Source organism: Arachis stenosperma, chromosome 8 (assembly GCF_014773155.1).
Source record: "Arachis stenosperma cultivar V10309 chromosome 8, arast.V10309.gnm1.PFL2, whole genome shotgun sequence".
Classification (NCBI taxonomy): domain Eukaryota; kingdom Viridiplantae; phylum Streptophyta; class Magnoliopsida; order Fabales; family Fabaceae; genus Arachis; species Arachis stenosperma.
The window spans coordinates 22,021,971-22,094,059 of NC_080384.1; the positions used below are offsets into that span (position 1 = coordinate 22,021,971).

Consider the following 72,089-nt stretch of genomic DNA (forward strand, 5'->3'; position numbering starts at 1 on the left):
AATTATTGGTCAGCTAAAACATTGTGATGTAATATATATATATATATATATATATATATATATATATATATATATATTTTTTTATAATTATCCTAAATACAATAATCTATTTTAAATTAAATTAAATCCATTCTAAACGTATTTTGTTTCAAACATATCTTTGTCGTTCTTATTTTATTTCTAATAGAACAAATATCAATATTTTAATAATTTTTTATTTTGTCTGTGTATGTCAAATATTTTTAAAACGATTTATTAGTATCTTTATTTTTATCACTTTGGATAATAATTTTTTAAGGAGTTAAACAAAAAAATAATTTTAAATAATTTTTAAAAATGCTTCAATCATACGTAGAATAACATAGAAAGAAAGTTAATGTTGTGATAAGGATGACAAAGTGGATGTCTATTTATAAAGGCAGTGTAGTATTCTCAAGGAAGAATGTTTTTAATAAGCATTTGAAAATCTATCCTATGTATATTTATAAATAGAAGTTCAAGCCTCTGAATGTTACACACAGAAGCAATATAAAAATATTCTCTCTCTTTCTCTTACTATAAACAAATACAATTTTTCCTCTTTTTACTTTTAATACTTCTTTCTATATATATATATATATATATATATATATATATATATTGTTCGGTGGTCGGATGCCGGACAAGTCGGGTGATCAATGATGGGTGTAGCGACGCGTCGACCTGGGAGGTGTTGGGCTAGAATATGCCGGGTTGCCGAGCTCTCGTTACAGGAGGAGATGGAAAAAGGGGGGGTGCCACCTGCAAAGACACTCAGACGCTCAAGTCAGTTGGTGTGCAGGTGGGAGATGTGACTAGTGTAAAGGTGACATACCTGGGGGAAGGGCAGGTCCTTCCCTATTTATATCGTGTCAGAGGTGGGCCCCGCAAGGACAGGCCCATCTTCCTCGAAACTTCCTCACAGTTGCAGCGAGGAGCTGGCAGGGACGCGTGTCCGGGTCACGCGGTAAGATGCATGTGCCCGACCGCTCGGGTCGGGTACTCATCGGGTTGGCCCAACCCGGGGCAGGTTGGGCCAGGCCGTTACAGTGCCCCCACGCGCCGCTAATCGACCGTTCAGGTCGTTGGGGGCGAGTTATTTCTCCTTTTGTCGTCGTGAATTCGCTCGTCCGTGTGGGGGACGCGCTACTCGTATCCGTTCGCGATTCGGGGCGTTCTTTTGTCGCCTCGTTTCTCGCGAGGGGCATTAAATGCTCATTAAGGGTTGAAAAACTTACGCGTGCAAAGACCGTTCTGCCCCCAGCCTTTCGCGCTTCCACTAAAGCGGTTTTAAATAGTTTACGTTTTGTTTTCCTTCTACTTGCTTTTCTGATCACGCTGCCCATTCCTTCTTCCTGCATTTTTACTATCAGAAGTTATTTTCATCGTTCCGGTGCGCTTCGCCCTTATCCGAACTTCCTCGATCACTCAGGTAACTATCTTTTTTGCTTCAATGGTAGCTTGCATGTCTGTTTATGCTTGTTGTGAGCATCTTTTCTGTGCTTGTTTTTCTTCGTTGTTCATGGGTGCATTTTCTTTGCGTTTGATTTTTACCAACTGTGGTGTGTCATGGGGGTTTTGCGCCATTGTTCTGGCCTTGGTTTTGTTTAGTCCCCCTTGTGGTTATGGCACGTGGGGTTTCTTTAGGTTTTCCCTGGCTTCCGACCTCACGGACTAACCGCACGGTGCCCCCACTGTAGGTATGCCTCGTGTTGTTAGCCGAGCGTCTAGCTCCGCCGCGGGTTACGACCCGTATGCGTGGGTGGTTTCCGACCTCAAGAACTCTCCCAATCAGATGGGTGAGGAGGAGCTCACGGAATTTCGCCAGGCCGAGTACCTCTGTGGGGGTACCGACGAGGAGGCGAATTATGACGTATATGTCCCTGCCCCTCACGAGCGGCTTTATGAGATTAACTTTAATGCCCCCCGGGTTCCCGATTGGATCTGGTTCTACAAGGCCATGTTCACTCAGGTAGGGGTTCGCATTCCCCTTTCCTCTTTCCAGATGGACCTCCTGAACCGAATTTCGGTGGCTCCATCTCAATTACATCCGAACAGCTGGGCTTTCGTTCGCTGCTTCGAGATGGTGTGCGAGTACTTGGAGCTGCCGACCTCTGTCGACGTCTTCCTCTTTTTCTTTAGTCTAACAAACCCTTCGAAGGAGGAGAAACACAAGAAAGGTTTCATGTCCTTTCGGTCCGCCCAAGGCCGGAGGATCTTTGGTTTGTTCGAGGACTCCTACCACGGATTCAAGGACAAGTATTTTAAGGTCCGCCCGGTCAAGGGTCGTCACCCCTTTTGGTTGTCTCTGGAAAAGCAGCGCCTCATCCCGACGTATTGGAGCTTCGGGGCGGGGTCTAATCCTTTTATCAAAGTCGCTTATAACAAGATGTCGGCCGTGGACCGGCGGGTGGCCGACATCTTGTGGGCGGTTCTTGGGAGGAACAATGTGAATCCGCACCTCCTTATGGGTAATCGGGAGGCCGCTCGAGATTATATCCGTGAGTTTCTTTTGTCGTGTCGACGTTTGCTTAAATGTTCCATTGTTGCTTCTACTAATTCGTTTCTTAACTTGTCTGCAGTGGGACTTTCTGCCGAGGTGACCGGCATGGACAACCTGTTCGAAACTTTCCTTAAGGACGACGCGGGTGAGGAGACTGGAGGACAGGAGGCGACGGCTCCTCCAGAAGCTCCTCCGGAAGTGCATCCTCCCGAGGTTGACACTTCTGCGAAGGTCGCCACTCCGACTTCCACAACCCCGATTCCTCCCGAGGTTCCCGTTACCGGGCACTCGTCATCACGTCGCGAGGAAGAGGAGGAGTTGTCCATCATCCCTACTCCCAAGAGGCAGAGGTCACAGTCCAGTCCCGAGGGGGTTTTGACTGTCATGGAGAGGAACTTTGACGCTGGGACGTTCATAGATACCCAGCTGCTTCCGGGTACGGAGGATCACTTCCACGGCGCTGACCTCTCGAGGCAGGCTCGGTGGATGTACCGTACTCTCCTTCGCGGCGCGGCCATAGCCCGAAAGGCTGAATCTGAGCTTTCTGGTATGGCCTCGCTTCGTCGGAAGCTTGAATCTGCTGTTGATGCCAACAACAAGTACAAAACCCAAGTTAAAACGCTTCAAGATCGGTTAGTTGAAGCGGGGAGTAAGCTCGACGCCGCCCAGAAAAAGGCTACTTCGGCAGAGGAGAAATTGAAGACTGCCGACGCTTCCGTGTCCCGCTTGATGGAGCAGGAAATGACTTTGAAAAACCAATTGAGTGCCGCGCAAGGTCGGGTGTCCGCTCTGGAGAAAGAGCGGGACGAAGCGATGGCGACCGCTAAGGCTGCTCGGGAGGAGGCCGAGTTGTTCAAGCGGAAGCACAAGGAGGTCCAGGAGCAGGGGAAGAACGCGATTTTCACGACTGAAGATGCCCTCAAAGCTCAAGTGAAAATTATTTCTCCGGACTTCGATGTGTCGGCAATTGGTGTTTTCAAGACCATCAAGGACGGGAAGGTCGTTGATATGCCGAAGAAATAATGTTTGTACTATTGAACTCTCCTTTTGTTGAACCTTGTATTTGCGACTTTTAGCGCCCGTTAATGGGTTTATGGGATCGTTTACCCGTTTGTTTAATTTCTAGTTTTACTTGCTGTCGTTTCGTTTCCGTTTACTCGCATTCGCCGTTTGTGGCTTTCTTTTTTGTTAAGGTCGTTTATCGCGTTTTTGACCTGAGGGCTCCCGGGGTGATCAGTCCCGGGGCCGTGTACCCTTGTTTTCGTAGTGGTCGCTTGAAAAGTTAGTAATAACATAGGCAAAAATTGCATGTGAAAATCGAGCAAGTTTAATCATTAAAATCAAGGACGTTGGAGCACTATTACAGAAATGGCTTAGGAATAAAACCTTCTTAAGTTATCTGCATTCCATGTCCTCGGGACTTCTTTGCCGCTGAGTTTTTCTAGCTTGTATGCTCCTCTTCCGATTACCTCTTTGATTCGGTATGGTCCTTCCCAATTTGCCGCCAGCTTGCCTTCCCCAGGGGTGGGCGGGCCGATGTCGTTACGCCTTAAAACGAGGTCGTTCTCTTCGAACTTTCTTTTGAGCGCTTTGGCATTGTAACGTAAGGCCATTCTTTGTTTTAGTGCCGCTTCGGCCAGGTGGGCCGTTTCCCTGGTTTCCTCTATCAGGTCCTTTTCGACAGTTTCCTCTACTCCCTTCAGGAGTAGTCGTGGGCTCGGTTCCCCGATCTCTACTGGTATCACTGCATCTGTCCCGTACGTTAGTCGGAAGGGGGTTTCTTTAGTGGAGGACTGCTCTGTTGTTCGGTAGGACCATAGGACCGAGGCGAGCTCGTCGGCCCAAGCGCCCTTTTTGCTATCCAACCGTTTCTTGAGCCCTAACAGGATGATCTTGTTTGTGGACTCGACCTGGCCATTTGTCTGTGGATGTTCCACCGAGGAGAATCTCTGCTTTATGCCCAGGCCGGCGAGGAATTCTGTGAATTTCTTGTCGGTGAACTGTGTCCCGTTGTCCGAAATGATGACTTCCGGAATACCAAACCATGTTATGACTTGTCTCCACACGAATTTTCTGCAATTGGACGAGGATATACTGGCCAGCGGTTCGGCTTCTATCCATTTCGTGTAGTAGTCGATAGCGACTATAAGGTATTTGACTTGCCCCGGGCCTACGGGAAAGGGTCCTAAGAGGTCGACTCCCCACTGGGAGAACGGTCGGGAGGACGTTAGCAAGCTGAGTTCGGAGGCCGACGCGCGATGGAAGTTGGCATTTTCTTGACACTTGACGCACTTCCTGACAAATTCCATGGAGTCGGCCATCATTGATGGCCAATAATATCCGGCTCGGATTAACTTCCTCGCTAGTGCTTTGCCTCCTATGTGGTGGCCGCAACACCCCTCATGGACTTCCCTGAGAACGTAATCCGTCTGGTCGGGGTGCAAACACTTCAGCAGGGGATGGTTGAACCCTTTTCTGAACAGCTGACCCTGAATGATGGCATATCTGGCAGCTTCCCTTCTTAGCTTCTTGGCGTCGTTTTCGTTGTCGGGAAGCTTGCCGTTTTCTAAGAAATCGGTGATGGGGTCCAGCCAGGAGGGGTTTAGCTTTGAGAGGTGTAGTGTGACCGCCGGCTCTTTCATCTTCCCTTGGATGAGAGATCGGTTGCCCTCTCCCGGTTTGGTGCTGGCCAATTTCGACAAGAGATCTGCCCGTGTGTTCCTTTCTCTCGGAACGTGCTGGATCGTGACCTCTTCAAACTTTCGGCTCAAGTCCCTGACTTTTTCCAGGTATCTCTGCAGCAGGGGGTCCCTAGCTTGGTAGCTCCCGTTTACTTGGGAAGTGACGATCTGCGAGTCGCTTCATATCTCCAACCTCGTTGCCCCAACTTCTGTCGCTAAGGCCAATCCTCCTATAAGGGCTTCATATTCTGCTTGGTTATTTGAGACGGGGAACTCGAACTTAATTGACTGTTCATACACGACCCCGGCTGGGCTCTCCAGGATGATCCCGGCGCCCCCGAACGCTTGGTTGGAGGCTCCGTCAACATGGAGCTTCCACCGTATGTTCGTGTCTTCGGCCGGATCCCCCGCTACTTCTACCAAAAAATCCGCCATCGCCTGCGCCTTGATGGCTTGCCGGGGTTCGTATCGTATGTCGTATTGGGAAAGTTCAATGGACCAGGTCATCATTCTCCCCGCCAGGTCGAGTTTTTGGAGCACTTGTCGGATCCCTTGGTCCGTCCTTACGACAATCTGGTGACTTTGGAAGTACTGCTTTAACCTCCGCGAAGAGGTCAGGAGAGCCAGAGCTAGCTTTTCTAGTTTGTTATACCTCAATTCTGCCCCTTGTAGGGCCCTGCTGACGAAGTAGACTGGTTGCTGCCTCCTCCCTTCTTCTAACACCAAAACCGCGGTCAAAGCTTCTCCTGTTATAGCGAGATAAAGGTATAACGGTTCCCCATCTTTTGGCTTCCCGAGGACCGGGGGTGCCGCCAGAATTTCCTTGAAGTGCTGAAAGGCTTCCTCGCATGCGGGCGTCCATTCGAACGCTATTCCTTTCTTCATGAGGTTGAAGAACGGCAGGGCCTTTGTTGCCGATGCTCCGAGAAACCGTGACAGCGAGGCCAGCCGTCCTGCTAACCTTTGGACGTCCTTTATATCGCCCGGGCTCTTCATCTGGAGTATCGCTTGGCACTTCTCCGGGTTGGCTTCCACCCCTCTCTTGGTTATCATGAATCCAAGGAATTTCCCCGCTTCCATGGCGAAAGCACACTTGAGGGGGTTCAGCCTCATGCCATGTCGTCGGAGGGACGCAAAGACACTTGCCAGATCGTTTAAAAGATCATCAGGTCGTGTCGTCTTCGCGAGGATGTCGTCCACGTAGACTTCGACTGTCTTCCCTATGAGGTCGTGGAAGATCCTATTCATTAGCCTTTGGTACGTTGCCCCTGCATTTTTCAGGCCGAATGGCATTACCTTATAGCAGAAAGTTCCTCCCGGCGTTATGAACGCCGTCTTGTCTTCGTCAGGACGGTGCATCGGTATCTGGTTGTAACCGGAGTAGGCATCCATAAAGCTTAGATACCGGTATCCCGCCGCGGCATCGACGAGTGCGTCTATGTTAGGGAGGGGGAAGCAGTCCTTCGGACAAGCTTTATTGAGGTCGGAGTAGTCTACGCACATTCTCCACTTGCCGTTGTGCTTTTTTACCAGAACTACATTCGAGAGCCATGTCGAGTAGTCTACTTCTCGTATAAATCCTGCCTCGAGGAGGCTGGCCGTCTGCTTGGCCACCTCCTCTGCCCTCTCCGCTGACATTTTTCTCCTGCGCTGGGCTACTGGTCGTGCTTCCGCCTTAACGGCTAAATGATGCGACATAACTTTCGGGTCTATGCCCGGCATGTTGGCCGGTGTCCAGGCAAACAAGTCTCTGTTGGCTCTTATCATTTCGACCAAGGGCTCCTTTAGCTCGCGCGGGAGGTTCTTGTTGACGAACGTGAATCTTTCTTCTTTGTCACCGAACATGAACTTCTCCAGATCTCCTTCTGGTTCTGGTCTGGGTTTATCGTCTACCCTGGCATCCAGGTCGGCCAGGAACACGCCGGACGCCTCCTTGGACTTTTTTCTTAAGGAGAGGCTAGCATTGTCGCAAGCGACCGCCGTCTCAAGGTCTCCTCTTACGGACCCTATAGATCCGTCATCGGTAACAAACTTCATGACCAGTAGCTTTGTGTTAATTATGGCCTCGAAGTCGTTGATCGTCTTTCGTCCCAAGATGATGTTATAGGCGGTCGAGTCTCGGAGGATTACGAACTCGGCCATTGCCGACCTCCGACCCTGGGGTTGCCCCAATGAGATTGGCAGGGATATTACTCCGTCTGGATTAATGAAATGATCCCCTAGCCCAATGACCCCGTGTTGGTGAGTCGTCAGATCGGCGTCTTTCAGCCCCAGCGCGTCGAATACATTCCGGAACATGATGTTCGAGTCCGCCCCTGTATCAACAAGGATGCGCTTGACGAGGCCGGTTCCCACTCGGGCCGTGATGACCATGGGGGGGTTTTCCGGGGCGTCGTCGAACCATTGGTCTTCTGGGCCGAAGGAGACGAGCGGAGGCTTTTTAGAGTTCCGCACTGATGAGGAGGAAATCGACAGTATCTTCGCATCCTTCTTGTGTGCGGACCTGGATCTAGGTGCAGCGTTTTTGGCCGTCACTACGTTTATCACAGTGAGGCCGTGATCTCCGCCTTCTGGCTCCGGTCGCCGCTTTGCCGAACGGGTTTTGCCTTCTTCCTCTTCGTCGCGATAACGCCTTCTCGGCTCCCTGATAAGGTGGGAGAATGCTGCTAGTTTGCCTTCCCTTATCGCTTGTTCTAGCGCATCCTTTAGGTCAAAACAGTCCTGCGTTAGGTGACCGTAACCTTTGTGGTAGTCGCAATAGAGGTTCTTGTTCCCCCCAGTGCGGTCCTTGAGTGGTCGGGCCTTTGGCAGGATTCCTTTTTCTGCTATTTGTTGGTATGCCTCTACTATGGGAAGCGTGAGTGGGGTGTAGTTGGTGAATTTCCCGACCCGGGGAAACGTTCTCGGCGTTTTGCTTGGCGCCTCTTCCCTGGTCCGCTCCTTCGGCCTATCCCTGCTTCCGTGCTGCCGGGGTTGATTGTAGCCGGACTGCCGTTTGTTGGCAGCCACAACTCGGCTAACTTCCTCATCATTTATGTACTCCTTGGCTACCGTCTGGATCTCGTGCATCGTCCAGACCGGTTTCGTGGTAAGGTGTTTCCGGAAGTTCTCGTTGAGGAGGCCGTTCGTCAAGCAAAGACTGGCCACCGAATCGGTCAAACCGTCAATTTCGAGGCATTCGTCGTTGAACCGATCCAGGTACCTTCTGGTTGGCTCTCCTTGTCTCTGAGTTACCCCCAGAAGGTTGATCGGGTGTTTGGCCTTTGCTATTCGTGTTGTAAACTGGGCCAGGAACGCGCGGCTGATGTCCGAGAAGCCGTAGATGGACCCCTGTGGAAGGCCGTTAAACCACCTGATCGCGGGTCCCGCTAAGGTTACTGGGAAAGCGCGACATCTTACCTCGTCCCCTACCCCCTCCAGATTCATCCTGGCCTCGAAGTCCGTGAGGTGTTCTAGGGGGTCTTGGGTTCCGTCGTACCTCATGTCCGTTGGTTTGTCGAAGTGTTTCGGCAACCGGACTTCGAGGATAGATCGGTGGAATGGGGTGGTGCCCATTATCACGGGTTGTCGTGTTCTCCCGTCCCCGTCTTCGCGATCACGCGCGGTTCGGCGAGTTGATCTTCCCCTGGAATAGATGATCGTGTCATTTCACCTTCTCGGGATGGGTGATTCCTCGCGCGTGCTCTCCGCTTCCGTTCGGGATGCGGGGGTACGCCGCGGGCGGCTTTGGTGAGAGTCTTCCTCTTCTCTTTCGGGGGATGGGGTGTAGCTGGGGTCTGTGGTTCGTCCGTCTTGCTCCCGATCGGCCAACTGCCGTTCTAGGTTCTGGACTTTATGGCGTAGCTCCTGCATTATTATGGCGCTGTCGCCGCCCGTTCCCCCAAAAGGTCGTGTCCTCGTGTGCTGTTCTGTGTGTTGCCGGGGGGACCTCCGCCGCCCCCTTAGCGAGGCGACGGAGGCTGCCCCCTCCGCTCCGGCTCCTCGAGCTTGGTCTCCGTGACCCAGCGCGACTTCCATTCGAGCGTCGGTATCCCCACAGACGGCGCCAATGTTCGGTGGTCGGATGCCGGACAAGTCGGGTGATCAATGATGGGTGTAGCGACGCGTCGACCTGGGAGGTGTTGGGCTAGGATATGCCGGGTTGCCGAGCTCTCGTTACAGGAGGAGATGGAAAAAGGGGGGGGTGCCACCTGCAAAGACACTCAGACGCTCAAGTCAGTTGGTGTGCAGGTGGGAGATGTGACTAGTGTAAAGGTGACATACCTAGGGGAAGGGCAGGTCCTTCCCTATTTATATCGTGTCAGAGGTGGGCCCCGCAAGGACAGGCCCATCTTCCTCGAAACTTCCTCACAGTTGCAGCGAGGAGCTGGCAGGGACGCGTGTCCGGGTCACGCGGTAAGATGCATGTGCCCGACCGCTCGGGTCGGGTACTCATCGGGTTGGCCCAACCCGGGGCAGGTTGGGCCAGGCCGTTACATATATATATATATATATATTTATGCAATTCTCTCAATCTTTACTTTTATACTCTTTTCTATCTTTATATATATATACAAATCATTATTAAGCTAATTATATTAATGTTAGAGTCTTCTATCAATACTTCTTTATTTTTATATCTTTCTTATTTATTTATTTAGTTGTTTTACAACACATTATCAACACGAGACTCTGATCAAATTTTTAGGAAGACTCAGGTAACAATTTTTCATTATGTCGAAACTCTCTCATCTTAAATTCAATGCTCTTGATATATCTGGAAATAATTATTTATCATGGATATTAGATGCTGAAATCCATCTTGATTCAATGGATCTTGGAGATACCATTAAGGCTGAAAATAATGCATCCCAGAAGAATAAAGCCAAAGCCATGATTTTTCTTCGTTGTCATCTTGACGAAGGCTTGAAAAATGAATATCTCACATTAAAAGATCCTGCAGATCTTTGGAAAGACCTTGAAGAAAGGTATAATCATCAGAAAACGGTGATACTTCCTTAAGCTCGATATGAATGGACGCATTTGCGTTTACAAGATTTTAAATCTATAAATGAATATAATTCTGCAATGTTTCGAATCACCTCACGAATGAAATTGTGTGGGGAAAAATAACTAATCATGATATGTTAGAAAAAACTTTCTCAACCTTCCATGCCTCGAATGTGCTCCTGCAGCAGCAGTATTGAGAGAAAATGGTTTAAAAATATTCTGAGTTAATTTCTTGACTTCTTGTTGCTGAACGCAACAATAAGTTGTTATTGAAAAATCATGAAGCGCGCCCAGCTGGCGCCGCCCCATTTCCTGAAGTAAATGCGGCAAATTACCCCAGAAGAGGTAAATGGCAAGCTTTTAATAATAAGAAAAATTATGGAAGAAAAAAGAATTATATTCAAAAGAGAGGATCTCACCAGAAGTGGGATAAAGAAAGAAATATCGGGCAGAATAAATCAACAGAGGATAAGTGTTTCCGTTATGGTGGAAAGGGCCATTGGTCACGTACCTGTCGTACCCCAAGGCACCTAGTCGATCTTTACCAGGCATCTTTGAAAAAGGACAACAAGGGAAAAGAGTCGAATTTCGTTTCAAATGATGCTGAAAATTCCACCACTCATTATGATGTATCTGATTTCTTTGAGGATCCTGAAGGAAATATTGGTCATTTGATCAATGATGGAATGGTTTAATATGTGGGATTGTGAAGTATCTATGTAAATATATAATGTAAAGAACTTATTGTTAAGTTTTATTTTCTATGTATTTAAGTTTCAAATGTGATGTACATAAATAATGAAATATTAATGCTTATGAATTTTAAAATTATTAAATGTGTCAAATTTTAAAATAAAATTTTAGTATATGACATTATTTTATGTACAGTGTTTCTTCTGATCAAGTATTCAATTTAACTGTGCATACTACTCATTTTATTATTATTTGTCTTTGAAGAGAATGGCAAGGATATGTAATGAAGATGTATGCCTTGCGGATAGTGCAAGTTCGCACACTATTCTCAAAAGTGATATATATTTTACCCATCTTGTGCCAAAAGAGGAATATGTTACTACTATTATTGGCTCAGGTAATGTGATAGAAGGCTCCGGAAGAGCTATAATTTTGTTTCCCGGAGGAACAAAATTCATAATAAATAATGCACTGTTGTCTACCAAGTCTCGAAAAAACTTGTTGAGCTTTAAAGATATTCACCGAAATAGATATCATATTGAGGCTATGAATGAGGAAAATCATGAGTATTTTTGTATCACAACTCATGATTCAAATAAGAAAGTTATATTAGAAAAATTACCCTCATTTTCATCTGGGTTGTATTATACCAAGATTAGTGCAATTGAATCACATGCCATTGTAAACCAGAAGTTTACTAGCCAAAATGAATTCATAACTTGGCACGACCAATTGGGTCATCCGGGAACAACCATGATGAAGAGAATTATTGAAAACTCTCATGGACATTCACTAAAGAACCAGAAGATTCTTAAAACTAGTGAATTTTATTGTGCTGCATGTTCTCAGGGAAAGTTAATTTTAAGGCCATCACTAGTAAAGATTGGATTTGAGTCCCCTAAATTCTTAGAAAGGATTCAAGGTGATATATGTGGACCTATTCATCCACCATGTGGATCTTTTAGATATTTTATGGTCCTAATAGATGCATCTTCGAGATGGTCACATGTGTGCTTATTGTCCTCTCGCAACCTGGCGTTTGCAAGATTACTGGCTCAAATTATTCGATTAAAAGCACAATTTTCAGAAAATCCAATCAAAGCAATTCGTCTTGAAAATGCTGGTGAATTTACTTCCCAAGCTTTTGATGCTTATTGTATGGCTAATGGAATAAGTGTTGAACATCCAGTAGCTTATGTTCACACACAAAATGGGTTAGCAGAATCGCTTATTAAACGCCTCCAATTAATTGCTAGACCCTTGCTTATGAGAACAAATCTCCCAACTTCGGTTTGGGGCATGCTATTTTACATGCTGCAACACTTATTCGTTTGAGGCCAACAAGTTACCATCAGTTCTCTCCCATGCAATTAGCTTTTGGCCAGCAGCCAAATGTTCCCCATTTAAGAATATTTGGGTGTGCGATATATGTTCCCATTGCACCACCTAATTGCACCAAAATGGGACCCCAAAAAAATTAGGGATATATGTTGGATATGATTCTCCCTATATAGTAAGGTATCTTGAGATACAAACTGGAGATGCATTTAAAGCCTGGTTTGCGGATTGTCATTTTGATGAATCAAAATTTCCAACATTAGGGGGAGAGAATAAGCTTCCTGAAAAGGAACTTAACTGGAATGCATCATCGTTGATGCATTTAGATCCTCGATCAGGGCAATGTGAACTGGAAGGTCAAAAGACTATACATTTGCAAAGAATAGCAAATGAATTGCCTGATGCATTTTTCGATACAAAGAGGATAACTAAATCTTATATACAAGCGAAAAATGCCCCAATTCGAATTGATGTCCCAGTAGGACAAGTAGCCACTAAAGCAAATTCACGCCAGAAGCGTGGCAGGCCTATCGGTTCCAAAGACGAAAATCCTCGAAAGAGAAAAGAGGTAAATAATATTCCTGTTGAAAAAGACATAGTAGAGACACCTGTAGTTGTCCAAAATCATGATATAACGCCAGAAGACGTTCAGGTACCTGAAAATAGTGAAAATGACGAGATCTCGATAAATTATGTCTTTACAGGAGAGAAATGGGACCAAAACAAGACAATTGTCAATGAAATATTTGCATATAATGTGGCATTAAATATCATGCATGAAAATAAGGATCTTGAGCCAAGATCAGTCGAAGAATGTCGACAAAGAAATGATTGGCCAAAATGGAAAGAAGCCATGAAGGTTGAATTAGACTCACTTGTAAAACGTGAAGTCTTTGGACCTGTAGTCCGTACACCAGAAGATGTAAAACCTGTTGGATATAGGTGGGTATTTGTGAGAAAACGAAATGAGAAAAATGAAGTTGTGCGCTATAAAGCCCGACTTGTGGCACAAGGTTTTTCACAAAGGCCCGGTATAGATTATGAAGAAACGTATTCCCCTATAGTGGATGCGATAACATTGCGTTATTTGGTCAGTTTATCTGCATATCATAAACTGCATATGCATTTAATGGATGTAGTAACAGCCTATTTGTACGGCTCATTAGATCGGGATATCTATATGAAAGTCCCTGAAGGATTAAAGATATCTAAACCATCCAATGAATATTCGCAAGGGTTATACTCAGTTAAATTGCAAAGATCTTTATATGGTCTAAAGCAATCTGGACGAATGTGGTATAATCGTCTTACTGAGCATCTGGCCAAAAACGGTTTCAAGAATGATGATATATGCCCCGTGTGTTTTCATAAAGAAAACTTCTTCTGGATTCATTATAATTGCTGTGTATGTTGATGATTTAAATATCATTGGGACTCCGGAAGAGATTCCAACAATTATAAAAACTCTAAAAGAAGAGTTTGAGATGAAAGATCTTGGAAAGACTAAATTTTGTCTCGGCCTGCAGATCGAGCATACAAAAGATGGGATCTTTATTCATCAAACAACATACACAGAAAAGATCTTGAAGAGATTTTATATGGATAAGTCTCATCCATTAAGTACCCCAATGATCGTAAGATCTTTAGATGTGAAAAAAGATCAATTCCGTCCTAAAGAAGAAAACGAAGATATCCTTGGTCCTGAAGTACCATATCTTAGTGCCATTGGAGCACTAATGTATCTTGCTAATAATACGCGACCTGACATATCATTCACGGTGAATTTACTAGCAATATATAGTTCCTCTCCAACCAGAAGACATTGGAGTAGAATCAAGCAAATCTTTTGATATCTTCATGGAACGGTTGATATGGGATTGTTTTATCCCTATGGATCCAAGTCACAATTAGTTGGCTATGCAGATGCTGGATACTTGTCTGATTCACATAAAGGGAGATCTCAAATAGGATACCTGTTCACATATGGTGGTACAGCTATATCATGGAGGTCCACAAAACAGACGATAGCAGCAACCTTCTTTAATCATGATGAAATACTGGCGATTCATGAAGCTAGTCGCGAGTGTTTTTGGCTGAGGAGTCTGATTCAATATATTCTGTCATCATGTGGACTGATTGATCATAAGATAGCTCCAACTATCCTATTTGAAGATAATACAGCATGCATTGCTCAACTTAAGAGTGGATACATCAAAGGTGATAGAACAAAGTATATCTCTCCCAAATTCTTCTTCACTCATGATCTTCAAAATCAAGGGACAATTTATATCCAACAGATCCGCTCAAGTGATAATCTGGCAGATTTGTTTACAAAGTCATTCCCAAAATCCTCCTTTGAAAGATTGGTAAATGAGATTGGGATGCGCCGATTTCGAGACATTAAATGATGTCGGCAAAAGGGAGAGACTATACTCTTTTTTCCTTGGTCAGGTTTTTTTCCATTGGATTTTTTTTACAAGGTTTTTAATGAGGCAGTCTCTGTCACAAAGGATATTGTACTCTTTTTCCTTCACTAAAGTTTTTTTTCCCTCTGGGTTTTTCTTTAGTAAGGTTTTAATGAGGCATATCCCTAAATGGTCATCCAAGGGGGAGTGTTGTGATAAGGATGACAAGTTGGATGCCCATTTATGAAGGGCAGTGTAGTATTCTCAAGGAATAATGCTTTTAATAAGTATTTGAAAATCTATCCTATGTACATCTATAAATAGAGGTTCAAGCCTCTGAATGTTACACACAGAAGCAATATAAAAATATTCTCTCTCTTTATCTTACTATAAACAAATGCAATTTTTCCTCTTTTTACTTTTAATACTTCTTTCTATCTTTATATATATATTTATGCAATTCTCTCTCTCTTTACTTTTTATACTCTTTTCTATCTTTATATATATATATATATATACACACATTACAACATATAATATTATTATATATATACAAATCATTATTGAGCTAATTATATTAATGTTAGAGTCTTCTATCAATACTTCTTTATTTTTATATCTTTCTTATTTATTTATTTAGTTGTTTTACAACAGTTAAAAAAATATTAATATTCATTTTTTTTTAACTTGGAATGATTGAAATAAAATTGTCTTTTATCCTTATTTTAAAGGTTAAAGACAACAAACATAGACAACTATACTGCACTCAGTGAAAATTTCTATTCAATCAAGATTCTTGTTAAAAGTGTGAGAAAATCTAGAAACTATCGGATTGACTAGACATATATGCTGTTATAAATAGCAGAAATAATTTGTCTAACTAATTGACTTTCTGATTATTTTCTTCTATGAAGTTACAAATAACAGCAATGTATTAATTATTTTTTTTACTTTTAATATTGAATTAATAATAGTATTTTTCTTAAATTGTAAATTATTATGGTATTTTTTTAAAATGTGGAATGATTAATTTAAGGAGTAGAAATCAAACCATCTAATTTTTAAAATGTACAAAAATTGGATAGTCTGATTTTTTGGAACAAAAATCGAACACTATAATTTGTGTACTCAGACTCTCCAATTTTTGTGTACTCCAAAATTTTTTAAACACAAATAGAAGAGTCTAATTTGTGTACTCTAATTTTTTTTTATTTTTTAAACATAAACCGAAAGATTCAATTTATATACCTCCTGCAGTTTTAAATAAAAAAATTATAATATTAAAATATATTACTTATCTCATTTTTGTATCTAAATTTTTTAGTCTATATTAATCAGAAGTCATTTACTGAATTATGCAATTAAATATGATATTTTCTAGAAATTATACCATAAAACCTAAATTTTCACCAAGAGCTAAAAGCCTAAAACATAAACAGATTATGTGCTAATACAAATTACAAATATTTGATGCACACAACTTTTTTTTTTCAATTTTTTCCCACTCAATCTATACAAGGGTATCCGAAAATTTATATATATATATATTCTATGTAAACAATCTTAGCATGTGTTTCTAACGAGAGCCTTTAAAGTAAATTATTTGTACTGTTTAATTTATATACGATACTTATTGTGAAAAAATATTGAGTAAAAATATATAATTAAATTAATTAATTTATACATTTAAATTATTTAACCAACTATAATTTATTAGTAATTTATGATTCTATAATTAAATAATATTGGTGTAAAAATTAAAAAATTTATGTATTATTATTAAAAAATATCGATATTATTTATTATGATAAGTTTTGCATAATTCATACCACAAAAAAAAGTTTTGCATAATTCATAATTGTGCTAGGGCTAATTATCTCAAAACCTCTCTTCAAGATTTGCAAAAGGGGTCATTAACCATGATTGATTATATTGCACAAAAGAAAAAACTAGCTACTCTTACTAAATGTGGCTACATAGTAGACCTGAATGTGGCTTCATGAACTTCTGCGTGAACTTCATCTCTCTACTGCTACAGCTCCTATGTTACTCTGTGACAATATTAGTGCCATTTTTCTCAGCTCTAATCCGGTCATCCACGACAAGTCCAAGGTTATAAAAATAGATTATCACTTTCTGAAGGACCAAGTTGATGCAGGTGATCTTGTTATTCGTTATGCGCACTCAGCTGATCAACGAGCCGACATTTTTACCAAAGCCGTAGGAATATCACGGTTTTGCGAGCTCCGATCCAAGCTGCATGTTCTTCCACGACCATGAGCTTGCAAGGGGTATTAACGACAGTCTCCTATTCTACAGTAACTAACTATATTATCACATTGTTATCTACTTGTAAATAGCTTTATCTTGGTGTATATCAGTTTACTTAGTTCCTTAATTATAGCTCTTGTATAACTTTGACCGCATGTATATCTCCTACTTTGTTGTATTCTGGTGTAATACCAAGGCTGTATAAATTCTGATCACATCAATGAGAAATGCAACCTTTCCACACTTAATATGGTATCAGAGTCCTATTGGCTAACCCCCAACAGATCCAAACAACATGTCGTTGAATAATCTTCTCTCTGCATCAAACAATCCTACCTCAATGAATTTTTCCACCCTTCCTATTAAACTCAACCATGAAAATTACAACCTCTGGTGCAAAACAATGCTTCCTGCTCTCGAAGTTTTTGATCTTGACTCATTAATTCACCAAGACACAATCCCTCCCACCCACATAACCCCTGCACCAACGACTAAAAAACCTTCCCCACACCTGTTCCAAACCCTTCATTCGCACATCTCAAAGAATGTTCTTGCAATCTTGCTTATGTCATTGCCTGTGAAACTTCTCGCAGCACTTGGATTACTCTAGAGGAGTTGTTTGATGCTCAATTAAGTGGTAGGGCTGATTATCTCAAAACCTCTCTTCAAGATTTGAAAAAGTGGTCATTAACCATGATTGATTATATTGCACAAAAGAGAAAGCTAGCCGATTCCCTTGCTGAATGTAGCTACATAGTTTAAGAACAGGACCTGAATGTAGCTTCTTAAACTTCTGTGTGAACTTCATCTCTCTACTATTATAGCTTCTATGTTACTCTGTGACAATATTAGTGCCATTTTTCTCAGCTCTAATCCAGTCATCCACGACAAGTCCAAGCATATAAAACTAGATTATCACTTTTGAAGGACCAAGTTGATGCAGGTGACCTTATTATTCGTTATGTGCGCTTAGCTGATCAACGAGCCGACATTTTCACTAAAACCGTAAGAATATCACGGTTTTGCGAGCTCCGATCCAAGCTGCATGTTCTTCCATGACCATGAGTTTGCAAGGGGGTATTAACGGCAGTCTCCTATTCTACAGCAACTAACTATATTATCACATTGTTATCTCCTTATAAATAGCTTTATCTTGGTGTATATCAGTTTACCTAGTTCCTTAACTATAGCTCTTGTATAGCTTTGACCGCATGTATATCTCCAACTTTGTTGTATTCTGGTGTAATACACTGTATAAATTCTGATCACATCAATGAGAAATGCAACCTTTCCAAACTTAATATGGTATCAGAGCCCTATTGGCTAACCCTCAACAGATCCAAAACAACATGTCGTTTAATAATCTTCTTCTCTCTGCATCAAACAATTCTACCTCAATGAATTTTTTCACCCTTCCTATTAAACTCAACCATGAAAATTACTAGCTTTGGCGCAAAACAATGCTTTCTGCTCTCGAAACTTGTCATCTTGACTCATTAATTCACCAAGATACAATCCCTCCTACGTACATAAATCCTGCACCAACGACTGAAAAACCTTTTCCCACACATGTTCCAAACCCTGTGCATGCTACATGGAAGAAACTGGACAAACTTGTTCTCCTTTGGCTTCATTCGCACATCTCAGAGAATGTTCTTGCTTATGTCATTGCTTGTGAAACCTCTTGCAGCACTTGGATTACTCTAGAGGAGTTGTTTGATGCTCAATCAAGTGCTAGGGCTGATTATCTCAAAACTTCTCTTCAAGATTTACAAAAGGGATCATTAACCATGATTGATTATATTGCACAAAAGAGAAAGTTAGCCGATTCCCTTGCTAAATGTGGCTACATAAATCAAGAACAGGACCTGAATGTGGCTTCGTGAGCTTCTGCGTGAACCTCATCTCTCTACTACTATAACTCCTATGTTATTCTGTGACAATATTAGTGCATTTTTTCTCAACTCTAATCCGGTCATCCATGACAAGTCCAAGCATATAAAAATAGATGATCACTTTATGAAGGACTAAGTTGATGCAGGCGATCTTGTTATTCGTTATGTGCGCTCAGCTGATCAACGAGCCAACATTTTCGCTAAAGGCGTAGGAACATCACGATTTTGCGAGCTCCGATCCAAGTTGCATGTTCTTCCACAACTATGAGCTTGCAGGAGGGTATTAACGGCAGTCTCCTATTCTACAACAATTAACTATATTATCATATTGTTATCTCCTTATAAATAGCATTATCTTGGTGTATATCAGTTTACTTAGTTCCTTAACTATAGCTCTTGTATAGCTTTGACCGCATGTATATCTCCTACTTTGTTGTATTCTGGTGTAATACCAAGCCTGTATAAATTCTGATCACATCAATGAGAAATGCAATCTTTCAAAACTTAATATGGTATCAGAGCCCTATTGGCTAACCCCTAACATATCCAAACAACATGTTGTTGAATAATCTTCTTCTCTCTACATCAAATAATTCTACCTCAATGAATTTTTTCACTCTTTCTATTAAACTCAACCATGAAAATTACTACCTCTGGCGCAAAAAAAATACTTCTTGCTCTCGAAACTTTTGATCTTGACTCATTAATTCACCAAGACACAATTTCTCCCACCCACATAATCCCTGCACCAACGACTGAAAAACTTTCTCCCACACCTGTTCCAAACCCTGCTCATGCTACATGGAAGAAACAGGACAAACTTGGTCTCCTTTGGCTTCATTCGCACATCTCAAAAAATGTTATTGTTTATGTCATTGCCTGTGAAACCTCTTGCAGCACTTGGATTGCTCTAGAGGAGTTGTTTGATACTCAATCAAGTGCTAGGGCTGATTATCTCAAAACCTCTCTTCAAGATTTGCAAAAAGGATCATTAATCATGATTGATTATATTGCACAAAAGAGAAAGCTAGCCGATTCCCTTGCCTTCTGCGTGAACTTTATCTCTCTACTGCTATAGCTCTTATGTTACTCTGTGACAATATTAGTGTCATTTTTCTCAGCTCTAATCCGGTCATCCACGACAAGTCCAAGCATATAAAAATAGATTATCACTTTATGAAGGACCAAGTTGATGCAGGTGATCTTGTTATTCGTTATGTGCGCTCAGTTGATTAATGAGCCGACATTTTCACTAAAGCCGTAGGAACATCATGGTTTTGCGAGTTCCGATTCAAGCTGCATGTTTTTTCACGACCATGAGCTTACAGGGGGTATTAACGGCAGTCTCCTATTTTATAGCAACCAACTATATTATCACATTGTTATCTCCTTATAAATAGCTTTATCTTAGTGTATATCGATTTACTTAGTTCCTTAACTATAACTCTTATATAATTTTGACCGCATATATATCTTCTACTTTGTTGTATTTTAATGTAATACCACGCCTGTATAAATTCTGATCAGATAATGTAACTTTTCCAAACTTAATAAGGATGAGTTTCTAATAAACTATGGTGGACCTTGGATTGAAATGACAAAGTCACTAGTCTTTCTCTCTTTCTTGATTGACCCTTTAATCTATCTATCTATTTAATATCTAATAAGAGAGTAGTAAGTAGTTCTTTGCTTGACAAGTAGAAGTTTTTGCAATCGACAAGTGGAGGTTTATATAATAGACATGTGGCACAACAGTAAACACTAAACAGCAATAAAATCGTAAAAAACTCAAAATTCTATGAACAAACCAAACTACAAATTATTGAGCGGGAATTCTGATCCATTCAAATTTAAATTCAAAATACATTACTTTAAAGCTTCACTCTCTCTCTCTTATCTTCATATTTTATTTTTATCATGTTATGTTCGCATTTCTCATCCAATATGAGACACTGCAATTCTCAGTGGAGAGGAGTAGGTGGCGCCGGAAGGAGAGAGGATTTTCTCCAACGGCGTCGTAGAGAAGAGAGGGTTAAGGGGGAAGACAGAGAGCACGACAGAAAGAAAGAGAGAGAAAGACAAAATGAACATGGCCGGCTGAGCTGCTCCATAACACCCATAGGTCGAACATAGCTTTATCTTACCGTTTCTTTACAAAATATGGAGCGCCAAGAATAAACTGCTGGTCAATGGTGAGGAATCGATGCCAGAGATGGTGATACAACGCGCGACGGTGGGGCACGCGAAGTGTTAAAAAGCGACGACCCACCCCCACTTCTCTGAATCAGACAACTTTGCCCACTTCTCTGAATCAATTTTTTTTTTCTTTCTAAAAGGTAAAATCACATTTTTTTTTCTAATATCTACTTTGATTTGGAAAAACATGCACAACATCAATATTCATTTTCATCAAATCTTGAATTAAAAGTTGATTTGAAAAGAAAGTTAATTTTTTCTTCTCCTTTGTCTTACTCTGTAATACTGGAGTAGCAGCATTTTGGGGATGAAAATTTCGCCTAAATTCTATATAAACCCATGCAAATTGAAAGAGTTTTATTTCATAAATAATGTTTTAACTAAATGTATGTGTTTCTTTTAGTTGTAGTAATCCACACCTTTTTTCTTCCACTGATGACTAATGCTTTGAGGTGCGTCCATGCTTTGTTGCCTCTGTATTGTTTTAACATCTTTGATTTGGTTCTTTCAGGTGCAAGCTTTGTTTGATGATGCTGGAAAGCGTAATGATTTAGCCACACCCTTTATACCGTACAGGTTTGTTAATTATTAGTAAAAATGAAGGCATGATATGTTGCTAGATTTTGAAATGATTCAAACTCATTATGTCATGCATATTGGCTAGCTTGATATTTTCCTGATCTACAGTTTACATTGCATCCATTTACATGTGCACATTGAATTTAGGTTGTACAAGGTTTGATAAAATTTAAAATTTATATTCACCTGCTTCTATGAAATTGGTAAATTTTAAAATTTATATGTATTTAGCTTATAATAACCTAAGTGGTGAGTTTACTGTCCCTTATCATTTTATATGTAGCTTTGTTCTATAGAAGTTTAGCATTGTGAATTATCATTTCTTATTTCTTATTGGCATATTTTTGGTAATTAGATGGTTTATGGGAGGAACAACTAAATGATTTATTGTGAATCAAATTGATCTCTTATCTTAAAGCATGCTATTGGTACACTTTTGATATTACAAAAGGAGCTTTCTCCAATTCAAGAATCAAGTCACATGTGCAGTTTTCCACTTAGAATTTTGATTTTTGCTTTGTGGTATAGCATTGGGTTAGTTTTATCCATTTCTTTCTTTTTAATCACTTTTGATGTCATTACTTAATCAAATCGAAAAGCCCTTGATTTCTCCCTAATGAACTATGACGCTTATGATTGATGTGAAAAAAATTTCATAATTGCATACTTTGCTATATCTATTTGAGATATTACAAGAATGAAAAATATCTTAACACTTTTGGTGGTACATGGGCAGAACATCTACAGAGGAGTAAAAACTTTTGCATCATCATTTTAAAATTTTTATTCCAGTATTATTCCAATGTACCAGATGGGAATGAACCATTGGTTTTGGACATGGGAAGCATGGGGAAAGGTTAGGTATAGATTAATGGAGAGAGCATACGAATATACTGGAATGCTGCAAATGAAGGATGGTTAGTTCACAAAGAAGGACATGTTTGTTGTGGTCTCCAATGGAGTCCTTGATTGCTCGAAACCTCCTCCAGGTAACACTATCCTTTATAATTTCCTTTCATTGTGTTTTGCATTTATGTTGTTATTAGAGGAAGGAAAAGATTGCTGCCTAGGATGGTTGAGATTGATGCTATAAATTGAAATTTTGACATTAAATTTCTACACTTTATGCCTCATTTGACATGATTGATAATATTTTTATCAAGTCCAAAGATATATTTCATCTAATCATCTTAGAGTTTAACTTAACGTTCTTTAGACCTTCTCAATTATACCGGTACTTTAATCACAGGTTGAAAGCAATCTTTGTTCTCATTCAGGATTTCCATGGTTCCTTTGAAAGAAGTGGTTAGTTTAGTAATTTTATCTATTAGCATCAACTAGAAGAATTGATTTTCAATAATTAGCATATGCAAAATAAATCTTTTATTTTGGTTTCTAATTGAAATGAATGGCTGTGTTCTTAGTCCAATATACGATAAGATATCTACTACATTTATGTGCATTCAATATAATATTTTTGCATGTGGTTTTTACAAAATTTTCTATTACTGGACATGCTTTTTTGGGCCTAAGATAAGGAAGATTTTTTACAGCTGCAAGAGCAATAGATGTTCTGAATTTCACTCCACTGAACAACAAGCCCATTAAGAAAAAGAAAGAAATGCTTGACAAGTTCTGTGAGTCCCCTTTTTACTTGAAGCTTCTTTTACTGTTCCAGTATAATAATATTGTTCTTGCTGATTCTACCTTGCTGTGGACTATTTTTTTTCTTACCTCACATGCTTTCTGTTCTAGGGATTAATTAATGTGGATTACAAATCAGAGGTGGAAGATGTATTTCTTTCTATATTTCGGAAGGGATGGAGAGGTACAAAGTAACTTTTCTTGCTTTCAAATGATTGCATGCACATTCTTCATTGTCCGAGGTTCAAATCTATATGATTATCAATTGAATAGAGATAGGGCTTCTTTGATTACTTGCTTTTTGGTGTTATTTTGTTAGTGCTATGGTTTTACATGCATTAAGGGCTACTTTAGCTGTTTGCTTACTCATTTACTCTCTCTATAATGTTAGTTTCCTAACCAAAGTTTTACTTATTCTTAGTTTGATGGAAAATTTTCTTTTTATGAAGTTTGAAGAGGTAAGTGTTGGTGGAGCAATATTTCTAGAATGTTGTGCAAGTATAGTGGTTCATTATTTTTTATTTGTGATTACGAGGTTGTTTTTGTGATATAGATGGAGCATGCAAAAGATGATTTTGATGTGAATGATTATGGTAAGGAGGATGAGAAGGAATAAGGAAAAGAGGAAGAAGATGAAAAGGAGGGAATAGCTGAGGAAGGCCAAAGTGGATGGAATAATGATGAGATGGGACAATTTGAGAAAGTGTATAAGGATCTTCATCACCACGAGCTGTAAGAATTATTAACCTTTTATTCTTAACCTTCAAATTAGTTTTGGAATTTTTGGTGAGGAGTTACTGGACTTTTTAATATAAGTTTTTCAGGTATCATTTTATCCGTAGCTAATTCTCTAATTGGTTACAAAAATAAAACTTTTGTCTCTAATTGATATTCACAACTTCTAAGATTAACATGATCTTGGGTCTTCTCAAATTTTGTTATCTGACCATATAGTTCCTTGCAACAATAGATACTCATTATGAAAAAAGAAAAAAGAAACATAAACAAGCTATGCCATTACAACAATAGATATCCGTTACTTATAAAAGTAGGAAAGTAAAAATAAGGACATCACAAACCACTTACAAAATAGAGAAATATACTTCAATTATATACAATTACATCTCAAAATAAAAGGAAAATAGCTTCGCTTCATCTTTTAAATGAATTAGCTTTAGTTATCTTGATCTTATATATCACTAACTCTTGATATTGTCTGAGTAAAAAAAATGATAATCAAAGCATGGTTAAAGTTAAGATCTATCTAATTGATTTCACCACCAAGGATTCACCCCCAACTTAAAGCTAAGATCAAAAGTGTACTTGTCCTGCAGTTTATTGACAAGACTATTTTATGTGGTATTAACTGGCAACGGTTTACACCACTAACACAATCTTAAAGGTGATTTTTCTATCTTTATTCTTTAATTATATCTCTGATTCTTTTTTAAATCTGTCTTTATTAGGATTTAACTGGGAAAGAAGGAAGAAAAAACGGATAGAACAGTACTATAAAAAATAACTAAAAATCTATATTAATACTGATTAATTAGTCACACTTTGAAGTTAGAAGAGATGCATTTTCCAAATAATTGATAGATTGGATAGTTGTATTAAATAAGAAGTTTCTTAGTCACCAAAAAAAAAGAAGTTTCTTCTATCCATAGGTTGGTCCATGTGAGAGTGTCAATCACACTGTCGAATTTGAAAAGCTAGGCAAAGACAAATGTCATTGCAAAGCAAAATGAGTTTGATATGTTCAATCGAATAGATAAATATTAAAAGCATTTTTGGGTCTCAATTTCAGTTAGATATACTTTTCGTGCTTTGAGTACAATATGAAGTAGACAAGTTAAAGCATGTTTATATTTTCTTTTCCTAACTGATGAACTGTTATTAAAGAAAATGTACAAGATTACATAACCCATTTTTCATATTTGAAGATGTACATGGCATCACGTTGATCATTGGACTTAAATCAATTATTCCATTAAGTAGTTAATCCCTTTAAGTACTAATTGTATTTCTTGATTATCCTTAGATGAAAATATAATTGGAGATGAACTATACTCAAATCATCCTTTTTCTTTGTGCCGCCCTTGCCTTATACGTGTTCTAATGACTTATTTGTCATTATATCTTTCTCTGTTTCAAAACAAAAATGCCTTACTTTGTCAATTCCATAAAGCTGTTTGAGAATATTGGTTGCAGGAAAATGACAACGGAGAAAAAGAGAAAGGAGCTGCTCTTGCTTGGTTAATCCTGAAGATATCAGTAAAGCATTGCAAATTGTCTTCCAAAATATACCAAGCTTCCAAGCAACTGTAGAAGAGGTGGATCTCAACAATGATGCTCAGGTAATTTATCTGTATACTTCATCCTAAGTGTCATAATGTCATCCATTTTTTCCTTTTATAAATCTTAAATAAGAAGAGATAAAGAAACAATTGATCTGTTTTTCTTAATTTCACTAAAAGCACTTAGGAAAAAAATAAATTATCTATGTTAACGAATGTTTTTGCATTCTTTAAATAGAGTGAGTCGACCTTATGGAAGTTGAAAAAGAGACTTAAGAAAATCAGAGGAAGAATTTAGGAGGCACATATGGCAATGAAAAACTTAATATTGAAAGCAAACATAAACAAAAGAGTTATGTTATGCTATTGTTTAAAGCTTCCAAGAACAAGAAGCCCACTTGAACGGTTATTTGGAGAAAGGAAATTGCTTTCTATGTTATCTAAAACGAGGTATAATGTATCCAAAAGAAGAAAAAAGGGTAAAAGATAAAATAAAAAGCTTTATCCATTAAGAGATAATATCTAAAATTAATATAGTATATGCTCTTTTGGTTGAATTTTACATAATGAGAAAGCTTCATTTATTAAGAAATAGTGCATAGAACTAATCACAATATTTTTACGATAAATTTTGCTGCATTTTTTTTAAGAAAAATCAATTGGGTGTGCATTATGTGAATGCAAATTAAAATTTTAAAGATCAACAATTTACTTATATATTTTTAGAATAATTTGGTGAAAATTATATATGCTTTTTTGCAGTTAAATATAGGCTCTTATTTTATTTTACTTTTTATTCTATAGCTTAATCACTACCGTATTGCTAAAGCTACAAATGCTAATGCTAAATATGCATAGTTTATCATTTTTGTTTTGCATAACACTTTTAAATATGAGTAGCACTCTTGCATGTGTTTTGACATTAAACTGATTTGTTCTACCTCATAATTGATTTAACAAATATTCCAAAGTTTTGCTTTATTAGAGTAGATATTGTGAACTTTGTTGAATGTATTTTTAATTGGGGCAATTGGAGACTGATTCATAAACAATATTTTGCTAGATAAGTACTTGAAAGATGATTTATATAGATAGATTAAGTCACATGTGCAGTTGTTCCACTTCAAATATTGATTTTTGCTTTGTGGTATAGCATTTGGTTAGTCTTAGCCATTTCTTGCTTTTAATCACTTTTGATGTCATTACTTAATCAAATCCGAAAACCCTTGATTTCTCCTTAATGAACTATGACACTTATGATTGATGTGAAGAAAATTTCATAAGTGCATAATTTGCTATATCTATTGGTGATGTTATGGGAATGAAAAAAATCTAACACTTTTGGTGGTACATGGGCAGAACATCTAGAGAGGAGTAAAAACTTCTGCATCATCATTTTAAGATTTTGGCTCTATAATATATTTGCTATTAAAGTCATAATTTCTTACATGATTGTAGCCATAATTTTTCTTACATAATTTCTTAAATTCAAAGAAAATAAATAGAGATAGTGATCAATAACGAATTGCTTTATATTATAGCAGTTTCTTTATAGATACTAGAAGTGGGTGATGAAATAGTGGTGCACCCTGGAGGTTGCCATGGCAAGAGCTGTTTTATATAATATATATCTAGCTATAGTTGTTTATATTCTCTAGCTATAGTTGCCATGGGTGTATAAATTAACAAACTGGACCCACTAGAACTTGATTTCATAAAAAACACTTATATTCTCTAGCTAATTGAAATGGCACAAGGTAACAATAGTTTCTTTTAATGTGGATTAGGAATTTGAATTTTAACAACTACATATAAGCTTTACCAATACAATGATAAATAATTAAACAGTTCAAGGTTTATTCCAATGCACCGGATGGGAATGATCCATTGGCTTTGGACATGGGAAGCATAGGGAAGGGTCAGGTATGGATTAATATAAGCATTACTTTTCTGCTTGAGAATGTACAAAACAATGAAGAAATAGCTTTTATGTTGCTCTTAACACCCTTCTTTATTAGTGCGCTGTTAGCTTTCATAAGTATCTGGATTTTGTTGTTGCATTACGTTGTTTGTCTATATCAATGAAGAGTAACCGAGGAATAATTATGTTAATTATTTCTTTTTTTTCCACTATTTTTTTTCTTTGATTTGTCACACTGGCTATTGTAAATTTTATTTTTGTTGAAACTGAGAATAGTTGTATTAGTTTTCATTCTTAGGTGGATGAAGATGTTGTTGCATTGTGTTGTTTGTTTGACAATGAATTTTGAGTAATTAATGAATTATGGTTTTCTTTGGAACTGCAATACTTTCCAAAGACTGAGAAGTATGTTCTTTTGTTTACTGTAGGTGAGTTAGCGGTAGCAGATTCATGCCAGATTGACTGCTGCCACAGCAAAGGTCAAGGACTTGGAAGGTTTTATTTACTGTTGATATTTGTCTTTTGAACTGTTATCATTGCTTTAAGTATGTGCTGAGATAGTAATATTTTAGCATAAGTGTTCAAATTCAATTTGGAACACTTGTGTGGCATTAAAAAAATATTTGTATATGTCTTTTTAATATTAGTTGTATTTGTTGTTTGAAAAGATGTGAGATTTGGAGCAAATGGTGATGGAATCGGAAAAATGAAATAAAAATGGATCAGAGATTGAGACATGGATTTTCATGTTCAATTGCCAATGATCCTTGAATTAAGGATTAAGGATGCACTTGAATTTAAAGATATATCAAAGTTTAAAATTAAAATATTTCTTTGTTATTTTTTACGGGCCTGCTACACATACAAGCCTACAAGCATACAAGTTGGCCCAGCCCAAAGAGAAATCACGTGCACCAAAAGAGATAACATGGCGCGTCAAAGTCACGCGCCCAACACTCGAACGGTTACGTATGGCAGACTCTTCCACTTCTTCCACTTCTTCCATTTCTCAAGGCACTTCGAAAACAAGGAAACCCTCCCATTTTCGAGCGAAAATCAAAGTTCAAAATATACAAATCGTTCTTCGAAACCTCCATCAAAACACCATCAAACTCTCCGTGAAGAATCTGAACAGAAAACAAAGCAACAATACTCAACGTAAGTTCATTAAGATTCCTGTATATTTTACTTTTCTTCTACGTCGTTCTTCTAGGGTTTACTATTATTCTTGCTTCTTTGTTACAATGTTCTAAGTTCTACGTCGTTCTTCTAAGTTCTACGTCGTTCTACATTGTTGTTCTAAGTTCTCCTGTTATTGTTGTTGATTTTTGGGGGTTTATTCCGTATATTCGGGGGTGTATACTGCTTAACCTTGTAATGTGGCTTGATATTGAAGCATGGTTGAGTGATCTGACTAATATCTATATGCATGTATCTGAATAATATCTATGGGTGTATCTCACTATTATCAATGGGTGTATCTTGCTGATATCTTTGGGTGTATCTTACTGTTATCAATGGGTGTATCTTATTGTTATTAATGGGTGTATCTGACTCATATATATATGGGTGTATCTTACTGTTATCTTTGGGTGTATTGTTTTTCAGAGAAAATGGCAGCAAGAACCAAACAAAGACCTTAAGTGTGCCACACATCTCCTGAGTGATAAGTTCAGAAACATGACTGAGGAGAAGAAGGCAATTGTGAGGGATCTTGGATTCGGTGGGTTGATGCACATCCCACCACTAAGGGTGGATCACCAACTCTTAAGGGAGCTGGCAAACAACTTCAAACTTGGGGAGAACAAACTGAAGACAGGATATGGTTCTTTCCAAATAACACCAAGAAAAATAGGTCATGCACTTGGCATCAATGCAACAGGTAACTAGCTTAAAATTATAAGTGTATATTAAGTTGTTGCTTGGGTCTATATAAGTTGATGCTTGGGTGTTTTTGAACCGACTTGGATACTTTGTTGTCTTTCTTTTTGTAGGAGATCTATTTCCTGAGAAAGTTGACTATAAGAAACTTTCTGATGATGACAAAATAATTTATAGAAGATTCCAGGGTAAGACCCTCAAAAGTCTTACTGATGAAATGATGGAAATCGGCGTTGGCAACGAAGAGGAACGCCTGATGTTCAAGAGGATATTCATCCTCTACATACAGATGGCGTTTCTTTTGCCAACGACGATAAACAAAATATCGCCCGTGCACCTGGCCCCAATTTTTATGATGGATGGCATATCAGAGAGAAACTGGGGGGGGGCATGTTTTGACCTTCATGGTCAAGGGCATCACAGACTACCAGGAGAAGAAGAAGAAATCAATTAATGGCTGCCTCTTCATCCTCATGATAATCTACTTTCATCTTTCAAAAAACAAAGGCAAAAATAGGACTCAAAGACCACTAAAGCCCTGGATTGCCAACTGGACTAAGGAGCAGTTGGTGGAAAGAATGTCTGCAGAAAGACAGGAAATTTTGGTAAGTAAACATAATAAGTTGGGTGTATTTTATTTACCTGAATGCTGCTAACTAAAATATCTCATGTTTCAGGGGATTCTGAAGATCGCAGAGACAAGAGAAAAAATGAAAAAAAAAAGAAAAAAAAGAAAAAAAACAAGAAATAAAAAAACAAAAAAAAGGAAGGCGAGTCCAACTTCGTCTTCGGAGACAGAAACTACTGACAGTGACACTTCTACCTCTGAGTCTGAGGCTCAAGAAGACTCAGAGGATTCAGGAAGAAAACACCCCAGCAAAAAGGGGAAAAAGTAAGAACCATACTTGGGTGTAATTTCTTTTTCGAGTTGGGTGTATTTTGTTTGATCACGTTGGGTGTATGTAGTTTATTTAGCAGCGTGTGTTTCGTTTGCTGCGTTGGGTGTATATTTAATATTCAGTTGGGTGTATCTTGTGAATTCATTTGGGTGTATTTTTAGTATGTTCTAAATGATGAATCTTTGCCTTCCAGAATGGACTCAAGAAAAAGAAAGCAGAGGCAAGAGGAGTCAGATTCTAATTCAGAATCTGAATCTGAACCAAGTGATGAGTAATGTCCTGAAATTATTACTCCTTTCTTTTAGCTTCATTATAAAGATTTCGTGTATTAATTGAAGTGTCTATTATTAACTTATAGGAGTGAAGAATCATCACCTGCGGAGAGGGAGAAGAAAAAGAAAAAACCAAAAACAACACCAAAAGAGTAAGCACTTCTTTCATTAATATTCTGTGATAAAATTAATTTTTTATTTCTGATTGGTATTCTTTTTTTTCCACCCAGAACACAACAAGAAAAGAAAAAAGTAGTTGTGGAGGATTCACCTCCTGAAGAAGATCAATACTTTGACGGGTACAGTACCTCGTAAGCTATATTACGGTCTATCATCGTAATTATTTTTGTTAACATCTTATTTTATGAATGTAGTGAGAGATATGAAATATCAAGTGACGAAATCGATGAATGGCTAAGGGGAAACGTTGATAAATCTGCTGCGGAGGGGTATGTCTTGCGGGGCTGTGTATTTGAGATTTTTGTCTGTTTTGTTTACTAATAATTGTATCTTGTTTCGCAGGGAGAACCTAGCTGACCTGCGATCGACAGAAGGTCGCTATGTGTCCTCTGAAACGTAAGAACCTTTATTATTTAATAAAATCTTGTTATCATGATTTGGATGTATTTTCTGGAAACATTTGGGTTTATTTTGTGGATCAAGTTGGGTGTGTGTTGTATACTAGGGATATTTCGTTTGTTTTGTTGGGTGTATATTGTCCATTCGGTTGGTTGTATCTTGTGCATTCATTTGGGTGTATTTTATACCTGTATCTTATTTTGTCTGAATAACATGAAATCTGTTTAGACTACCGGCTGTGAACTTGGGAAGTGATGATCCTTCCTCTCAAGGACGCACAGAACAGAGTAGCGTAAACCAGCCATCGCAGAGCATGTAATTTCTCTTTCAAATAACCGTTACTTTTGTTCTTCTATTACCTTCTACTTCTAATTCTGTATATATTTTTTTTAGAAAAAAAAGCCCTTTATTATTTTATTCAAGAAAAAAAAGGCAGCAAAAAAAAGCAAAAACTGCAACTATGTAAGTTCTCAAAAAACAGAGCCTGTCTTCTTTTTGAATTGTTCGGGAGTATTTTTTACCTTTTTTGGGTTATTTTAGGTTGAGTCCGACTGACTCGAATATGATGGTTGTGAGGGAACAAACACCGTCGGAAGCGCTTGCAATGTGAGTTTTCCAAGAATATTTCAACCTTATAACCTTATTATTTTCAAAGGCGTTGTTAACCTTTCATTTTTCTTCTTGTTTAGAGTTCCGATCCAGGTTTTTGTGCCGGCATCCAAAACAACCCCTGAGACAGATTTCGAACCAACCCCTATGCTACGGATTGAAGAGACTACAGAAAAGTAAGAAATAGTATTGGGTGTATATTTGTTTAGGGTTTGGGTGTATATTTGCATACAGTTTGGGTGTATATTGTTCCTGATCAATTTTTTCTTTACGCCATGATTAATTTTGTGTTACTGTGCAGCACTCCTGAATCCCCCAAGAAACTTCAAGAAACCACACCCACGCTTCCCCCAGCTCCAACTAAAATGTAAGTTCATCAGACTAAAATCAATCTTTGCTTATCATCCGTATATTATTATTCTTACTTATTCTTATACATCATGACACAGTCATCCAGCCGCAGAAGACGCTGCTGCCCTGTTGATGATGGCACGGACAGCAACCTATGTTCCTAAAACAGATTCAGGGATGCCATCATTCAGCCTTGGACTGACTGATTCAAGCCAGGAGGGGGTGTCAACGTAGGAGACAGAAAGGGAAAAATCTCCAGAAACTGCAAGTATGCTAGAACAATTAGACACTTTGGTCCAAAAATTAGCAAGCAATGCGGCGAAGGGAACAAACGAAAGTCCACAAATTCAGAGGGAGACTGGGGGAGAAAGTTCTGCAAAGTTTGAAACTCCAGGGAAAATAAATCAAATTACAGATGATATGAAACAAAAGTGCTACATCTGGGGGACGAGACTGAAGGAAGACGCAAATGGCAATACTGACGAGTATGAGGAGATTTGCAATCTGATTGGCAAAGGAGAATACATTTTGATCAGATCGCACCTTGCATCCCTCCAGGCAAAAAGTGATATAGAATCTCAGGTAATATTACACTAACATTAATGTTTTTACACCAAAGTAAACTGCAATGTTTATTAATGTAAAATTAACTTCGGCATATATTTCTAGATTGTATCTGCCATCTGCCTCATCCTAAACCAGAAAAATGAAAAAAAGTTTCAGGAACAAATATACTGTCTCCCCCCTGATATTGTGGTAAGTGTTACTTCTACGAACTTTGGGTGTATTTTCTGCATTGATTTGGGTGTATTTTTTGGGTTCGATTGGGTGTAAGTTGTGTATTTTCAGTATTTCATTTCTTGTTTTGCAATTCTTGCAGAGCATGGCACTTTCGGATCACCCAAAGGGGGAATTCATATCCCCGAAAACGAAAAAGGAATTCAGGGTGGAAGCCTACCCGAGTTTCATTCACTTCATAGATAGAAAAAAATTAAGTTCGCATCCATATGTAAGTTTTCGTTTGCTAAATTTGTTAGTACGCTTATTTATTTAATTATATGCCAAATAAAATAACACACTGTTGAAATGTGGCAATCCTTCAGATTTTTGCTCCTGTTTGCCACTCGGGACATTGGTGGTTATGGCTAATAAATACAACAAAGCGGAAATGTCAAATACTTAACCCGCTACACAAAAAAGCTCCAAGCGATGAGAGAAAGGACATTAATAAATTCACTGTAAGTTGCATCTGTCTTCTTTACTTTAATAGATAGGTCTATTTCGAAGGTTGTGTTGGGTGTATATTTCATATTCAGTTGGGTGTATCCTGTGCATTCATTCGGGTGTATTACTGATTTGTTTTGGTATTTAAGGGATATGTATTTTCAAGATTGATAACAATGCCGGCGGGAAACCTCTGGAGAAAGGCGAGAAGGAAAAGGAAATTAAAGCATCATATGCTAAAATATCAGGGCATAAAACAAGGTATAAATTTGTGAGTCTGAACATTAAACTTTTCTAAATGAGATTTGTAATTTATTTTCTTCGTTTTCAGCTATGACTGCGCTATCTACGTTATGAAGTGGCTTGAGTTAATTGAACCGGAAAACATCAAAAAGGGGAAGTATGAATGGGATAATTGGCCACAGGTAACTGTCTTTAGAACTATATAACTCTGTATTACTTTACTGAATTAATATTGCTGTTTAAACAGAATATACTTTTTAATTGTAGGAGGAGGTGGACCACTATAGAGTGGAGTATGCTTTCCGGATACTATTCAGTGAGATGAATAAACAGAGAGATCGGGCAATTAGAGAGAGTAGTGCTATAAGGCTGTCGAAGCCATCCTCTGTATTATTGAGTCCGTTTTGTCAGATTAATTCTGCTGATATAGAAACTGGTTAATCCAACTGCTGCGTAGTTTGTAATTTAAACAAATGATGTAAATATTTGCCAATTATCAACAACTTCTATTCCATGTATATTTTTTCCCATAGTTAAACTATCTGTGCTGGTAAACTGTCTGTGATGTACTTAAAAACTGTATTACAGGTGGTGAACGCAAATTATAAACTGTTACACCCAACGCAAGTCTAATAATACACCCAAGATTGCGTAAACTATACACCCAACTGTCTGCACTGTACTCAAAATGTATGAATTATATGTACTAAAATATGAAGAAAAACATCAAATGAAATATACACCCATAACCTGCGAATTTTTACAGCTTTTATTCTATATGTATCTATATATGTGTCTATATGTAAATTGTGAATTAACAAAAATACACCCAAAAGAAACAGGGCTTTTACACCCATATTCTATAAAACTATACACCCAAAGAGTTATCCCCTGCCGCTGGTACCCTGAGCTGATAATTCATAACGTGTCCTTGATATTGGTTGGAATTTGAATGCGCCGCTGATGCAGCATCAAACACATTTATCTGAATATAACACTCACACATTAGCTAAACTATTAACGACAAAAATAAACTCAATTGCCACAAATTTAAAGAACATTTCCTTGTACCTCGCTTAAAACTTTCGTCTTCTTCTTCTTTGTGGCATTTGCAATCTGTTTCTCTAGCTTTGAACCTAGCCTGTTTTTTGGACGTCCTCTTGTTCGAATCCTTGGCGGACTTTGAAGCTTGTTAACGGATTCCAAGTTGGCGTCTTCGTGGGATAAAGAAGATCTCCCATTCCTTTTGGCTTTTAATGCTTCCATCTCGGTCATGACGTTATCGTACGTACGGTGTAGAATTGCAGTCAGCTCCTCCGATTCGGAGGCAAATTCGCAAATATTTTGCGAACGAAAAACCAATTGGTCGAACCTCTTGCTTCTTGGCTCAATTAGTGGCTCGTCGTGGCTGCTCTTGATGTGTGTGTGTCGCCTCTTTACCTTCTTGCTCCATCGTTCCAGTATATATCTAGGGGACACTTGGCTTACTTGTTCGAAGCTTAACACGCTTAGTGCGTGACGGCACAGTATCCCTCTCGACTCGAATAATAAGCATTGGCATTTTACCTCGACTGCGACTGAGTCGTACGTAACAGCGAACTTGTTGAATATTGAGCTGGAAACATGTTCTCCGACTTCGTATATTGAATAGCCTAGAGCGGAATTCTTTAATCTGGTGATGCAATTCGCCTTTCCTCTGAATTGCGCTTGGACTTCCCTAAACTTTGCATGAGTGTACGCATCTTGAAACTGAGCTTCAATGGAGGATTTGGTTGCACACGGTATGACCGTATGAAAATCTGCAGCGTCTGATTCTCTCTCTGCTTGCTCCCTACTTCCGAGGCAATTATCGTATTATTTGACGAACTGAATAAGCGAGCTGTTCCGGGTGATGTACTTGTTAAAAAATGAATGCATGCTCTCGCTCCTTTGAGTGCTTCTCATCCCTGCCCAGAAGTGGTGATCCAGATAGATAGGAACCCATATGTGACGGTCTTCGTACAGATCTGCATAATACACCCAAACACAGACTGTAAAATACACCCGAGAGAACATACAATTTACACCTCTGCTACACATTTTAAAAACACATTACCTGAAAGCCACTTGTTGTCCGCAAGACCAAAATTTAGCAGAAAATCGTTCCAATTCCTATCGAATGAGTCTTTGCTATGAGAGTTCCAAACAACATGGCTCATTTCTTGTTCGATATCCGCATGTCCCTTGTACCCGTTTAATTTGCTTGGAATCTTCTTCATGATGTGCCAAATACACCAGCGGTGCACTGTTGTTGGCATACAGGCCTCTAAAGCCCTTTTCATTGATGCGCACTGATCGGTGAGAAACCCTTTCAGAGCGTTTCCTCCCATGCAACGAAGCCAGCATTGAAATAACCATTTGAATGATTCAATTTCTTCGTTCTTCATCAAAGAGCATCCGAGAAGTGTTGACTGACCGTGGTGATTCACCCCGACAAAAGAACCACAGACCAAATTATACCTGAAACAAATTACCATGGTCCAGAATGCAAAATCATTAAATACACCTCAACAAAAGCTTCGAATACACCCAATGAAACCGCCAATATACACCTCTGCTGCGGATTCGTAAAAATAAATTAATTTAGCATCATAAACAGGGACAGTTTGTTACCTGTTTGTATTGTAGGTGGTATCGAATGAAATGACGTCTCCGAAATACTCAAAGGCGGCTCTGCTTCTTGCATCGGCCCAAAAAGCCAGCTTAATCGATTGATCCTCCTCGAGTTTGAGCTCAAAAAAGAAATTCGGATTCTTCTCTTTCATTCTTAAGAAATATTTCCCGAATTCCTTTGCATCTTCTTGTTCGGAAACATTCCGCACTTCCCTCGTAATGTAATTCCTCACGTCCTTTTCGATAAAGTTTAACTCGCGGTGACCCCCGGCAGCCGCAACAAATGATTGGTAGGTTTTGCTTGGTCTGATACCAGCCTCCTCGTTATTCTCTATCGAACGACGAATGGACATGCTTAGTTCCCTGTGCTGTTTGAGCATCTCTGCTTTGCTTGGACAGCAGGGGTGTGAATGATCCAGCACAACCTTTGAAATGATCCAAGCACCGACATCCTTCAATGTGTGTATATAAATTCTTGCAGGACAGTTTAGACCGGCTGTCGGATTGGTCTTCTCGGTCGGAGATATTTTAGATTTCCATTTTCCCTCTCTGCTACATGTAATCAGTTGATTCTTAATCTCGTTTCCCTTCCTATTTGTGCACCGAACTCTTGTAGAGAAACCTGCAGCCTTGGCGTAGTCCCTGTAAAATTTTCCAGCATCTTCAAGGGTGGTAAAGGTCATTCCGACCTTCGGAACAAGCTCGTCATCAACAACCGAGAGAGGCTGCACAATACACCGTGTCAGACTGTAAATACACCCATATATATGATTCAAATACACCCAATTATGTCTAATATGATACACCCGAGCCTCAACAAAACTACAGAATGACCTTTAAAGCCATAAACTGTAAATACTCAGGCTGCAGAATACACCATGTCAAAAACTAAAAACACACCCAATCGTGTCTGATATAATACACCTGAACAACAACAACTCAATTAAAATAACAAAAAACCAGTAAAGTGTAGATACACCCACACTTCTAGCTAAAATACACCCAAAGAAGAATTGATCTACATCCGAGCGTCTGCTATAAATTCCAGGTAATTAGTCACAACTAATACATTGAATGGACAGATTCATGTTAACGTGTTACTTTCACAGTCAATGTTCAGCAATTTTTCAACTACACAATGCTATACCAATTACTGAAAGAAAAATCATACTAATCTTATGTAAATCAAATCTCAGGAAATTCGTTAAATTCAAACTCATAATCCACTTCGCCTGGATTCAGCTGACAATCAGAGGTTGAATGATCCATTATCTTCAAAACGAGTTCAAACTTTGATTTCAGAAAACAACAAATCAAAATAGAAAACGAAGGTCGAGTTGCAGAGAGAGAAAAAGGTAACGTAAACGAAGAACATACCAGTGAGAAAAGGACAGCAAAAGAACGATGGAGAAGAAGGAAGGAAGACGCGCGAGAAGAAGAACAACCAAATCTCAAAATATCGAAAACGAAGAAGGAAACAAATATTTTAAATTTGGTAGTTAGATATACGCGGGATGTTATATAGCGCGTGTAATCAACGTACGTGGAGCAGCGCGTATTTGTTTAATGTACTTATAGAGCATACAAGCCCTAATGGCTTGTATGCAGAGCTTTTCCGTATTTTTTATCATGAACAAATATCTAATCTATAGTTGTTTGTAAGACCAGTTTCTTATTGCTTTTTTTTTTCCGACATTTTTTACCTTAAAATTTAAATATTTCTGTCTTTGTCTTTGTTGCAAACTGCTACATATTGATATAAATGGATTTTTGTGAGTTGTGTTGAGATAATGTGTGAGCATGATACTGTGATCCTTCTCTATTGTTGATTTTTGGCCAATGCTTGATTTAGATTTGTTTCTACTTTCTAGATTGTGCTTTGTCTTTTTTTCTTATTTATTTGTTTTATTTTCACTCTCCAAATAATCCCAGATAAAAAGGCAAACTAATTTGTGTAAGTTTCTGCAATTAAAAAGTTTCACTGCTACAAATTTATTTGTTTTATTTTTACTCTCACTTTTTTATGTCAATAAATCATTTAAACCTTTTTTAAATAGTAATAATTTATTAGCTAATATTCCTCTTTCTCTTCATTATATATATATATATATATATATATATATATATGCGCTTTGTGTTAGTCTCGATTGGTTCATTCCTTTTCTAATGTTTTCCTCATCTTCGTGCATTGTTTTAAAGGCTATGCATTCGGTGCTTATTATTTGGAAAAGTTTTTTTACTTAGTTTGAATTTGATAGATTTTAGGTAATTCTGTCCGGGAACATTATTCGAAAACTTCTTACCTACCGAATATCCTATATAAATACATTAATGTTGTTAAAGGACAATACATGGAAGAAATTGAATAATAGCGAGAATTAGAAACTATGCAGGACATGAAGTATATAAGAGGGTATGTATTGCAGCACCATCACATATAAAGGGGAAGAAAGTGGTGCAAAATGCTGAAATAGGATTGTTTTGCTTTGATGATTGTAATCATCTGATCTCTCTTTCAATTAATATTTTGGTTGGAAATAAAGAGTTTAAAAGGATGGAAATCCCTTAAAAAAAAAAGAATGAAATTAGTAAGTTTGACCATTTCATTTCGTATGTAAAATATTTGAAAAAGTTTCATACGATCTTAAATAAATCTTATCCCTTAATTGTGTACATTTGAAATCTCTGTAAACGGCTGAACTAAGCAAATGAGTTCTAATTAATTCATTATACCATGATGGGTATCGAGATATTGTATGATGAAACATACGTTGTTTAAAAAATTAGGCAAACAATTTTATATTAGGCATATAGTAATGTAACCATAATAGGAAAAACTTGTGTGCAAACTGCGAGAGATTCGACAACATAGTTATTGACCATTACTTATGTGATTACAATAAAAATCATTTGTATTAGTTATTTTATATTTTTTGATGCATAACAATAATATAGTGTTATACAGTTTATTTAAATACACATACATAATAGTTTTTTTACATATAAGTGGAGTCCCCTAATATAACATAATAATGGAGTTAAAAAAAGATTATCTGTACTGTCAAAAATAGAAGATGAATTAGTATTTTATCTTATATAATAAGTTTTTATGCATAAAATATTTTTTAAAACAAAAATAATAACTGTTAGTATTAATCAATGTATACTATTTTATTATATACGGTGAATTTTTAAATCAATATTTACTAACTAATTTTGACATTAAATTAACATTTGACCCGCACGTATGGCGAGTTTTACACTAGTTTTTCTAATAACAAACATGCTGGGTTGTACCAAAAGTTAATATCAATCTATGTAGTCAAAATAAGATCGTAACAAGAGTTTAATAATTGTTCATAAATTTAATAGCGCAATTTTTTTGCTAACGAAGTTTGTTAGTAGAATTTAATTATCATTTAATTATTAATTTAATTTTTTTAGTCTAATTTTTTTAATTTAGTATTCTGATAATATATTTTTAAATATTAATGACTGATAATAAAAAATAATAAATTTTAATAATTTCTAACATTTTTCGTATACCAAGCTTAAGTTTCCACTGCCCTGCCATTTGTAAGTTATTGAGTAAATAGTCTAATTTTATAAGCTTAATGCTTACTGGTTAATTGACTTATATTAGCAGGGACATTAATAATAGAATTTAATTTTGACTCATTTTTTTGTATAAAATAATTTTATATATTTATCTAATTATATAACATTACATCAACAAAAATAACATCTTTCGGAAGCGATGGTGAATTTTTTATTTTTAATATTAGAGTAGTAGTGGTATTTTTTTTAAATGTGGATTGCTGGGATGTTATACTCAAATGTGGAATCATTTAACAAAAAAAGCAGAAATCGAACCGTCCGATTTATTAGAGGTATAAAAATCGGACCGTACGATTTCTAGAGGTACACAAATCGGACTGTCCAATTTGTAGAGGTACAGAAATCAGACCGTCCGATTTGTAGAGGTACACAAATCAGACCGTCCGATTTGTGGTAAAAAAATTAAAAATTTTGAAGTACAGAAATCGAACTCTCTGATTTATTTACTTCCACAATTTTAAAAAATACCAAAAATTATAATATTAATATATCACCACTTCTATTTTCATAACAAAAAAAATTAGCCGCGATGATCGACCACGCTTTATAATTTCAGTACATCAAAATAATAATAATAATATCTTATTTCCCACGGGAAGCGGGGTTTTTAGCTTCATTTTTATGGTTATGTTCTTACTTCTTACAGCCCGAAAGATACGCAAGAAATGAAATCAGGAATTTAGGAAGAAAGAAAGAAATTCGTTTGACGGTTTGAGTAGCGAATACTGAATAACGAGTGAGTAAGAAGAATCTCAGAACCAAAGAAAAGAGAAGATCGAGATTTAGATTCAGAGCGAGTGAGTGCAAAAAAAAAAAAAAAATGGGGAGTTCCAAGTTCCAACGCATGTAACGGAAATAGGGAAGCTGAAGACTCCGCCATGGATTCTGCGACGCCAACACACACTGACAGCTCCAAATCCCAGCCTCCGTTCGCCGTCGCCGAGAAGGTCCTCGCTAAACACAAAGGTCGATTTTACGAAGCCAAGGTGAAGCAACTCACTCACACTCTTACCCTTACTTTGTTCTCTTCCACACTTTCAAATAAACTCAGATGTTTGTCTTCTTTCAAAAGGTTAGGCAGGTCGAATTCAAAGAGGGCCAGTGGCGCTGTTTTGTTCATTATTTGGTAAGCATAATTTTCTTCTGAGCTCCTTTTCTTTTCTCAATTTTGTTTTTTCTTGGATGTCTTGGTAATTTTGTTTTTTCAATTTCAGGGTTGGAAGAAAAGGTGGGAATTTTCTCTCGTCTTACTCGAGATATCAGCACCAACTGCGAGCTCGGTTTTCTCAACGTTTCTGTGTGTTTGTTTTTATTATTAAATGCAGCTGGGATGAATGGCTTGCAACTGATTGTTTGATGAAAGACACAGAGGAGAATATGCAGATAAAGCTCGCCATTGATGAGAAATTTGGTCATGACAAAAGTACAAAGATTCACCGTGCATCCTTCAACAAACCAAAGACTCCTAACAATGGTTAGATATTTCTTTTCCTTGCTCTACTTACCACTGAAATTCTCTGCTATACTATTTTTCTCCTTTCTTGAATGCTTTTGCAGCATGACTTAATTTAAGTGTTGATGACTTTAGACTTTAGAGTAGTATACTAGTGTGAGATGCATATGACTCAATGTACATTGTGTTTCTTGGGGTGACAGAGGGATGGGGAGGAAAAGATTTTTATACTGCTATATTTTTTACTTTGTAGGGTGATGCGTTATAATTCTTAATTTCTTATAGCAGTATACCTATATGCAAGTAATATGCTTGTTGAAGTAATATGCTTGTTGAGATTGTAAGGATCGATTTCTCACGACGTTAGTTCACAAACTGGAAACCTCACATAGATGAATTGATATTACTTTATATGTAACAAAATGTGGTGTGAATTTCAATATGAGACTCAGTTATGTTGAGTATGTTCAGGGTTTATATGCTGCATACATTGACTGCTAACTCTATACATCACTAACTACTCATGGCTAAATTATACTTTACATAGCTCGTACTAAATGCCGGGCTACCGGCAGCTATTAAGCTCCTGATACTTTAGCAATTACCCCTTTGGATTCTTAAGTTTGAGCCTCGTGTGTTAATAACTTTGGGATATCCATTTTCTGTCATAATAGAACCAACTGGTACGTATTTCCTTTCTTTTTCTCACCTAAGAGTAACATGTGGGTGTTTATATATGCATTATTTGGAATTTTAACCTTTTTCAGCATTCACTGTCCACAATTTGGGGCTCTCACTCACAACATTAGGAACATGCACAATCCCTTGCATGTGATCTAAAAGTTGCTGTCATTTTCTCATTAAGATATGCTAAATGGATTTCTTGTTTTTATTTAAGTTACCTTAGCTTATATCATGGATACAAGGACGTTATGAGTTTTTACCGCATTTGTATATGTTTCAAATGGACTTTTACTTAGTCTTGGCCCTACTTTTTCTCTGACCTGTTTGGGAAAAATTGCAATGCAGAAAGCAGAGGCAGGAAACGAAAGAGTGAAACTCCAATTAAGGTGCACCATCATTTTGAATTTTAATGTGTATGGCACTGATTGTACACTTTGATGTCTGATTTGCACTCTCATTTTAAGTAATATAGGGCACTAATTGAGCACCAGCAAATCTTTGAATTTCATTTAAAATGTGCATTAGCATAAATTGTCATTCAAATTAGTTGGAATGGAAATATGTAACTTTTATCTCATATTTCCCCTGAGGGGTGAGATGAGGAGATGGTGCTTCTAAAGTCTTTTGGCTATATGGTATAATTTAATTGATTCGAGGTTTTGTTCACTGATAGGAAAAACCAGAGGTCCCTTCTGACAAGCTTGTCAGCATTCAGATTCCACCAACTCTAAGGAAGCAATTAGTTGATGATTGTGAATTTATCACCCATCTGGGCAAGGTAGTGCTATTATTTTATATATATTAGTTTTATTTACAGAGTTGAACCCTTGTCTTAAGTCCTTTACAAGCAAGTTGATATAATTGTTACTCAACACAATTTTTCTTCAAACAGTAGAAACCTTTTTGTCATTTTGAAATTATTGGACCAGTATTTTTATTCTTATCGTTTTTTTTTTCTGCAGCTTGTTAAACTTCCTCGCACCCCTAATGTGAATGACATAATGAAGAATTATTTTGATTACAGATTGAAGAAATGTGGCTTGTAAGTTCATGCTGAAGCACCCACCCTTAAGCATTATCTTTAAACATTTTCTGTTGGAAATCAGAGTGTATGGTGAATTATTTTTATTATTATTTCAGAATAATTTTTGTGGGAAATGGGTAGGTTGAGCAGTTTAGATGGTAGCTTTTGGTTTTTAACATGGTATTCAACACTACTACTACTACTACTACAAATAAAAGCCCCTATTCTAGACACATTATAAATCATTACGCTTAGAAGTAGTCATTAAAAAGTGAGAATGGTCATTTTTTTTTATTATTATGATATAGTTTTTTGTTGTTTAACCCTCAAAAATCATGACTAAGTAGCAAGTTCCATCAAGATTTGTTTATTTGCCCAAAAATCTGCCTGCTTTATTTTCTTCTGTCTTTTTGGCAAATTGAATTATTTTCTTGATTTGTTCTGCACTTGACTTCTGGGGTGTTGTCTTTGTATTTTACTTACACTGCTCTTATTGTTACTGTTTATTACTCTTATGTTTGACGTAGGATATCAGATTCAGTTGAAGAAATTTTGAAAGGATTGTGTTGTTACTTTGATAAAGCACTGCCGGTGAAGCTTTTGTACAAGAATGAGCGTCAACAGTACCAAGAAGCATGTCCTGATAATACCACTCCTTCCACTGTATATGGTGCTGAGCATTTGTTACGTCTATTTGGTATGCTCATCATCTGTGCTAGAGAAGCTTATCAATTATTTTGAATTATACATTTGTTGTCTTTGCAATGTGAGTTAAACAGAAAGGTATTATATTATGACCAATTATTTGGCCATCTGGCATGACTCCTGGAATCTTGACTCACTTTCTACACCAGTTTGTAATGGAAACTTTCAAACATAGCCTTGCATTGCATAAGGGTTTATCATATTATCTCAGTTCTTATAAGTTTGCATTTTCCAAAACTTTATTATTAGAAGTACTAACTAATGATATGGGTTTCTAATGGCTGGTACGAATTTTCTAAATTTGAAGTTAAGTTGCCTGAGCTGTTGTCCCATGCTAGCATTGAAGAGGAGTCAATGACAGAACTCCAAGCCCAATTAGTTGACATTCTAAGGTATCATTGGTTTCTTCCTTGTTTGAAGTGAAATACTATATTTTCCTGGGGTTAACTAAGTATCCCTTTATGCTTCAGGTTCTTGCAAAGAAATCAGAGTACATATTTCCTTTCTACTTATCATGTCCCTGATGATATTGAGAACAGCACCAACAAACAAGGTGACTAGGGTTAGGGAGGGGAGGGGACTACGTAGGATTTATTGTGCATAATTCAGCAGAAATGCTGCCCTAATACGTGGCTGATCAAAATTATAGTGTTGTTATATTATATTCACTGCTGCTCTGTCTTGTAAAACCCAAAGTTTCAGGGTAAAAGAAAGAGTAACACATACTGAAGGAATATGCATATGCTGCTGAGTGCTGACCCTCATTTGTAGATTCAGTGATTCTGAAATTTGTATTAGTGTAGGTAGAATTATCTTTAGTATTCTCTTGTATTCCATTCTTTTACGGTCAATTTTTCACAACGCTTTAGATTTTAAATCCACATATTGTACTATGAAATATCTTCCATTTGAATTGATTTGGGTTATTAAAAATTAGTCCCAGCCAAATGGGAACTGCGAAGGGACAAGGGAGAGTGGAAAACTGATTTTTTTTTTTGTTTTTGGGGTCATGGAGAGTGGAAAACTGGTTCAATGTTGTGTGGGCCATTGGCTGCGCCCGAGAACTCAAGACTTCAACAATTTAGACCAACGTCACCACTCACCAGGTTGGCTTATACTATTTTTTCTTATTAGTTGATTGTATCTGCAAATGTTGCTATAGCCTGTAACCTCAGAGCAAGATTTTCTTCCAACTTAAATCTTTTTATGCACCAAAGAAACAATTAATTGGACCTATCTTTGTCAATTTATTTTTGGATGTTTTTTATTAGTGAAATGGAACAGTACATAAAACATAAAAGTAACTTATCAACTAGAAATTTACTATTTAGTATATATTTACATAAGCAGGAAGATAGAAGAATGAGAATGTTTAGGATTGACTACAACATTTATTTATTATATGCAAGATGTTTTATCAACTTTAGATCATTTTGGCGTCTACATCCTATAGCTGTATATGAGTAAAATAATGATGGACCTAGTGATATATCTTTTGTGCGTATGTTTGAATTCCATATGTTATTTTCCCCAGTACACATCCCAATCTAATAGTATATAAATATAGAAATTGATAGTCCTTTACTAAAATAATACGAATGCACCTAAGACACCATTATTGTAACATGATCAAATGTTCAATTAATTTTATTTTATTTTTATAAGTAACGTGTTCTATTAATTGTATTTGTATATTAATATAAAAAATCTAAACCCTCCACAGCTGCTTAATGTATTTTTGGTGATTGTATAATTACAACCGTACCCTTTCTTCGAACAAATTCATTTTCCATGGTATTTCAACAAGAAAAACTGAAAAAGTCTTCTGGGAATGTCACAGTCTTGCTATCTTTAAATATTCAATATAGCTAAGATGTCAACGTACAACAATTCTCGTAATTAAATTAAATAATGCAACTGATGATGATCACTTATGACACCTGCATAAATTTGTTCTGTATATATATCAATCTTGGTGCTTCAATGTTGATCACACTAACCAGCGTCCATGGCTATCATCAATATATCAACATTAATATTTTTTCTCCTTTGTTTAGTATTGTCGATAAAGCTTTCATGTTCAACAAGAAACCATAGCATTCTAATCCAAGGTTCATCAATGTCAGTAGATAAACCAAACGACGTTATAGTGTCACCCAAGGGCACCTTTTCTGCTGGCTTCTACGCGATTGGCGAAAACGCTTATTGCTTTGGCGTTTGGTTTTCCCGAAACCCTACTCTTGTATGGATGGCAAATCGTGACGAACCAGTCAACGGAAAGAAATCAAAGCTCTCCCTACTCGCCAATGGTAACCTTGTTCTAGTGGATGCCGATAATTCCCATGTTTGGTCAACAGACACCGTTTCATCGCCGTCTTCTACCGTGCATTTGGTTCTGTATGACACCGGCAACCTTGTTCTAACGGAGGACATGAACAGCACCGTGTTGTGGCAAAGCTTTGATTTCCCTACGGATACTCTTCTTCCTGAGCAAGTGTTCGCCCGATTTACCAAAGTAATCTCTTCGAAAAGCCAGACAAACAAGTCCACTGGTTTGTACACGTTGTTTTTCGACAACGATAACGTTCTTCGTCTTGTTTACAATGGCCCCGAAGTTTCAGGGATCTACTGGCCAGATCCTTGGAATCTGAACTGGGCCAACTTCAGGAGTAGTTACAACAGCAGCAGAGTTGCAGTCTTGGACACTCTTGGCACCTTCATTTCCTCAGATAATTTCACTTTCACCACTTCCGATCACGGTTCCGTCATCCAGCGAAGGTTGACCCTTGATCCCAATGGAAACCTTCGTGTTTATAGCCGTAGCAGTGATCAAGATGACTGGTATGTTTCCTGGCAAGCTTATTCAAGACCATGCAGGATCCATGGCGTTTGTGGGCCCAATAGTTTGTGCACTTACCATACTGATTCTTCCATTAAATGCTCTTGCCTTCCCGGTCATAAGATGAAGTATTCAAATGATTGGTCTTATGGCTGCGAACCCAAATTTTCTCTATCTTGCAAGAACAATGAAAGTGCGTCGTCGTCACAGTTCTTATCTATAAGCAACGTGGAGTTGTATGGCTATGATTATGGACTCATGACAAATTACACATTAGATCAGTGTAAAGAGTTCTGCCTCCAACTATGTGATTGCAAAGGCGTTCAGTACACTTATAACAAGGCCTCTGGTACCAACAATTGTTTTGTCAAGGTTCAGTTGCGGAATGCATATCGCATCCCATATTTTGATGCTGAATTTCTTTTGAAACTGCCAGTCAATAGTACCTATTCTTTTCAAGATGATCAAGTTTCAATCGTTGATAGACACAACAATCTTGATTGTCCTGTGGGTGCAGAAACAATACAACTTGAGAGGATTTATATCAAAGGGCAGGTGAGCAGATATGTTAAGTTCTTGTTATGGTTCGCCGGAGGAGTTGGGATATTTGAAATGCTGTGCATATTTGTGGTTTGGTACTTTTTGGTAAGGTTTAGGGTGCATTCTGGTGCAGATGAACGAGTGTATGACTTAGGCTTTGCAGGGTTTAGGAGATTCAGTTACTCTGAACTGAAACAAGCCACCAAAGGGTTTAGCCAAGAGATTGGAAAGGGTGCATGGGGGATTGTATACAAAGGTGTACTCTCTGATGGAAGAGTGGTGGCCGTGAAGAGACTCATGGAAGCGAATCAAGGAGAAGAGGAGTTCCTTGCTGAAGTGAGAAGCATTGGAAGGCTCAATCACATGAACTTGATTGAGATGTGGGGATACTGTGCTGAAGGGAAACACAGGCTCCTGGTTTATGAGCACATGGAGCATGGTTCTCTTGCCGAGAATCTTAGGACAAATAGATTATTGGATTGGTCCAAAAGGTTTGAGATTGCGTTGGGTACAGCCAAAGGTTTGTCTTATCTTCATGATGAGTGTTTGGATTGGATTTTGCATTGTGATGTAAAGCCACAGAACATTCTTCTTGATTCTAATTTTCAACCAAAGGTAGCTGATTTTGGATTGTCCAAGTTGCTTAAAAGAAGTGACACTAATAAGTACTCTAGCTTTTCCAAGATACGAGGAACAAGAGGATACATGGCTCCTGAGTGGGTTTTGAACCTCCCAATAACCTCCAAGGTTGATGTTTATAGCTATGGAATTGTTGTGTTGGAAATGTTCACTGGAAAGAGCGTAACCAAGAACCTTGGGATTAGTAGTGATGGAGTAGAGAATAATCAACATATGTACCTGGTTGCATGGCTGAGAGAGAAACAGAATAAGGGATTTCGTTGTGGTTGGGTTAGTGAAATCTTAGACCCCACCATAGAAGGTGATTATGATGAAAATAAGTTGGAAGCTTTGGCTAGAGTTGCTTTGCAATGTGTAGAGGATGAGAGGGACAAAAGACCCACCATGAGCCAAGTGGTAGAGATGCTTCAGAAATCTTTACAATAATCGGTGACATTCATTGTTGTCAGTGTATCTATGTGCCTGTTTTGTTTATGTAGCTGAATAATTCTCCTTATAGTTCGGTGTTGATGTGTTTTCTCCTAGAAAATCTCTCTGTTCTTTGTAATATGAATAATGAATGTAGTTGCTTGCATACCCCAAATATAATATCTTGTGTATGATTGTATTTTCTTTTAATGTAATTTAAAAGTTGTTTTGAATGATTTCTTCATCATAATTTTTATGTTTTGAGTGTATTTCATCCACTCAAGAAGCCTTATTTTTATTAAAATTCCACGGTTTCCATGTGATTGTAGGTAAGAATTTAATGTCATGAGCATTTTTCTATTAAGTTTCTTGAATTTAGTTGTTCCATGTTGACTTTGGAAAACAGATAGTTCCCATGGAGATCCATGCAGATAATTCTCAGCATTGAATTATTGCGTTAAGTTTTCAATTTTTCTCTTGTACACTATAGTTAATAAATCTCAACTTATTTTCCAGTCGATTACTTCATGATTTTGTTACTCAGCGAATGGATAATGAGATGATATCTCTCTTATTAATTTTAGTCATTTACTGTTAATTTATTTCCACGATTGATGTTGTAATGTTGTATAGACACTTTTCTTTTTTTGGACGTGATGTTGTATAGACACTAAATTTGATAAAGGAAATAATGACATGAGTCTGGTTTGATGACTCATCATTTGGTCTCTTAACTAAAATATTAGGAGTTTAAATTTTACTTTAGATATGAAAAATATTTCACAGTCCATCGTTTGTCTTTTAAGTAAATGACTTGTAACAATGTATTCTTATTTCAAATCCTAGTCTATAAAATGGAAACATCTTCCTTTTATGAGATTCTAACCAAATAAAGTCTAATTTAACAGATTTTTGGCAACATAACCTTCAGTTTTTATTTTTTATTTTCTACATTGCCAGCCCAATAGAAGCAATAGATTGGCTTATTAGAGTGAAGAGGCCTAGAAATGTGTTTGGTACAATGAATCGGCCTAATACCCCAAAAGGCCTGAACCCTACAGAAGTTCACTACTTCCGTCCAACAAAAAGAAAAATAGGAGCATGTTCAGTCTTTAAAGGAGAACTTTGGGCATTTATGATGGGCTCAATATCACTTGGGATCTAGGTATGAGACAGGTTGAAATTGAAACTGGAATCTAAAGCGGTTGTGGATACTCTTAATGCCCCTTCATGAAAGAAAATCCTACAAAAGAAAGCTACCTAACCAAGTCCAAAACAAGAAAACGAAAGCTACCCTAACAAAGAAAATGAAACCTATCCCAAAAAAAAAAGAAAGAAAATGGAACCTATCCAAAAACAAAAAACTATATGTTGTTCGGATATTAAAAAAAAATGAGATGAAGGTGTTAAAAAAATTTTAAAAAAATGAAGACGTGTTTGATCAAAAGCATTTTATGACCATACAACAACTTAATGACCAGCGACAAATCCTTAAATGAAATTTAATATCGCGGCGGATTAATCCTTGACCTGTCGGATTGGGGTATACCGTAGAAAAAAAAAAGAAGCATTTTGTGATCTTTTGAATTGAATTTGAATAAAACTACAAATTAATTAATTATTAATTATGATATTTTGAATTTTTTATCTGTCTTCGTTGGAATTTCAAAAACTCGAATGTTTGAATCTACAAATTACGAGTTTGGGGTATCCATCATGAAAGTCCAAAAAATCAGAAAATCAAAACATCAAGAAAACTTCACTTTGACAATTCAAGAAATTAAATTATCAATTCTTGGTCTTGAAACCGTATTATATGAAAATATAATTAAAAAATATCCAACTCCAAAACTCACAAATCAAGGTAATAACTTATAATTGATAGAATTTATGATTAGAACTTGAATTTTATATAATTTGACGTCAAAATTTTAACAAGTTGGCACTTGTGATGCACTAAAGCTCGGAACTTAATGTCTTAATCTCGAGTTCAAAGTGAAAATTTGTTCTAAACTATTTTTCCAAGTCCAATACTAAGAGGAGAGTTCAAGAATATCCAAAGTCTCAAGGACTCTCTTTGAGGATTGAGGGTTTTCATGGATTTTAAGAAAGACATTACCCCGAAAAAAAAAAAATTCTCATCATTCAACTTAATCCCTAATAACTAAGCTTTACGAGTTTGATAACTATATTGTAACCACCAATCCACCATTCTTTTCTTAAAGTGATATATATGATTAAAGCGTCGAGTTTATCATAAAAGGAACAAAAAAAAAAAAAAAGCAACTCTCTATATCCTATACTCAACTTAGCCTAAAAGGTCATTTATGGCTTCATAGTCACATAAAGAAATGAGCTCATAATACACTATAACAAAAATAATTTTTAGTGGCAAATTTTTAGTGATAATAACATAATAATCACTATATGTCTTATTTAATTTATATTTTTGCGACAATTATATATTTATCATTATTACTATATATTATAACAACAATTATATACTTTTTTGTGGTTATTAAAAAGTTTTTTACCAACAAAACATAAGATAGTTAATATCTAATTACCAATATATATTAGTGGCTATTTTTATTATCGCTAAAAACAAAATATTAACTGCAAAAAATTATTTTTCTAGTAGTGATGATTTATAACCCTTGATATATGCACTATTATAAATATGTACATTTAAGTATAATTTCTAATTTAGTATCTCTCAAGATCCATGTTAATTTGAGTGTCGAAATCTTTGCAAGTACATTTTTATCTTTGAAATGATAAACTAAGAACACTAGTAACTCAAAATAAGATAATAATGCTAATTTCGTATCTCTAACCTACTTTTTATTATTTTCTTGATGAATTTTTTAACTCGAAAAGTTTACAAAATGCTTTTGAATATTGTTCATTACTTCAAATTTCAACACATATATACAAAATTCAGTCGAAGGTTCAAAGCCTAAAATAAAAAATATAAATTTACATAAAAATAACAAGGACACATGAGTCAACATTTTTTAATTTTTATATTGGAGCGAGAGACATAATTAGCAGTCTTATTTAGGGTTAGAGGTGTTTGACAAAGGTGAAAAACAGTGCTGCATAGCTCACCAAAAAATTGACCATCCAATTTGAGAGAAGACAAGATCGGACTGTTCAAATTGTGCTTGGAAGTCAGACCATTCGATTTGATGGCAACGGGGATATGTCACGCATGCATCAGTTGTTCCTTTCTCTAATACATATCTATCCACAACCAAATTGAAAGAACTCATTGACATCTCTTCAATGAAATATCACTTTTAGAAGGCCATTTGAGTGGTAAAAAAATTTGATTTTGAAGAGAGTCAACCACTAACACACACAAACAATCGTACCCTCCATTTTTTGAAAAAAAAATTCATTACAACTGATTCGTTCCTATAAACTCAACAACAACTTATAACTCGCTGACTAAGTCAAAATATAAAACGACTACCAAATCTTCACTCACCAACTACTCTTATAAGTCGGCACTCAATAACAGACAGAGAGGGGGAGAAAATTCCTAATTATTCAACTATATATCAAGCCACTGGAGGTGAACAAGAAAGAGACTGAATTTGGATTTAATCAGAGAAGTGCTAATAATTATTTTTCATTTATTGACTTGAGCATTAGAGTCCTTTTTGCAGGTATCACGCTCGCCAGATATTCAACAAAGCTCGGAGCACGTTAAGGAAAGAAAGACAAACGATTTTCTCAAAGTCGAGATATAACTCAGGGGCTCCAGGCAGCACAAAACATTTGACACCCATCGTGGAGCCAAACTTTAATACCTCACTATTATCTGTTTTATTGGTTCTTAAACCTATATTGCATGATTTGAACTATAGCGGAAGAACCAACAAATCCTCCAACCCAAGACGATTTGATGGCTTTAAATGCAAAACTACATGCCGAGGTTTAGAAAATGGATGAATTACAAAATCAAAACCAAAATGTCCAGAATGATGGAGAAGATCTGAAGAATGTTGAGAACAGAAATAGCCATGATGATCATAACATGGAGGATCATAAGGAAGTAAAAATCATTCAAACGAAGTCCAAAAAGCGAACAAATCCATTCTAAAAAAAGATCATGGACTTTTAGATGTCTAAAAATGTTACCCTATCTACAACTTTGAAGCCTTACGAGGGTTTCGGCGACCCTAGTGTTCACATCACAAAATTCCACTTGATGATGTTTTTAAACGGTGCATTTGACCCTATAATTTGTCGTTCTTTTTCTACTTTTTTAGATGGTGCTGCCTTAGTTTGATTTTCTTTGTCTGTAGATTCTGTATCAAGTTTTGACGAGCTCACTGATATGTTCATCAACAATTTTGTGACGTCCAAGATATACGTCCATGATTCTGACTACCTCAGCACTATCAAATAGGAACAACATGAAAGCCTCAAACTAGATGATGAGGTTGCTAAAGTTGCAATGGAGATCCATAACCTCAACCCAGATGTGCATCTGCACGCTCTAAAAAGCTGTCTTCGGCCAAGGAAGTTCCAAGAAACAATTGTTGTGGCCAAACCTGAGACTTTGGATGAGTTCCGCAAAAAGGCAGTTGGACAGATTGAGATAGAGGAATTGCAATAAGTGATAAACCCCATTTTTAAGGTTTATCTTGTATTGAATTTAGAGCATTTCATCAACCTTTTATCACATTTAGCCAAGGAATTAGCATGATTTTGTAATCTCTCCCGTATTTGTGCTTAGGTGTAAAAACATGCTTTTTAAGCCTTATTTTGATGAATTCTAATTCCTCCTTAATTCCATAAGATGCCTTGATGTGTTTGCTAGTAATTCCAGGATTGAAATAGGCTAGGCATGGATCAAAGGAGCAAGGAAGGAAGCATACAAATGGAGAGAAGCATAAAAAAGCAAAAGAAAAGAATTCGACCAAGCACGCGCACGCGCACAAGGCGCTCGCGCGCACCTTGTGGAATCGGGCGAGAACGCGCACGTGTACCGTGCGTGCACGCGTCGTAGTCCACATGTGATCTCATTAAAGCAACACGTGCCTGGAGATTTTGGAGAGTTCTGGACCCATTTTGGCGCCAGAATTCTGGTAGAAAGGATTAAAAGGACCAAGATGAAAGGGGAAGGACATAGATAGATGGAGAGAGATTGATTCACGAGGAGTTTAGTTTTAGTTTAGAGTTAGTTTTCTAGAGAGAGAAGCTCTCACTTCTCTCTAGAATTAGGATTAGGTTTAGGTTAATCTCTCCTCTTAGATCTAGGTTTAATTCATGTTTTAATTCACTTCTCCTTTATCAATTCTTACTCTTCTCCTCTTCCTCTTTCTAGTTATGTGCTTTAATAATTGTAATTCCTTATTTTGTTTTGAATAGATTGTTGTTCCTTTGTTTTCTTTCAATAATGCAATATTGAGGTAATTCATGATAATTGTGATTTCCTTGATTGTTGTTGTTAATTCTTTGCATTCAATTGTTGTTAGAATTTATTCTTGTTGTAATTTACTATACTTTCCTTTGTACCTTCCAAGTGTTTGATTAAATGCTTGGAAGAATGTTAGAATAGAATTTTATGTTCTTGACTTGAGAAGGTAACTTAGGATTTCTTGAATTACTAGTGTCCAATTGATTGATAGTTGATAGCCATTGACTCTAGCCTTCATTAATCCAATTAGTGAAAAGCTAGGATTTATGGACTAGGATTGATATAACTCACTTGACTTTCCTTTGTTAATTGATTTAAGGATGACTAAGTGGGATTAATCCTTGCAACTACCATACTTGTGGCTAGTGATAATGATGAAGACCCTTGACAACCAAACCTTGCCAAGACCATTTTGTTAATAAAATTTCATTACCCTTTACCATTCATGTTTCTCATCTAAAACCCCAAAATAAACAAGTTCATAACCAATAACAAGAACACTACCCTGCAAGTCCTTTGAGAGACGACCCGAGGTTTAAATACTTCAGTTTATAGATTTTAGGGGTTTGTACTTGTGACAAACAAAATTTTTGTATGAAAGGATTATTTTTGGTTTAGAGACTATACTTTACAACGAGATTTCATTTGTAAAATTCTAAACCGTCAAAAATCTAATCATCAATAAGATCAGAAGGTCAAAAGACAAGTTCAACCTAGAGGCGAGGATAAGCATGGCAAGCACCAAGGTGGTAGGGATGATAAAAAGTTGTTCAAATTAACACCTCGGTTTGACTCTTACACGCAATTTAATTAAAAGAGGGAAGAGATTATCAAAGAGATCCTCCATGTAAAGATTATCAAACCACCAAGAAAGGTAGGAACATACCAAGCTAGACCAGAAGTATGTAGACAAGACTAAACATTGTGCTTTCCACCAGAAATTCGAGAATACCATCGATGACTGTGTGATAGCAAAAGACTTGCTTGAGCGATTAGCTCAACAAGGGATGTTGGACAAATATGTAGTTGAATGGGTCAACAAATTGGCACCACACCTAAGCTCTCATGGAGGGCATTAGAAAATAATACAGGAGCCAAAGACAATGGCCTCAACCAACTCAACCTAGAGGTATAATTAATTGTATTTCAAGTGGATTCGCATGAGTCGAACTTACAAGCTTGACCCATTGAATAGAAAAAGTGCAACATGGGACCTGAGAAGAAGGAGACATCTCTTGCAGAAACACAAAAACTGCTTGCTACCGGGTTTATTCGAGAAATTCGATTAACAATATGGTTATCTAACGTCGTTATGGTAAAAAAAAGAGCTCGAAAAAGTGGTGAATGTGTGTTGACTTTACAAATCTCAACAAGTCCTACCCTATAGACACATACCCCTGCCATGCATAGACAGGCTGGTGGGTAATTCAGCAGGCTTTGCAACATTAAGTTTCATGGATGCCTATTCAGACTATAACCAGATTCTGATGGATCCCCTCAACCAAAACAAAACCATATTCATTATCGGCCATGGAAATTTCTGTTACAAGGTCATTCCATTTAGACTCAAAAATGCATGTGCCACTTATCAAAGGCTTATGGATAATGTCTTCCAAAAATAGATCGACAAAAATATGAAAGTGTACGTTGATGATATGGTCACAAAGACCTCAAATGGTGGCTTTTATTGCTCGGATCTCCATGAAACCATTACTCAACTCAGAAAATATAATATGCGTCTGAATCCTGAGAAGTGCGCTTTTGGTGTGTAAGGTGGTAAATTTCTCAGTTTTATGTTAACCATCTGAGGAATCGAAGCAAACCGTGATAAGTGTCGAGCTGTCCTTGAAGTGAAGATCCCATCATCAATTAAGGAAGTACAACAGCTCATTGGACGACTCACAGCACTATTCAGATTTCTCCCACAACTAGCTAACGAGTCATACAATTTTTTTTCAAACCTTGAGAAAACATTAAACTTTTGAATGGACCTCAGGTTGCGAGAAAACCTTCCAACAACTCAAACAACTACTTGCAAGCCTCCCAGTTTTACAAAGCCAATAGCAGGTAGTAGCATACATGTTTATTTTTCTATTTCTATTAATTCTATTAGCTCTATCCTTGTCACAGAAACAGATCGAAAGCAACACCCAATTTACTTCGTCAGTAAAATCTTATAAAATGCTGAACTCAAATACCCGATGTTGAAAAATTGGCGCTAGCTCTGCTCATCAGAGCTCGGCGACTACGCTTTTAATTTCAAAGCCATGCTACCATGGTTAGAACAAAATACCCCTTGAAATAAGCACTAATGAGACTCAAGCTGGCAGGACGACTTATAAAGTGGTCTATCGAATTGTCTGAGTTCAATATCAATATCAATCCAGAAGAGCACTGAAGTAAAAAATACTAGCCGACTTCATTGCAAAGTTCACAACATCAATATAACATCGAGACTCTTGAAATGGAAACTTCACGTAGATGGAGCCTCCAACACAGATGGATGTGAAGCAGGGATTATTTTGACAAATGACGAAGGATATATCCTCGAGCAGTCCCTCAAGTTCTCATTCTCGGTGAGTAATTACCAAGCCGAATATGAGGCCATATTAGCCGGCCTAAGGTTAGCATGTGAATTAAATATACATAATCTTTCAGTTCACTGTGTTTCCTTGTTAGTAGTACAGCAAATCACAAGCAACTATCAAGTCAGAGTTCCCCTGCCAGAGCAATACTAAATCTCGATAAAAGATTTACTTTCAAATTTCAAAAATTTTGACATAACTCACATACCTAGAGAACCTAAGAATAGAACTGACATTTTATCTAAATTGGCAACAACAAGGAAGAAAAAAACATGCTTCCACACTCCTATAACTAACCCTAGTTGAACCAAGTATCAATATTATGTCTATCTATATTATTTCACAGGATGTGGATTGGAGGACACCTTACATGAAATATCTTATAACAAGGTCTTTCCCACCAAATATAGATAACATAAAGTTTTTTAAATGCCGAGTTATTTTCTTTACCCTCCTTGGCAACATTCTTTATAGAAGGAGATTTTTTAGATCGTTACTAAAATGTCTCGATGATGAGGAGGCTGACCTCGCAATACGAGAAACCTATGAAGGGGTCTGTGGAATCACATAAGCGGAAGGAGCTTAGCATCCAAAATACTAAGGGTAAACTATTATTGGCCCACCATAAAAAAGATTGCATCTTTAAAGTTAAATAATGCAACAAATGCCAGAAGAATTCTCCTACCATACATCAGCTATCTGAACTCCTGCATGCTTCAAAGGTAAAATTTTCAATAGCAGTCGGGCAGATAAAATTTTTACTCGTAGCTATTGATAGTTTTTCAAAATGGATAAATGCACAACCCCGTGCTAGAATAACCTCAGACAAGATACAATCTTTCATTTGGAAACACCTCATATGACATTTTGGAATACCTAGTGAAATTGTCTCTGACAATGGTAGATAGTTTACTGATAAAAATATGATCTCATTTTTAGAACAGTTTTATATTAAACATTATTTTTTCTCTGTTAAACATCTACAAACTAATAGGCTCGTAGAGGCCGCTAACAAAGTCATCTTGTAGGCACTGCATAAAAAGCTAGATTAGGCCAAAAAACTATGGGCCGATCTTATTCTAGAAGTACTGTCGAGTAATAATACAATTATACACTCTACCACCAATGAAACACCATTTCGATTAGTCTATGGAGCAGAAGCAATGATTCCAATAAAAATATCACACAGATCTCTCAGAACAAATAATCACAATGATGAGGACAATGACATTACAATGAGAGCGAAGTTGGATATAGTTGAAGAGGATCGAGAAGCAGCCTTATTACACCAACGCTCAATACAACTCCTCATCCAAAACAAGTATAATCCCTGAGTTAAACCTCGACAATTCTAACAATATGACATAGTCCTCAGAAAAATAGAAGATGTTAAGAGTTCTAAAGGACAAGGGAATTGACAGTCACATGGAAAAGACCCTTTCGAGTACAATAAATAGTCGGTAAAGGAGCTTACAAATTAGAAACTTTAGAGGGGACCAACTTCCCTGGAATATAGAATGCTTCATCTTTAAAGGATGTACTATTTTTCTTATCACAGCTAAGTAGAACAAAGTTGAGGTTAAAGGATGTACTATTTTTCCTATTCTAATTTTTTTTTCACCTTAGGTTTTTTGTTGGGGAGATTTTAATAAGGTATCCCACCTTATGCCTGCCTTTCATGCAGGAATGACTATTGTAACATATTTCATTTGATGTCTATATTATCAATTTCATTTGCACCAATTGTCTTATCAATCATCATACATTTTAGCTATGTAGCACATTAAATCAAACAAAATATCTAACGTCTATTAACATGCAAAACAAATTACTTATCAAACGAGTTTATATCTCAGATATTCAACAAAGTTTCAAATTAACTATCTAACCGACCTTGATGGTCGACACAAAACAAAACAAACTATTCGACTAACAATTCAAATTTGTATAATTTCATCATTTTGCGGTTTCACAGTATTATCATCTACCCCATCCTCCAAAACCTCATCGTCCACCGATTCGTCGTTCATGACCATCTTCGTGACATCAATTGCACTCACATCAGCCTTTGGCAACAAGGTCTTAATCTACAAAACTGTGCGATCAAAGCCTTGTAAAAACACTTCGTATACCTCAGCTTCCTTGGTAGATAATGACATTTCAAGCTCTTTTACTTGTACCACCAACTTTTTCACTACCACAATAAACTTAACTGATCACATTACCTACTATCCAAAATAGTTTTCAAACACCAGCATAATTTCAAAGAGTATAAATCCCACCATTTGTATATATCAAAGCGTTTAACTACTACAAATCAACGGGTCAAATGGCCTTGACGTAATAACTAGCACATCATGTCACATTAATGACAACAGTAATTCACAAAAGACATATTCTAAATTTTTCTCTCACAGCTATTTACTTCAACTCTCTCGAAAAGCCAACTGGACCTTGGGGGATATAACACCTCACCGAGTTATATATTGTGTATAAAGTTCAACTGGCTTATTTGAACGAAACAGATTACCAAATCTCCACTATAACTCGACAACAACTTATAACTCAGTGGCTAAATTAAAATCTAACACGACTACCAAATCTCTAATCACCAACTACTCTTATAAGTCAAAACTCAATAACAGACAAAGAGAAAAAGAAAAACCTTAATTATTCAACTATATATCAAGCTATTAGAGGCGAACAAAACAGAAACTGGCTTTAGATTTAATTAGAGAAGTGATAATTAATTATTTTTCATTTATTAACTTGAGCGTCGAAATTCTTTTTGTAAATATCATACTCGCCTAGTATTTAACAAACTTAACATATTTAAGATAGAAGAACTTAAAGATGAAATATAATTCAAGGACTCCAAACAATACGAAACAACAACTAAATTATATCTTCTGATTTACAGAATCAAAATTTTTTAAAAACATCCCCTCAAATCAAATTATCCGATTTATTAACACTCAATGTTTCACTTAAATACCTAGATATCGGATTGTCCAATTTTTTGACATATAATTAAAATAAAAATTCAAACCCCATAATCACGGATAACATCCCATTTTGCAATACTAAGGAATAACACAATTCTTAATTCCATAACTTGAAAAATGAGCCGCGAGTCAAAGCAATGTATATAAACCACAGCCACAAAATTGTGCATAATAATAATAATAATAATAATAGCTAAGACTAATAGACCATTGTCGTATTGGACGGGCAATAATATACATGCATAGAGATCAGAAGTCAGATTATTGACAAAGAAAAAAAAAAAACCTCTCGAGAGTCTACAAGGTGCCAAGGTGGATGAAATGAATACACAATATTTTAATATTAAAATTAATTAATAAAAAATAAAAAATTAATTTTTATATTATTAATACATGCAAATTAATTTATATATATATATATTCGAAATCTAGTATGATATTTTAATTTTTAACAAATTTTAATTATTAAATTAATTTTAAATTTTTGTTTTGTTAAAAATTAATTTTTATATTATATTATTCTCTTTTATAGAGACTTTTATAAAAAAATTAAAAAATTAAATTTTTTATGTCTTTTATTATATAAAAGTGATTTATTTAATTTTTTAATAAAATTTAATATAAAAATTAATTTATTTAAAAAATAATAAATTATAAACTAATTTATTTATTAAAATTTTCAAAAAATTAAATTATTCGACTAAAAATTGTTGGGAGATCCATTTTGAATGTTATTTATATATATATTTAAAACTTTAGAAATCCTTATTTGGCTGGCCACAGATTTTGACCAACTTTGCGAACTGATGACTTGCCATTTGTCAAGTTGCTGTATATCTAACCCATAGGGCGTGCCAGTTTCGTCTTTATCGAAATATATAATTTGCCTATTAAAATGTTGATCATGATATCAATGCAGTGCATGTATTGGTTGCATATATATGGCTCCAGCAGCGCACGTCGGTTATGAACGAAAGAGAAATGTTAGAAAAGTAATTTTGGTATTTTATAATTATTAATTAATTATTAATAATATTTTTATTAGTGTAAAATTATATCTAATAATAAAAAATTATTTATTTTTAATTTAATGATTAAGTACTGATCAAAAAACATAAAAATTATTGATTTCTAGACTTTTTCTGAACGAAATAGTAGTTAAGGAATATTATAACAATAGTGTGTTTTAGGTAGGGAAACTAGTTGCCATATTGTATTATTATTAATGTTAGATAATTAACATTATAACAGTTCATTTTAGTGAATATTATAACAAATTGCAAAATAAATCTAATATAAAAATTTACTAAAAATATATTTTCTTAAAAATTTGAATTTATGTTTTTAAGAATTTCAATTTCATTTTATGTTAAGCGTTGATCGCAAGTTAGTTATAAAATATTAATTAGTTCCGAAGAGTTTCTCTAATATTATTATTATTACTAGCTAGTACGTAGCTACTGCTACTTGAGTCTTAATTTTTTCATTATTTATTTTAAAAAAAACTATCAAAAGTACCCATAATATTTACGAACATTGACAAAAGTACCTATAAACTAAAAAAATTAATGTTGTATCTATGAAAGATGAGTTTCGTACGACAAAAGTATCTAAATTTTAATTTTTTGTTAATTTTTTAATAAAATTCCCAAACTAACCCACCTTAATTCTATTCTACCGTCACTCCCTCTCTTTTCACTTCTTTCCCTCTCCTCACTTATCTCTCTCAAACACCTTCACAAAATCACAGAACTCTCCTCTACCTTTTTATTACTGTCTACCACCCACCTATTCCATTATCGCCAATCTTCTTCCCTTTCATCGTGCGCCTGTGACCAAACTTGAGGAGAATATCGCCGTGGCGCACCTGTTGCAGCCAAGGAGAACGTCATCGTGGCGCGCCTGACCTAGCAGAGGAGAATATCATCGTCGCACGCCTGAGAAGAGAGAGGGATCGTGGTACTCTTGCATGCAGGAAGAGGGTTCGGTAAAGAGAAATCAGAGAAGACAGGGAGGTGGCGTTGTGGATGAAAGTTCTGCCATTGACGATGTTACAACCAGCAAAAAATTTTTTTTTTAAAACATTTTTTGTTTCATTTTTCTTCTTTTCAAAAATTGATTTAGTTACTACTAAAATGATACTGTTCTATTTTTTTAAAATTAGCTTCTATTTTTTATGAAGGCTGAGATTGATTTACAGAAGATCCGGTTGATGGCTACTTCTACTTCTGATTTTTGCTGAAATAAATTTTTAATTTGACAAATGAATTTGTTGGTTTTTTTATGGTTGATGGCTGTTTCAATTTCTAGTTTTGCTAAAGTGAATTGAAATTGGATGAATGAATTTGAAAATTTTTATATGTTGAGTATTTTTTGTGTGATTGATTTGGTTTGGGTATGGATTGTAAACTTATGAGTGAATCGGATGAGGTCCGATCCTCCACCACCACTACCACTACCATTGATTTCGGTCTGGTTTGTTGTAGGAGTAGTTTCGGACTCCATGACAAGGATTGGTGCATATTAGGTTATGAAAGGTTGAAAATGTAAGTTGAGATTGAATGTAGAATAGTTTAGGAATTTTATTAAAAAATTAACAAAAATTTAGGATTTGTGTACTTTTATCGTACGAAATCCATCTTCATGGGTACAACGCTAATTTCCTTAGTTTATGGGTACTTTTGTCAGCGTTCATAAACATCATGAGTATTTTTGGTAGTTTTTCCTTTATTTTATTATTTAAGTGCGCGTGCATGGTTTTCAAATCAAAGAGCCATCCCACTTATACATGTTTGACGGATAACATGGTGGCTATTCCACCCACCATCATCGTGCCATCACATGGAATACTAGTCTTTATCATCATTAGTAGCGTTGAAGTTGAAGCTTATACTAGATGAGAAATAGTTTTGGAAACTTCTTCCTATAAAGTTCAAATTTACATATTAGATGAGATGAGAGTACTTATTGGTGCGAAAATTGAAAATAGAGAAACCCAAATAAGTGAACAAAGTTATACCCCGTTCAGTCTGTCGTATTAAGCGCTTACCATAAATAAGTTGTTGAAGACTATATATTTCACATGCTTGAATTGTTATTAACATGTAAACAATTATTTTAATAGATGACTATTTACATAAAGTTAATTTGATATCAAAATGATAGTTAAAAATTGATAAGACAAGTTTATGTAAAGTGATCATCTACCTTCCTAAATCCTAATGATGTATTATTACCTCTTATTTGAATAAATTTAAACTAACTCAAAAGTACCCTGATCTAAATAAATAAAGAAAAAGTATAGGTAGATAATGAAAATATTAAATAATGTAAATAATTGATATATCAGATATTTAATTTACTAGGTGTACAAATGGTTATTCTAATATTAAGATTTATGTGAGTAATTTGAAGTGTAATGTATTATTTTTAAAGGAGACTACTTCGATAAAGACACTAAAAATGTCTTTTTTTTCTAAGACGTTTACATGTGTCATAATATTATTAGACATCTTTATTAAACTGGTTAATAATTTAATTTTTAATAAATCAAAATAAAATCGGTTATTATAGTAATAATAGTAAACCCAATTGTCCGCATTATAATTATTAGATCTGATTTGATCCGATCGATTTATACAATCTAAATCGAATCATATTTAAATTTTTTGATAAAAAAAACAAATATATCTCTAATTTTTGTTTAAAAAAAATCATGATCAAATGGATTATGTAAATTGATCGGTTTGACCAAATCTGATAATAATTGAGTTTATTGTTATTGTTATAAAAAAAATTGATTTTATTTTAATTAGTTAAAAAATTTAAAAATAACCAGAATAATAATGCAATACATAAATATCTTTATAAAAAGACATTTTATACATTTTCATGGGACCATTTTTTATCTTTAAATTAGATCAATTTTAATGGCCGTTATTTATATTGTTCAAAAAAAAACATTAGTTAACTCGCATAACCCATAAATAAAAGGTGTTTGCTACGGTACGATGATAAATTCATATGTACCGATACGTTTAAAATATGGACAAATAACAATAAGACATATAGAATTTATTTTCTACCTTAGCATTTAATTTTTTCTTTTTTAAATATATAGTATATCACCATTTTTACTAAAATACCCTTTTAATTAAATAAAAATAAAAAATATTTATTTATTTAATTTTACAAAAAGACTTAAACATCCTTCTTTTATTTGATTAGATAAAAATATCATTTTAAATTAATCAAATTTTAGAATTCAATTAACCCTAATTTTATATTTTCAAATAATTGAAACAATAAAACAAAAATATATTAAAAAAACAAAAAATCAAAATTATTCTTCATCTGGGTTAAACATATTAAAAAAACAAAAAATAAATTATTCTTCGTTTGGGTTCAGAAACCCTCTCGTTCGCGCTTCTAAAGATTTCAGTATTCTTCATCTTCTTCTCTCCTCTTCCCCTTTTGCTCTTGATATAGCACTGGGAATTCTTCATTGCTGCAGCCAAAGCTCCTTCCATCATCACAATCCTTTTTGTGTTCTTCGAATCTTCTATCGGCGTGTTCGGCTTTTATGCTCAACTTTGATGGCACTGCTGGATCATCATCATCATCATGGAACAATGCACGGCAATTGAGTTCATCAAGTCCTAGTGTTAGGTTCCAAATTCCTTCAAGAAAAAGGCAAAGGCATCAATGAGCTTAATTAATTTCTATTTTTGAGAGTTTCATTTCCAGAGTCCTAATTTTTTCACTATGTAAATGAAGTTAATAGCAATCAATGTAAATGTCATGTCTTGCATTTGATTATTGGCAATAGATTTTGGTTTTAGTTTAAAAAAGGTTCCTTTTTTGTGTTATGTTTACCAAAAATAATTAGTCTTTAGATGCTAAATTTTGTTTATTGTTAACAACAAAAACACCCTTGTGCCTGTCACAAACACAATACTAATTAGTATTTAATTATGATATTCTGTTATTGGCTCTCTTCCAATGTACCAGTTCAAGGTAAATGAAGGAGGAGAACACAAAGAGATTAACACAGACTGTGTCATCTGTCTTGGAGAGTTCAAAGAAGGGGAGTGGTTGAAACATCTTCCAAATTGCTTCCATGGCTCCCATGTTCGGTGCGTGGATGAGTGGTAGTGGTTTCGGTCTCATTCAAGTTGTCCTCTCTATAGAGCCTCTCTCTCTTTTTTTAATATGTTTAACCTAAACGAAGAACAATTTTGATTTTTTGTTTTTGTAATATGTTTTTGTTTTGTTGTTTTAATTATTTGAAATTATAAAATTAGGGTTAATTGAATTTTAAAATTTGATTAATTTAAAAGGATATTTTTGTCTAATCAAATAAAGGAAAGATGTTTAAGTCTTTTTGTAAAATTAAATAAATAAATATTTTTTATTTTTATTTAATTAAAAGGGTATTTTAGTAAAAGTGGTGATATACTATATATTTTAAAAAAAAAATTAAATGCTGACGTGGAAAATAAATTCTACATGCCTTATTGTTATTTGTTCATATTTTAAACGTATCGGTATGTATGAATTTATCATCGTAGCAAACACCTAAATAAAATAGCTACTAACAAAGTAGGAGAGTTTTTCCATGGGGCTGAAGCATCTCCGCCACTTGGCTCATGGAGGGTCTTTGATTCATGTCATCTTGCACACACTGCAAAGCCACTTTGACCAAAACCTCAACCTGCGAAATCTCATATTCCCCTTCCAATTTAGGATCCGCAATAGCCTCAACCCAAAACTCTGTCTTGGGAGCACCGTTGATGACGTCACTCACCCACGTCACCAACCGTCGCTGCTCAATTCCGCGACTACTCAAATCAAGACTATGAGTCTCCATAGCGCTCTTCCCCGTCACCATTTCCAACACAACAATCCCGTAGCTATAAACATCCACCTTGGAAGTTATTGGAAGATTGTAAACCCACTCTGGAGCCATGTACCCACGCGTCCCTCTTATTCTTGAAAACCCAGAACCCGCACGCTCGTCTCTATTCAGAAGCTTCGAGAGCCCGAAATCCGCCACCTTGGGTTGGAAGTTGGAGTCTAGAAGAATGTTCTGCGGCTTCACATCGCAGTGCAACACCCATTCCAAGCACTCCTCGTGCAAATAAGCAAGACCTTTTGCTGTTCCAACTGCAACATCAAACCTTTTCTTCCAATCAAGCGTGTTTGAAGACAGATAATCTGCCAACGAACCATGCTCCATGTACTCATAAACCAACACCCTGTGCTTCCCTTCAACACAGTAACCCCACATGTCAATCAAATTCATGTGGTTCAACATCCCAATGGTGCTTAACTCAGCTAGGAATTCAGCTTCTCCTTGATTCGCCTCGCTGCTGAGCCGTTTGATGGCAGCAAAACGATCATCGTCTAGTTTTCCTTTGTACACAACCCCTCCGGAGCCTCGACCAATCTCATGGCTGTGGCTGAATCCTTTTGTCGCTCTTTTCAGCTCAGCATAGCTGAATCTCTGGAATCCCGTAGCGGAAAGGAGTAGCCGTTGATCTTCATGATCAGGCTGCTTGTTGGTTCTGAACAAGAAGAACCACACAGCCAAGATTGCTGTCAATTCAAGCGCCCCTACCGCGCTGGCGAACCAGAGCAAGAAATTCAACGTGGAGTTTCTTCTAGGTTTCTGGTAGAATCTATCCAAAGGTTGAGACAAACGAGAAGAACATTCCATTGGTGAATGTTTGAGAGGCTTCTTGGAAGACAATAAAGTTTGTTTCGGCAATTTCAAATATGTGTCTCCACTGAAATCAGGAGAATCTCTTCCGTTAAGCCAAACTGTTTTAGGGTAACAATTATAGGTTCGAATGGTATTGAAACTGAGTTGAAAACCTTTGCAATTATCGCAAAGTTGCGTGCATATATTCCGGCATTGTATCAAGCTTGCAACGTTGTAAACTTTGCTCTCATAGCCATAAAACTCCGTGCTTGGAAGAATCACAAAATCTATGGCTGCGTTCTTTTTTCGACTGCAACTGAGTTGTTCTTCATCAAACTCAGGGACGCATCCTTGGGTCCAGTCATTGGGATCCTTAACCTTGAATCCTTGCATGCAATAGCAAGTTCTGCCATTAACAGGATGATAAGCGCACAAGCTATTTGCTCCGCAGAGGCCATGAACGGTACAAGGTGTGTTAATGGCTTGCCATGTTACCTCCCACATCTTACGATTCTGGTTGAAGCTGTATATACGCGGGTTTCCATCAGGATCCATGACGAGCTTTCTGTGGAGTGTGGCGAGGTAATCGGTGGAGTTGGATTGGAAGCCATCGGAGGATAAGAAGGCTCCGTAAGAATCTAAGAGTGCGATTCTTGAAATATTGAAGGTGGATCTTCCGTTAGTACTTGCAGTGTTATAGGGGGTTGGCCAGTACACGCTGGAGATGTTAGGGCCTTTGTAAAGACACTTGAGGACGTTGTCGGTGTCGAAGAAGAGCTTGTAGAATCCTGAGGAGAAGTTTGTTGTGCTTCTTGAAGAGACAAGGAAAGCTTGATCAGTTAGTTTTTGACCGGGAAGAAGGGTGTCCGTTGGTGAATCGAAGCTTTGCCAAAGGACGGTTCCTTGTGAAGTTTGGAGAAGGAGGTTGCCGTTATTGTTGAGCTTGAGGTGCAGTTGGGAAGAGGAGGATGTGGTGGTGGACCAGAAGGGGGTTCTTCCGGCGTCGATGAGAATAAGGTTGCCGGATTTCAAGAGAGAGAGAGTTGAGGATTTTCCGTTGACGGGTTGGTCGCGGTTGGCCATCCAAACTGGGGTGGGTGTTTGTGACCTTGTGAACATCACGGAGAAACAGAAAGCGTTGTCGCCGACTTGGAAGAATCCGGCGGAGAAGTCACCATTGGCGGAGACCAGGATGTCGGTGGTTGGCTTCTCCACGGAAAGAGAGGAGCCTTGTGACAGTGTGTCTTTGGCCGCTGCTGGCGCAAAACAAGTTAAGAGCAACAGCAGGACTTGGATAGCCATTGCTTCTTTAATTTGCCAAATTAAGGAACAATAATAATCAAACTGACGATAGGATATGAAGAAAACCATATGTTCTGAACCAGATTCATACATATATATATGCCTGCGGCCTGCGGACGTTTCATGTTTCAACTTTCAACATGCCACCATTCATATATGCTCACGTTTTTATTTATTTATTTATTTATTTACCAACAATTTAACTTCTTCAACAAATATTATTATTTTTTGTGAATACTTGGTTAATAATAATAAATATATAATTTATATTTATATTTATTAAAATTTTATATACATAAATTAATATAATTTATACTCTATCTTTTTTAAAGTTTATACACATAAATTAATAACAACAATTTAATATTTATGTTAATATACAACTAAAATTTATTTATTAAAAATAATTTAATATTTATGTTAATCAAAAGATGACAAAAAATACTACAATTTTTTTTAATTAGAATAATGTTGCATACTTGCATAAAATATTAGAGGACTATTTTTTTGTTATTATTTTAATTGTTAATTTAATTTTTTTAGTTTAATAATTTAACAATATATTTTAGTCTATATATTTAAATATTAATAATTAATTAATAATTAAAAATAATAAATTATGGAAATTTTTAATATTTTTTTTATTAACTTATTGTCTGATTATTATTTTTTATTTTTTCTTAGACATGTAACTTATTGAGCTGGTTATTTTTTTAAAATATATCTATATATATATATATATATATATATAGTTGACTGACTGTACTGTATGTTGCTTGTAAGAAATAATAGGACTTTTTTCCCTCAAAGAAAAGTAGAAAACAGACTTATATATATATAGGATACATAAACTAGAATAACCATTGTTTTTCATATAACGATCACCTGATAGAAATTAGGGTGCTGAACTAACTGATTTCTAGTTTCTAGAGAGAAATAGGATTTATATGTGTGTGCAAGTTGAGAACGTCTCAATACTCAATATTATGTTCATCGATCATATTTGAACTTCGAATTCTGGAAGCAATAATTTGACTAATTGTCTTTTATTCCCCTTATTCTAATTAAGTTCTAATTGTTGCCTATGAGTAGAGTAAAAGTTTCTGTTAAGTTTATTTAAAAAAAAAAAAAAAAACCCTCTAATAATTGAGTTGGGTCGGACGTCCATATATAGCCACCCTAAATGTCCAAATTAAATTTAATGATTAAATATTACACAATGTGGCCTAGTGCAAACGATATGTAGCTTTATTCGGGAAGTGGGATTGGGATTATCTTGTACTAGTGGAACATAAAATTATGAAAAAATCTAGAATCAATATTTTTATTAAAATTTGGATATTTTTATAATTCATATTGCATTTTTATGAGTTTACATACCCTTAAATAATGCTTATGATGGAACACCGCAATTTTAAGTCTAATTTAAAAATAGACCCGTAATAATTAATTTTAAAATAGGGTCTCTTCTTATTAAAATAACAGAATGAGACCTAAATTTAAAAAAAAAAACTAATTAAATACAAACTAATCATAATTCTTTTATTATTCTAAAAAAATATTAATAATTACTTTTGAAAAGATATATTTTAATTAAACAATCAGTATATTTTTTTTTACATCAATACAAAAGGATAAATTCTATTTTTTTTTTTTCCCTAAACTCATTTACAGTCGTAACTACTAGAGAGTTATAGTGATTTGTCACAAATTCACAATTCTTTGTCCATTTAATAAACTCATCACTACTGCATATTCACATCTAAGTCTAACTATCAATATTCTAAATCATTTAAACAACGTTCAACCCCCAAGAGGCCCAGACAAAACGTGCAAGTCTTATTTTGTGCAGGAATAAAAAATTAAAGAAAGAGCAAAAACAGCAAGCTCTCGCTCGTGAGGCTGCAAGGTGCCAAGGTGGATGAAATAATGATTGTGTGAAAAAGTTAATTCCAAAGTAGAAGTTAGAAAAATATTAATTACACAATTTTTAATATCAAATCAGTTCCTAAACTTTTATTTTATTAGATAAATTAAATTTTATATCATATTATTTATATTTATAGAGGTATTTATCTAAAAACTTTAAAAAATATTATTAATTGTTATATCTTTTATTAAATAATTACAGTAATTTACTTGTCTAATTTTATTATTAAAATTTGATGGGAAAATTAATTTATTCAATGAAATAAAAAGTTATAACTTAAAATTTGTTAAAAATTAAATTGCTAGACTAAAAATTTTCAAAAGACCGATCTCGCATTTTATTCACACACACATATATATATAGTACAAATAATATATTTTAAAAACTTTATAAACCCTAATTTTTCCTGGCCACAAATTTTCACCAACTTCACGCGAAGAGCCTAGCCATCCATCCCAATTCTGTGGTTAGTAGAATTAGTGAGCTGAAAAAGAAAAGTTCGGATATTCATCTTATACTAACTTTATTTTTTTACTAAAAATAATATGATAAATTCTTCCCGTAATATATGAAGTATAAATAGAGTTAAAAGATTATAGGACAAAATTTATGACCTTTGGAAATTAAGAGTTTATCGCATATAACTATTATCTACATAAAGATGAAAGATTAATATTCTGATCTATATTTATATATCAGAAAAATATAAAAACATGATAGAATGAATGTTATAATTCAGTGAATAAATAATATATTCATAATCTAAATGAAAAAAAATATAAATTATATCAAAATAAATCATGAGTTTAGTATTTATATAAAAAAAATAGAGTTTATAGTTTAAAATTTAATATACATACTAAGCGGCTCTATCTCTAAAGATAATCCTTTCTTCTAGTGTATTTGACTATTCGAGTGGTTTATCAGATCTACACATTAAGCACATTAAGCTAGTATCATTCCTGCTAGTTGAGATCTAAGCAGGATGCATCTACAAATAATATCGCCATTGATAGCTACGATTTCTTTTAATTAGAACCTCCAAAATTTAATCAAAACATAGAGAATTCACTATAGAAAACTCACCGAATACTATCGAATTTATTGGTAGAAGAAAGAATAAAACCTGCTAGTAAACTTATTATTACAATCAAATTTAGTGTCGGACATAATCTGACGGTAATTGTCATTAGAAGCTACGGCAAATTTGTGGCGAAAAAATTATGTTGGTTGCGGATAATTTTACTAGTATATTTGATGTCACGCTCGCTTTCTAATTTCCTGCCAAATCACCGTCAAATTTTTCTCCTGGTAAATCTGATGATAAATTATTAATTTATATTTATTTAAATAAATTTACTGACAAATTAACTGACAGTAAATTTTTTTTAATCTGTTCAAATATGATAGTCAATAATTAATAGTCGAATCTTAATAATAAAAATCAAATAGTATTTTTATTGAAAATAATAATAATAATGTGAAATATAAAGTGTACGTATAGAATAAAAGCTTAAATAAATAAGATATAGTCAAATAAAGCAAATCAAAATTCTAATCACTACAAATTTTGATAATCATTGTCATCGTCATCCTCCTAGTCCTGTCGAAGCGGCAGTCTAAGAGATGACGTTAGTGCTTATCCTAACTACTGTATAGAGAATGAGGAGCGCCCTCCAACAGCGCTACTACCAGCGTGCATCTACTTATAGTATATCGTTATCTGTTTTTGTATCTGCAGAATCTGCTTCAACTTCTATATTTATATCTGAACATCTCTTGCTGTTATGTATGCAAAAATTTTACTATATCTCTTCTTAGATAAATACAACTGATGAACTTGATTATGAAGACTTTAGGTGAGATTTTAAACCTGTTCTCATAACCTTAAATTTTTATTAAATATAATATATACATATTTAATGACAATGTAAAAGAATAAGTCTTAAATTTTTATTAATTAGAATTTTGCATGTATAGTAATTTTTTATTATTTTTTAAATAAAAAAATAAAAAAATTATTGGCCCCTACTGAATTTTCTCTAGCTTCGCCCCGCTAAGCACGGAAATGCGATATGTAAAACACTAAGTATAATCATAACAACAATTAATAGGAAGAAATGCATAGTGGCATAATGGCATTTAAAACACAAAAATAAACCATACCAAGTTGGAGAAGAGGCTCATTACTTAGACTCACATCACACATAGAGAGGCATTTGATTACACAAAAGTTGAATTCAATGTGATATGCAGTGATAAAATAACTTATAGAACTCTTAATATAAAACTAGCAAGGGAGAGATATATTGGTACTGAGAAAGTCTAATATGACAATAACTTAATTTTTGTGATAATGAATATTTTGGGAGACTAATTTGCTTTATAATGAATAATTTTGGGACTAATTTGTTTAACAATGAATATTTTGGGAGACTAATATGATAATAATAGCTTAATTTATCTAATAATGAATATTTTGGACTAAAATTGACTGCAATTTGTCCAGAAATCAATTTGTCTCTTTCGTACGCGTAGTACTTAATATCTAACGTAACAACATAACGTGATATGTAAAATAGTTCCGTTAGGAGTTGACAGAGTACAGTGGACCAAGAATCAACATGACTTACGAAGTTAAATATTGTTGGGAATAAGACACCATTCTCCCTTGAGAAAATACCTTTGACAGAGAAATAAAATAGACACAATCACAACACAAGAATTTAACGTAGAAACTCCAAGAAATAGGAGAAAAAACCACGGCCATTGTCAAATGACAACCAGAGATTATCACTATGTGAAAATTGTTACAACACATAGACTTCTTTCTCTCTAACAACGGCACCCCAGTACACCCACACTCTCTCAAAGAAAATATTTAACTAAATCTCACAACACTCTCTAATCAAAGAGTATAGAGGAAAAGAAAAGTCAGATACAAGCTTTAAGTATTTCCGACTGGTGCAAAAAATATGGAGAACTTAGCCTCATATTTATAGCCTAGGCCACCCACTCCATTTGCTATCCTAAGTAATGTGGGACTAATTCAACCAAATCCTAACAATCTCCACCTTGAT

At 36.0% G+C, this 72,089-nt stretch overlaps 3 protein-coding genes across 3 annotated transcripts; 2 read left to right on the plus strand and 1 right to left on the minus strand.

Moving 5' to 3' along the window:
* The first annotated feature begins 40,362 nt into the window (after positions 1-40,362).
* Positions 40,363-44,518, plus strand: LOC130945009 (protein MRG2-like). The gene is made up of 10 exons (XM_057873644.1): positions 40,363-40,744; positions 40,831-40,884; positions 40,973-40,986; positions 41,084-41,232; positions 42,241-42,281; positions 42,569-42,673; positions 42,858-42,937; positions 43,447-43,616; positions 43,932-44,016; positions 44,095-44,518. The coding sequence occupies exons 1-10, from the start codon at positions 40,637-40,639 to the stop codon at positions 44,183-44,185; spliced, it is 897 nt and encodes a 298-aa protein (XP_057729627.1). The 5' UTR covers positions 40,363-40,636; the 3' UTR covers positions 44,186-44,518.
* An 81-nt stretch (positions 44,519-44,599) lies between these two features.
* LOC130945007 (putative receptor protein kinase ZmPK1) lies at positions 44,600-48,233 on the plus strand. Its single transcript, XM_057873643.1, has 2 exons — positions 44,600-44,730; positions 45,754-48,233. The coding sequence occupies exons 1-2, from the start codon at positions 44,634-44,636 to the stop codon at positions 48,066-48,068; spliced, it is 2,412 nt and encodes an 803-aa protein (XP_057729626.1). The 5' UTR covers positions 44,600-44,633; the 3' UTR covers positions 48,069-48,233.
* Positions 48,234-63,337: 15,104 nt separating this feature from the next.
* On the minus strand, positions 63,338-67,165 carry LOC130943484 (putative receptor protein kinase ZmPK1). The gene is made up of 2 exons (XM_057871377.1): positions 64,673-67,165; positions 63,338-63,753 (listed from the first exon to the last, which is right to left on the minus strand). Coding segments are annotated over exons 1-2 (2,478 nt in total). The 5' UTR covers positions 67,149-67,165; the 3' UTR covers positions 63,338-63,751.
* Positions 67,166-72,089: the final 4,924 nt, after the last annotated feature.

Coding starts and splice junctions, on each gene's coding strand:
- LOC130945007 (XM_057873643.1), top strand. CDS start 44,634: ATGGAGAGTGGAAAACTGGTTCAATGTTGTGTGGGCCATTGGCTGCGC. Junction 44,731..45,753: donor CCAACGTCACCACTCACCAG/GTTGGCTTATAC, acceptor CAATGTCAGTAG/ATAAACCAAACGACGTTATA.
- LOC130945009 (XM_057873644.1), top strand. CDS start 40,637: ATGGATTCTGCGACGCCAACACACACTGACAGCTCCAAATCCCAGCCT. Junction 42,938..43,446: donor AGATTGAAGAAATGTGGCTT/GTAAGTTCATGC, acceptor TGTTTGACGTAG/GATATCAGATTCAGTTGAAG. Junction 44,017..44,094: donor CAATTAGTTGACATTCTAAG/GTATCATTGGTT, acceptor TTTATGCTTCAG/GTTCTTGCAAAGAAATCAGA.
- LOC130943484 (XM_057871377.1), bottom strand. CDS start 67,148: ATGGTTTTCTTCATATCCTATCGTCAGTTTGATTATTATTGTTCCTTA.